Source organism: Lycorma delicatula, chromosome 6 (genome assembly GCF_047948215.1).
Source record: "Lycorma delicatula isolate Av1 chromosome 6, ASM4794821v1, whole genome shotgun sequence".
Classification (NCBI taxonomy): Eukaryota; Metazoa; Arthropoda; class Insecta; order Hemiptera; family Fulgoridae; genus Lycorma; species Lycorma delicatula.
In genome coordinates this window covers 42,969,001-43,041,089 of record NC_134460.1, presented here as the reverse complement: position 1 = coordinate 43,041,089, position 72,089 = coordinate 42,969,001, and positions in this window count along the sequence as shown.

Sequence of the window (72,089 nt, the reverse complement as noted above, 5' to 3'; positions counted from 1 at the left end):
AAATATATGTTAAATGTATATATAATATTAACGTAAAAAAAATTTATATATACATACACTTATATATATATAAATATCAGCTTCCCCGTCGCGGCTTCGCCCGCTGTACATGGTTACTTGCCTTTCTTATCGTGGTCAATTTTTTTTTTGTATTATGCTTTTTAGTCGAGTAACTAGAAGCAGGTACAGACAGTCACGTCGCACATACAGTAACAGTGGCTATGACTATTCTGGTTGAGCCGCCGCGCCGTGTGTACATCATCGCACCCCTTAAAAATCGAAATTCAATAAAGCTCGAAAATGTTCTTCAGATATTTATCCTAAAAGTATTTGGAAGCCCAAATCTACCAAATATCTAGTTTATTATAGTCGGAAATGGAGAAAATTTACAATTATTGTTCAAGATATTTTTACCTTTCTTCATCCCTTTTAAGATCGAATTTCAAAATATCTAGTAATTTTTTTTTAGATATTCACATGAAGATTTTACAGATTTTGAATGACACAAGATGTTATTATATGGTTTAATCCCTTGTATTCGTCTAAAGGTAAACTACGTTGTCGTAAATCAGCTAATTTCGAAGTCGAAGTTCTCAGGTTCAAATCCTCGTAAAGGTTACTTTTATGAGGATCTGAATACTTGATCGTAGATACCGGTGTTTTTGGTGGTTGGGATTCAATACTACAAATGATTACAAGTCTACTTGTGGTTTGTTCAAGACTACAAATTTACCGGTACAGTTATATTATACTGATAAATCGCTAATGACTTTAGTTGTTGATGCGGCTATAATCTAAAGTATTTATTAAAAAAAAATTAGTCGCTTAAATTATGAATTCTTATATCGAAACTCTCACAAATTACGAGAGAAAAAGCGTAGTTAATTCTTTTATAGCTAAGATAATATTATTGAAATTTTTAATTATTTTTTTAAAACTACAATCTTGTGAAAAATTGTCGTAATACATTCTGGGGATGTGAACTGAAAAGATAATCACAACACAATGAAATAATTGATTTTCCCTCATTTCATTAACCTATAAAAGGTAAACGAATAGATTTTTCTTTAAAATATGGTGTTCGTTATATCACTTTTAACTACGTATCAACTTATTAAAGAATAAAACTTCTAATCAAATTATTAATTATTTTTTTTTAGTAATTTCTGTTATGTAGATATAAAATAGATATATATAGGTTCTATTGACAATTTAATAAATCAAGTAAATAATACTAATTTTAAAAATTCTTCTTTACCATTAAAAACAGATAAAAACAAAAATACTGTATCTAAAAATTATTTTTATGACAATGATAAATTTCTTTCTTTACTGTAATTTATGAAAAATATAACATATATTAATGTCAATACTGAAAAAAATTGATGGATTTAAATGTATAAATTTCAAATAGAGAATGTAAATAAATATTTACATTCAAAAAGAGATTGGATTCTCCAGAATATTTTCCAGTTGGAACCCGAAGTGGTACAAATTCCCTTAGATCTTGGACGCAAAAATTGTTTTTTGCCCGTACAGTTATTTGCCCGCCAGCGCAATAATTATTGACCGCTTATAAACTGAACTGGATTAACAAGCGGTTAAAAAAAATTCATCAAAATGGTTACCATGTGTGCATTATAACTGCGTGAAAAAAGAAACATCGTAAAGTATGCAATAACAATACAAAGTTGTTAAAAGGATAGGGCTGAAAGTTATTTGATATCTTGTGCTTATACTATAAAAAGCTCTTCAGATATTTTCGACTGTAAAGGAATTCATTTGATGAACTTTTATACATGAAAAGTGCTGATGCCGCATACACCAACATTAATATGAAAATTCCCGTGCAATATGTGGAAAGATAAACTGTTAAACTGAGGTAAGAAATAAGTTTAATTTTATAAAAAAAATTTATCTTTTATTAATATTTAAAGAAATATTAAATTAATCAACATTTTATTAGAATATAATAAATAAATATATTAGAAGAAATCACTAACTATTGTTAACAAGTGACTGAAAACAATTGAAGCAAGGGTTGTTTAGCCGCTCGTGCGCAGACTCTGATAACGTAATCATGTTTTCTATTCTGGAAAGCAGCAACCTCACCGCCATCAAAATAGAGGATGTTGCTCTTTAAAAACCGCCGCTACGAATCTAACACCGGTGTGCTCACTCGTATGAGATTGATGTGGTACATAAAAGTGGTTAAAATCTCTCTGTTGTTAAATGGTTCAAAAACAATTTGTGTGCACAGCATATACGTTTATATTTTTCAGAGTTTCTAGTAGAAAGAGATTGTACTACCTATAACAATTATACTAAGTAATTCTCCCCGCTAGACACACAATTCTAAACGGTCAAAATAATCTGACCTAAAAGGATCGAACCGTGGAATACCACATTCTCTATTCTTTTATTTATATTTTATTATTACACGCAATTTCCACGTAACTCGTTTATAAGAAAGATACAACAATAAGAAAGCAAAGTCTAGGTACAAATCGAACCACCCCCTCCACAAGATAATTTTGTGTTCCGTTTCTGCAAAAGATATTTGGATTTAACAAACGCGTATTTAAAAAGAAAAAAAACTTGGTATGGAATCATGTAATTGTATTAATTTTTTTTTCCAACAAAATAAGTATTACCATTTTGAAATTATGGATACTTTATTAATTTATCATTTTATCAATTATTTCGTTTTAAAAAAGAAAATACAACAATATTTTAAAGTCTTTTCATAATTAAACTGTAAAGAAATAAGATGTTAGGAAGTTCTAGACTTTTGTAAATTAAATAGAATTACTACAACAAAAATTGTAGTATATTTCTTAAACATGGTACCGCTGATATGTTAAATGAATAAATTAAGAATTAATATAATCCACTTACCAACATCTTGATACGTTCTCTAAATCTTTCGGCTTATTTGGAAGCCATCATCAGAAGTTAAAATTAATGCATTAAAGTCCAAGTTAAAAAATCATAATTAAAATTTAAAAACAGTCATGACTGTTCCGGTCGTAATAATACTTGTAGACATAAATTATGACTCTAATGCATTAATTTTAACTCCTGATGATGGCTTTCAAGTAAGCCGAAATACCTAGAGAACGTAGCAACGTGCTGGTAAGGTGGATTATATTAATTGTTAATTTATGTAAGAGTAATATACTCGGTATTTTTAAAAACATCAAAAAAGTAAATAAAAACATTGTATAAATTTTCAGAATTGACACTTTATTTTATATAAAAATACTGTAAAGCAATTCGATTCTGATAGAATCATTTTCACTAGTATAATAAATAAACAAAATAAAAATGTTAACATTAATAAACCATCAATATTTTCGAAATACGGAAAGGAGAATATGTAGCTCCTGCGAAAATCTACATGTTGAAAAAACGTATAGTTTATTAATGTTAAAAAAGTTTATTTTGTTTATGTTATACTCCTGATGATGATTCAATTTGAATCCAAATAGCTGTATAGAGTTTTTATATAAAATAAAGTGTTAATTTTGAAAATTTATGCAGTTGTTTTTATTTATTGTAACAGCTGGCGAATCAGTCCCAAGAAGGTTAATAAATTTTATCAAAAAAATAGTTTTTTGACCTTGTCTGTTGATGCTATCGATGTATAGGGTCAGTTTCAGTTAAGTTTTATAATGTCAAAATTAAATTTTTTTTTTTCAATATTAATAAAACGTTTATAATAAAATTATACATATACAAATAACTTTAATTGCCAACTAAATTTACGTTCAATACAAAGTTAGATTTTAAATTAGAAAATTTTACAATATTAAATTAGAATTAGAATTTCACAAAGTTGTTAGTGTAATATAATAGAGTTGAAAATATATATAAAAGAAGACCTGATGGGGATATCAGGTCCCCATCAATGTCTTTCTTGTACGTATATTAAATTAAAGATTTAATTACACATTTTTTTTTTTTTTTTTTTTAATGATAAGTACATAAAATTTTATTTTATTAATAACTTATGATTTTTCTTTTTTTTTGTTATTGAATTATTATTTATTGTAATTTTTTTTTACCATCAGAGGTTAATAATTATTAATAAATCAATATATTTAAATTAAATAAAAAAGTTAAAGAAAAAAGGAAATGAAGTCGGATTTGAACCGATGTCTCTTCCCCTTGTAAGATCCAAATATTTCATTAATTAAAATTTCATTTGGCTGTAACTCTGGAACCAACGAAAAAGTACCACTTATCGTACATCGTTGAAAAGTTCTCAATGAAGGTTTATTAGTGTATAAACTACATTTACTAGGTTTATTAGTGTAGGTTTATAGTTTATTATGGTTTATTAGTGCAGTTAACAAAAAGTTCAAAATCCAAAAAAAAATAAAATTGGATTTTGGGCTTTTTTGAACACTAATAGTCAAGTAGATTGCAATCAATAAGTGAGGTGCACAACTAGATGTTACAACAGACTTAGATCCAAAATTTCAACATCCTACGGCTAATCGTTTTTGAGTTATACATACGCATATACGTACGTTCAAACGTACAGACGTCACGCCGAGACTAGTCAAAATGGATATTTCCGTTGAAATCTGAAAACCGAAATTTTTCACCTCACAATACTTCCTTTTACTTCGTACAAGGAAGTAAAAATGCATATTTTATTATAAAAAATAAAACTAAATAAATGAAAAAGGAAAGACGATTTTTTGTACAAACAAAAACCAAAACGCACAAAAATTGTTAGCTATATAATGATTTTTAATTACAGTAGTTTTTAAAGCACTTTTTCTATGGCTGTATGAGTAATACTGGTGGGTCCCTTGGAATAGTTGTAAATGGCAAAGTAAATTAACGATAAAAATTAGACATATTTCTTAGGTAAAACATGTTATATTAAATTTTTTTTTTCTTTAATTATATAATATATATATATATATATATATATATATATATATATATATATATATATATCTGTATTATTTATTTTTAATTGGCAATAATTAAACATATAAAACACTGCAATCTAATCTTTCAAATGGCGTCTAGAGTAGTGTTACCAATAATTGATATTTTCAGTAAGGGTAATAGTATTGTCTATTATTAGTTAGTAAGAGAAGAGAACATCATTATTCAACAGTCTCTCTCTCTCTCTTATACTCACACACACACACACACACACACACACACACACACACACGCACACACACACACACACACTTTTTCTAGTAAAATAGATTAACTTCCAATACTTGGTTATCGGCCCACTTCAGTCAGAAAATGGTTTGCGTCACGGAAGATGAAAAAATCAAGCGCACCTGTCTGTCGGTATCCGTACACAAAAAACACCGACATTCATCTTTGAAGAGCGGAATACATCCTTTAATTCACATCTCATGAATAACCGTCAATCCTTATTTATAACCAGTCAGATCATTAGAAATACCCAGCAACAAAGGACAGAAGGTCCTTGGAGATCCATGGAGAATATTGCACTGTTTAACATCCTTGCTTTTCGTTTCGAGAAGAGAACAGTTATCGTTCATGGTTATTTATATACGATTAAATTACACACTATTCATTATATACAGTGTTTTAATTTCTCGCTATCTTAATTTAATTTTCACTACTTTTCATGTTCAAGCAAATATAAAATTGGTTCATATTTTTTTATAGGTATACTGTAATCAGGATAAAGTATCATTTGTTAACTTATAACAAAGAATGTAAAAGAAGTATATTCTTTATTTATAATGTATGAAGATCAAAAGTAAAGTTAAATAATAAGCTAATAGGTATTTAGTCAGAATTTTGTTACATATATATCTTACGTAAAGATCAAGATACGAATTGTCTTCATTTTGTTCAGTTTAAAACATCTTATTTTTTAATTATTTTACAAGTTGGCTTTAATGTTGACATCTTGAACTAATTTAATATTAAAAAACAATATTTCAACAATAGCAGACCCGGCAGTGCTTCGCTATTGCTAGATTTGAATATATATATATACTCAAATCTAGTATATATATATATATATATATATATAGAGAGAGAGAGAGAGAGAGAGAGAGAGAGAGAGAGAGAGAGAGATTGAGTTTAAATGAACACACTTGAAAATTTGATAAAAAAATTAAAAAACTGAACATTACGGAACTTCATTTTACCTTTCACTTATTCTCCATCCTCTTCTCCGTTTCACGCTTCTCCCTCACCCCTGTCCCAGTATATTTTTTAACCCTTCCCGTTTTCCCCTTTTCTCTTTCTACCATTTCCCCTTTTCCCCATTTTCCTATTTCCCCTTTTTCCCTTTTGCCCCCGCGTAAATCGGTCCATTCGTTTTTTGGTCTTTAGCGAACACACATACGAACATGTCTTTATATATATATATATATATATATATATATATATATATAGAATAAAAAAGTCTGTTTGTATATTTATTTGTTTCGTAAATATCTCGACACCGACCCCACCTAGCGGGTATAGTTTTTGCAAAAATATTTCTTTTCACGTAACTAATATTCATATTCTGAATATGAACCAAATCGGTCCATAAATATAATTTTTCTAAATATCTCAACCCCAGCGCCATCTAGCGGGTCTATTTTTGCAGAAATAATTCTTTCCATGTAAGTAACACGTATTCTGAATATGAGGCAAATCGGACCATAAATAAAATTTTTCGAAATATCTCGACGCCAGCGCCACCTAGCGCGTTCAAAATAATTCAGGAACCTTCGCGAGCGTGCGCACAATAACTCACTAAAGTTTAATCGCTATCGGATGAACGGTTTAGGAAGGCATAAGAGACATACAGACAGACAAACATTCATTTATAAATATATATATATATAGATTATTAATTCATTATAATCTTGGTATATACAAGTATATATTCTATTTAATATTAAAAAATATTTTTAATATACCTATTTAATATAATATTTAATAGACCTATTTAATATTTTAAAATATTTATATTTTTTTTATTACCTTTTATTGTGTGGATTTATTGTAGTTATATATCACCCCCTAAAAACAGTTGTCCGCCGTGCGACTACGCACGGCGACTCTGTCCGACTCTCTCCCGCTCTCCCGCAGTCCGTTGTCAATTAATTTATAGATTATTTTATTTAATTTCTAAGGGTAGATTATTTTCTTTTATATTTGTATTTTTATCTACTTATTATTTATTAATTTAATTTTATTAATAAAAAAAGGGATATTTAGCAGTAAAAAAAAGAATCTACATTTAGCGGAAAGGAGTCATTGGTACTGAACGGAACGCAAGGATAGCGGAAGTTTATTATCTCCCTACTAATCGCAGAGCCTGGACAGATGTTCCTTGCTGCTGTATCTTTCTTTTATCGGTCGGATAATTATTAATTAAATGGCGGTTATATTTATTTTGTTTTATTTACGGACGGATTTGATATTTGCGTTCCTGTTTTTTAGACCGGAAACCTTTAGACCTATGAGAAATAACTGACTGGGGCTGATCGTGGGAGACTAGGAGGATATGAGCTTCGTACTCCTGGTGTGATTCTCCTTCAGTCCATCGCCTTAATTCCTTTCGTTTGAAGTTCCTTTCGGCCTAACAGGAATACGTGAGGACCCTAGTGTTTGGAGGAAACAATGCGCTCCCCATAAAAATGAGTCGTTCGTGTGAATCCGGCCGGCGCATCACGTGGTCCGCTCTACGCCAATTACAGCAGCTGGACTGGCAACTAACACAACCTCACACGAAAACACACACAAGACTAACTGAAGAGAAAGGCATCCCCATTCCAATTCCCTGTTATCAATATGGTTAGCGTTAAACATTATATTTATATTACAAACAAATTATATATCTACTCACTCCTCAAGCCTGATTTATGTATAAAAACACCAAAATATTCAGAAAAATATTCTTTACACACTAATATTTCATTTTTTTAAATATTTTTGTAAAATACTTAATATTCTCACAAACATGAGGATACGAATGTGTCGAGGGTTCAGACAACTGGTTAGACGGTGGGGCGAACAGAGCGAGCTTTTACCGGCTATATTTGATAATAGAGTTCCTCTATATATATATATATATATATATATATACGCTTCTTAATACGTTAATCGCTTTTATTTTATTACACAAAATCGTAATTTGTTTTATTTAAATGAATAAATAATTGAATACAGATCAAATTTATTGAAACTTTTACTAGCATTAAAATATTATATCTTGTTAGGTTAATATATCTTGATAATCTTAATTAATATCTTATATCTTAATTAATATTAGACCTTGTTAGGTTAGTTTATAGAGTTCAAGTAAACAAAATGCGCTTACGCGTGTTCACACGGCCGATTCACAAGCATCTCCTGTAAATTCTGATGCATATAAAAGAAACTTTGCGAAGGTAATATTAACTTTAAATAACATTAGAGATAATAAATAAGTAACAGAAAGCCAAAAATTGAACACGAAAACAAAAAAGTGATTTTATGAAAAGAAGGGTTTTAATAAAACTGAGAACATAACGTTATAAAAACTTTTGATTATATTGACTAGTATAATCAAATATACGGTGAGTATATATAAATCATGATGGTAGTGTTGTATATAGATATGTCCGTGTTGTGAATCGGCACTGATACAAGGGACGTGACTCAACAGAATTATGATGAATTCACTCACTTACACAAAGGCAACGTTTGCTTATTCTTTACTCTATAAGCTAACTGAATAGTTTTTTTTATTACAATTATAAAATAATTTATTTTCTTCTTTTTGTATTAGTTATAATGGAAATATATAATATTACTAAGTAAACAAGCAAAACTTTTAAATATATTAAACCAAAGTTACTAATTGAACTGAGGGTTCTTTACTCCATAATAAGCAAGCACTTTCAACTATGATTAGTTAAATAATCATAAAAATAAAATGCACATTACAAAACTTAAATTTTTTAAATAATAAATCTGGGAGATTTATTTCAAATTATTGTTAAGATAACAATTACGATTCCTGATAATATTATTTATACTTATGTTTACCTAAATTTTTGATGGAATATATCAATTTTCAAAATTTTTGAAAACGAATCTGTTTATTAAACACATGAAATTCGAAGAATATTTTTGTGCTGTTCTGGAACTATTTCAAAAATTAATTTTTGAAATGACGTTTTTGTTTATTATTTTCTTCCTGAGCTGGATAAGAAGTTTATTTATTCCGTGATTTAATAATATATTTTATCTCTTTAATACGGTATGTTATTTTTGTTGAATTAAATATTTCATAATTTTCGGTTGTATTGAACAATATTCAGTTTCGTTTGACTTTTAGGTAATATGTAACACTTGTATTTGGTTAATATTGTAACAATACCGCTATAACAGACCTTAGTGACGCATTTCTGCCAATTAAGAAGAAAATAGTAGAAAATATAATAATGGAAGGAATCCAGAAAGGGGCTAAAAGAAACCCTTTTAGTAAGTAACAGATCCGTTTAACAAGTCTTTTGTAATACTGCCCACTCAGACACGCCTAAACAGATGTTCGTTCCGTGAGAAGAGTTACCGGATCAAGGTTAGGAATGGATGGGAACGAAAGTGTCAGTTGTTCTCACGCTTCAAGTTGGGTCCGGTCTAGCAGGTAAAGAGGATAGAAGTATAAATATTCCCGAGAAGACCAGTTAAAAATAAGTTCTGGGAACCATTCTAGTGAAACATTACGGCGTCATGCCAGCGAGGAGAGTCTGCGAGACGTCAGTCAGCGAGAGCATTCTGCGAGGTGGAAAGTGAAGGAGGGAATTTCCAGTGTGAATTAACTTCGATACAGCTGATGTGACGCCACGAGTATTCCAAGTACATAAAAACAGAAATGTTTCGGTGATTTACTGTAAGACTATAAGTGAAAGAAATACTGTACTAAATTTCATTCTAAATTGTTAGGAGGTAATTTCATTTGTGAACAGCAAAGATATTTACAGTGAAAGAACTTTATTCTTGTCTTATCTATTATATATTGTTACTAATACAAGACTAGTGGTTAAAAGTGTTAAGTCTAGCGGTCATGCTATATATTTTGTCAATGGGACTGAATTCTGGTTTATTTACCTACCTGTAAATAAATCCTGACGATTACTTTAAATTCTGTTTTGTATGTAATCTCTGTTTTTTGACATTTATGATTGTTTGTTATTGACATGCAATATTGTTATTGTTTACTGTTGCCATTATTGTCATTACTCTAATTATTATTGTGAGATTTTTTTATTGACTGTTATTATTATTATTATTATATAGTATGCCTGAAAAGTTTCCGAACTAAATTTCTGTAGTAGATACAAGTAGTGTCATCTCTCGGACAACCAAAGAACTATGTAGTACGATATCTGACAAGTGTGTGTACAAATTTTCATCCCGTTTTGTAAGTCCAGTCTCGAGTTATATTCGGCCGCGTACGCTGTGTTCATGTGACCTTGTGCGAACTGGCGACATGGAACAGAGAATCGCGATAAACTTTAGTGTTGACTTCAAAAATCTTTCGTTGAAACTTATTCTATAATACAGCAAGCATTCGGTGATGAACCTGCATCTCGTACTACATCCCAACTCCGTAGCGGAAGACACCCGCCTTGTGACGCTTCACCACACCTCCCGTTCCTATCGCTAATGGGCTTTAACGGAAATCTCGTATTACAACATACATGTGGTTAAAGCAGTTTAAATTAAAAGCTGGTAGAAAGTAGTTGGATAACGACAAACGAATAGGGATGCCGTCAACAGCTGTTCACGACGAAAACTTGGCAAAAGTGCTCACGCAACTAGTCAAACTGTCCATACTGGTCAAACCGTGAATTCTAAATTTTATTTGGAAGTAATGAAACGCTTGATGCGTTGCATTCGTCGAATCCATCCCGAGTACCGGGATCCGGGTAGTTGGGCTCTCTTACACGACAATGCCTCGGCACACATGGAATCAGTTTTAACACGTTATTATGCCGCAAATCAAATCACCGTCTTATCCCAACCATCCTATTTGGCTCCAACAAACTATTTTTTTTCTCGAAACTCAAGTTGAAGATGAAAGGCCGCTTTCTCGACGACATTCCGACCATCCAAATGGCTTCTTCCGAGAAGTTGAAGGCGTTCCCACAAAGTGATTTCTCCATATCGTTTGACGGGCTATATCGGCGCTGCAACGAATGTATAACTAGAGAAGGGTTCTATGTATAGAGCTGATTTGAGTAAATTCGTTTATCTTTAAATCCGTACGTTTATTTAATTTAGTTCGGGATTATTATTACCATTTTCATTATCATTGATTTGTCTTGTTTTACTTATGTTTTTAAATCAATAATCTGTAATTATACAAACATTCTAATTGTCAACATCTTGATCGAGTCGTGAACACGCGACAATATATTTTATGGTTAATACTTTTAACGATCTGATGTAGTTAGTTAGGAAAAAGTAATTTTCAAAGCAGAAAGATCTCATTTCATTTTTATAATTACCTGATATTTCAAAAACGCTATTACTAAAATTCGTTGTTGAAATAGTTCCAGAACAGTATCAAAAAAATTCTTTGAAGCGTATTCTATGTATTTAATATTAATAGATTTGTCTTCAAAAGTTTAAAAATTGATATATTCTATCAAAAACTGAGGTAAATATGAAGTATAAGTAATATTATCAAGATATCATAATCCGAAATTGGTTTTATTTTCTGTTTTATGTAAAATTTTATATACGTGTGAGTGTGCAGTTATTATTATTGAATAGACACTTATGTTGACCGTTAATTATAGTTGGCAGTTATCTAATGTGATTAGATATTTTAACATTTACAACAAAAAAAACTGAATGTTTGTGTCATAAAGGGTAATTTCATTTTATTTTTGGGAATAAGTGTTTTTTTTTGTGTTAGGTTTCATAAAGAAATTCCACAAGAACAGGAACAACACAGGAAATACAGAAAGTTATAATTTAGTGGATTTTAGTAAAATATCTTTATACCAAAAATTGGATAAATAGATTAATACCTGCAAAATGTAGAAGTACAAATATGTAATATTATTTCTAATATATTTTTTTTTGTTTATATTTTTTTTTACTCCATTTCAGGAAAGCAGGTTTTATTATTATTTGTTTAATTTTATTTAAATACCGTATCCGGAAATTTACAAGGAAAAACCGCGTTTTATCATTTTATTGTTTATTTAGAATTTGATTGAAAAGAACATAACTTAAAGCTTCTATTTTTGTTTAATTGTGAACCAAGTTCTATATCATTCTACTGATGATAGATATTTTATATATCATTACGTACATTATTACTTTGAATTTAAAAAAAAAATTAATTATATCTATTAGTATGTGAGGGTCGACGTAATAATACGGTATTATTATTATTATTATTAATTTTATTTAAAAAAATTATTTACATAGTATTGAAGTGTTTTTATTGGTCAATCATTTTTTAATAAATAACTGAACTGATGTAAAGTAAGTAACTTTAAATTGAACTTAGAATAGTTTTGAAATTAACATTTTACAAAGTATTGCCATTTTCACCACTTTTTTTTCAATAACGACATAATATTTTTTAAGTTTTAATAAAAATTATTAGAATATTTCAGTTCTTATAAAATAAATATAGAAATATAAATACCATGAAACAATTTTTTAAGTAATGAAAATTAATTTAAAAAAAAATAATAAAAAGTAATAAAGACAGGAATAATTTAAAACATGTATAAAAAAATCTTTGGGGTTAAGTGTATTCATTGTTAAATGAGATAAATAACGGTAAAATTTCAGAGCTTAACCTGAATTTGTTCTTTGGTATGCATTATTTCTCTTTTAATTTATGCTAATGAATAAATAAATACCTGCCAAGTATAAAATGATGTTTAAATATATAAGCGCATAAAATGCTTTTAAAGAACGTTTTAACAAATAATTATATTTGTTTGCGGTTGAATGTTTAATTTAAAAAGATGTTTCCTACGTACCTTTTTCGAGGAAAATTATCTTATACGATTTTGTACCGTTTTGTTTACATTTTCCATTTTGTTCTTTTCATGAAATAACAAGGTGTTTAAAACAAATACAAAAATAATTCTTTAAATAACAAGAGAACCGACATCAAAATGCGCTAAAATAAATAAATAAATTGTCCTTAGAAAATAATAGATAATTCCTTAGACACTTTTTTGAATCGGCGGCTGCTACTACAAAATATTTCTAGATATATACGTATAAATTTGTTTAATATATATTGTCGCCGAATGGCTTCGACGGCATGTAATTCATAACCTTGTGTTGGCCCTGAAAAGAGCCTTTTTTATAGCGTTAATTGTGAGAAGAGTTATTGAGTCCTGAAGATGGACTCCGGCGAAGTCGGGTAGCTGCGGCCCGTCCATTGATGTCCGATCGGGCTTTCCCTCAGTGGCAGTTGGGTCCCCACCACAACGTGACAGTGGTGGCACCCAGAGCTTCGCAGTGTAGGGTCGGCGTCGGTCGTCTTTCGCCGGCGCGGCCGAGGCGGTTCTCCCCGAGCGATTCCACGCTGGGCCGGCTCCTGTTGCTGAGTCCGCCATGGCCAGGGCGATTGAAGTCCGGCGAGCTGGAGCTGGAGCGGGAAGATAGGGTCCGCGTCCAGCTACTCCCTCGGCCAGACCTGCTGCTCCGGTGGGAATGTTGGCATCCGCCGGGAGGTCCCACGTTGAGTTGGCGAGGGGACTTCTTCTTCTTCTTTCAACTTCTGCTTCAGGTGGTGGTCGACGATGAATTGAAAATTCACTCTCGTGCATGCTCTTTTATTGGAGCCTGAGAGTGGTGAGGCTGCAGCGCCGCTATGGTGGGAGAACTGCGCGGTGGGAGGATGCTTGTATCAGCCCGTCGGTATACTGTGCGCTCCGCTCACATCGTTGCTACCGTTATCGCCCGCCGATATTAAATTAGACATATGTGTAACAATATATATCTATACTTCATAAAAACTAATACCGATATTACTTCAGTGGAATTCATATATTTCTTATAGAAACATGTGTACGAAAATGACACATTGGCTTTGTTGTTCTTTTTTGTTGTAAATATATATCTATTTCATTTTCTACATAGTTAAAATTTCACCAAGTTACACCGTTCTTGGATCATATTGCCTGATTTGACCTCGCATGTTTGACTTCAGTTTTAATCACGTACAAATTGACGATAGGAAAGGGGTTGTTCTAAAATTTGGCGAATTTTCTCATCATAAAATCATGGAAGGAAGTCTAAAACCCATAATTTTATGCTTACTTAAATTAACGGCTAGCCCATCGCTCAATGGTTGTGAACATTTTCTTTTTACATTTTCTAATTACACTATCAACAAAGTCTCATTAATTGTCAAGTCATGTACTTTTTATTGGTCTCACCATTAAAGTTTAATATTTCGACCCCTATAATGTAGATAAATTTTACAATCTAGAATTTTCAATCAAAAATATATCGATACATGTCTCACTAATGGTAAAATATCAGCTGCTGTTTTGAAATAAGACGGCTTATAAAAACTTTGAATTACGAGATTCCCATTACCGAGAAAATCCATATTCTATTCTCGCTAGTGCTACAAATATCGATGTTACGTTGAAAAATACGTAAAACAAAAATGTAATACGTTATTATGCGTACAAACAGTAATCCTTTTAGACTTTTAAAAAGAATAGATCTATAAACATATATTTTTTACATAATTAATTGACATTAACTGACATATGTGTATACAGTGGATTGTATAAATATTGAATAATAAATTGAATTGTACTGGTTAACCAATATTGCTTATATGATTTTCGAATAAGATTACGTTGATAACTCTTTTTCTTTTGTTTGATCGAAAGAAAATCTTGGAAATTTTTCGGTCATTGTGTCATAAAATGTAGTGTTTTAAAATGATATATGATGTAGCGTTATCAGCATTCCGGGACATACCTATCTTATCGGTGAAAATGATATTCCAATTGATGTTCCAATTGATATGTTTTGTTGTCACCTTATGATTAGTTTAATAAACAAGGATTACGATTGGTTTGACTTTACTGTCTTATCAGTAAATAATAATTATCAGTCTATTTTACAGTTCTGATTGGTGTGAATTAGTGACTTCTTGATTAGTCAATATTTTTCGTATTGATTGGTTATTAAAATACGATATTCAAATTGGCCGGTTACTTAATTAACCTCCGGGGACGGTAAAGCTGAAGTGTAATATCTGCGTTACGGAAGGTTGGATGTTTGTTGTCATTGGTTTAATTATTATCTTCATTTGTATGGGAGAACTATCGCGTTTGGTTCTTTAAGCATTGTTTACTCGTATGTTAATTTACTGTTTTGAAGGAGCCAATGTTGAATAAAATTTCATAGAAATTTAGTACTATTTAAAACCAATAAAAACCGGTACCTTAATGTTTTACAGATTCATATATCAATTACTCGCATTAAAAACTTTATTGAAAACTTATAAAAGATTTACGCATATATTTATCCGATTACCCTTTAAAATATACATGTATTTGAAAAGTAAAATGATAAAGCGTATCGTGCAACGTTACCTGGTTTGATATTTTAATAGGCTTGAATATTTACTGTGAGATTTCATTCATTTGTCTTCAACATTTCTAGAATATATTTCAGATTATGATTTTCAGAACATACCGTCCATTTCGTTATGTCATTTGTTTTAGATATAAAAACCGTAACATTTGCAAAGTGAGTTCTGAATTGAACATATATATTCTCGCCTTTATATGTAACGTGAAATATTGCCTTAATTCTTCTGCAACGTGACTACAGCTAATACTGAACCACAAAGAAAACTTTTCTTATGCGTTTTGTTTTCAAATATTTCAGATTTTTTTTAATTATTAAGATTCAGGAGATCATAAAAAAGAATGAATATTATACTGTAACTTTAAATTATTGTTATAAAAAAGAGGAATTTCGAATGAAAATATTGAATTTTAAAATTTTGGAAATTAATATTTAACATAAATTTTTTTCCCTGAAAGTATGAAAAATTACGAGAGATTATATCTAAACATTCATTAAAGTTTCATTGTAAAAAAGAGTTTTCTGAAAACTTTTTTTTATTTCACTTAATATTAATTTTATTTCTTTATGTAACCGCCACATGAATTAAGACATTTATCGTAGCGATATATCAGCTTTAATATACCCTCGTCGTATTCTTCTGCCGTCAGTCCATTTAGCCACTTATTTACAGCTTTTTTAATTTTATCTCATCGCGAATTTTCTTCACTCAAGAATTCTTTTAATTTCTCAAACAAATGGTAATCATAAGGTGCTACGTTTGAATTATGTGGTGGATGATCGAAAATTTCCCATCCAAATGTTCTCAGTAAATCACGCGTCTGACCCGCAACATCTGGACCAGCATTATCGTACAGAAGGACGACGCCGTCGGTCAGCCGCCTTCGTCGCCGATTATGAATGGCGCGCCGCCGTTACTTACGTAGAGTTTAACAGTAGGTTTCTGCATTCATAGTTGTTTCCCGTGGATTGAAATCAGTCAGCAGTATTCCAAATCGATCCCAAAAGGCTGTCCATCAGTTTGCGTCCAAATGGCTGTGGCTTGATATTTGTTGATCAGGTTGGTGATTAAGAATGACGTCATTTACTTGACTGCCGTTTTTTATCTGGCGTGTAATACGAAATCCATGTTTAATTGTCGGTAACAATTGAATTAAGGAACTCATAATCTTTTTCTGTGTAGCGCATCAAAAATTCCAAAACAGATCCCATTCGGATTTTTTGTGACGTTTTGTTAAGACGTGCGGCACCCAATGTGCACGAAACTTTCTAAAGCCTAAATGGTCATGAACAATGAGACCGATAACAGTTCTTGAAACATCAGGAAAAAGAAGAACCAGGTTGGAAGACGTTGAGCGTCGATCTTTTCTGATTTCAACATCGACGCGTTTCAACAAGTCTTTGGTGATTATCGAGGACCTCCCCAAACGTTCTTCACCATGCACATTATTTCTGTTATTTCTAAACCTTTCACAACAGTATCGGACGTTTCTTGAATTCATTACATTATCACAGTGCACAGCAACCAACTGCCAGAAAAATTTCAGCCGCGTTAACCTTATGATGTTTTAAAAAACGTATGATTCCATGTATTTAAAAGTCGGCGGCAACTTCGATTTTCCTATTCATTTTATAATGTAATGTCTTATAGTTTATCAAAGATTCTACAATGCGACAACTTACAGACAACAATGCAATGTGTACATTACTAACATGGCCATTAACAACACATGTTCGCCAATCTTAAGTAGAGAAATTTCCTAGCGGTCTTTACTTTAGAAATATCCCTCGTAGATGGCTTACAAACTAATACATTAACGAACTGAAGTAGTAAGATAAAGATTTATGGAAGAATACTGATCTTATTTATAAAACTAAACTGAACCTGTTAATTTTTTAATTTATTTGTCACCAGTAAGATATACTTTGCTATTTTATATATTTGTATGATTTTTGGTTTATGTAGTTTTAAACCTCCTGTTTTAAAAAACTTTCTTATTACTTCATCGAGTAATTTATTTTATCACGAAATATCAAAACACATTTGTAGTTGATGAACTAGCATTTATTCCATTATTCCCCATCTGGGTCAGTTTACGGTGTGTACCCGGAGTGTGTTCCTAGGAACTCTTTCTAAAGTGAAAATTGTTTTACAACAATTTACTTTTAAAAACTAACTTTCTGACTTACACTACGTTATGTTATAGAATATATTGAGGGTGGGTAAGACTTTCCACACTCAACTCAAGTACGCGTCCACCATCTTCACGCTAACGTAGATTACTAAAATCAGGCGTCTCAGTTATAAATTCAAACGGAGGTATGAACTTTCGTTTTGAAGCGGCTTGGCCAGTTTCCAACGACCTAGCAATCTTTTAGCTGCGTGATCGTTTATACCAGTTAGATCCTGAACACAATTTAGATCCTCTGAATAGCCTTTAAAGGTGATTATAATAGTTGATAGTTGAATAAAATAACTCCTTTCAATAATATGGCTCATGCCTCAAAGCTTTATCGTTAATGAAAGGCCAGTTTGCTCCGTTACCGACTTCGAAGATGCAGGGCGATACGATTCTAGTCACTCAAAGAGGAGGAAAATCAAACATTTGCTGTTTATTCTATTGACATATCCCTCTACAGGTACAAAATCCATCAGCCGTTCACTACCAATCCTCTTTTAATAGTGGAAAAAATTATCATTGTTTCGTAGACCGTTTGTAATTCTTTATCTTATATTAAATTTAGAGGCATATATTTCTCCCAGGTTCACTATAAATTCATACATATAAATATATTATTTAGCAATATTTGTGTATGTTTATTAAGTTTGAAATGTCTGGAAAACGAATTTGTAAAAGAGTTACAGTCATTTAAATTGTATGGACGCATGTTTCAATTGTTAAACAATTATCATTTTAGGAAGCACAGAGGAATTAGCAATCAATATATATACATAGAAACTAAATTGTATCGAAAACAGCATTTCTCTACTGTTTTTCATCGTATTTTTTAAATATTTTATTTTATGATCTTCTTTTTATGGAATTGATATATACTAATCATTTATTTATGTTTTTGTGCTTCATTTTTTACGTTTTTAATTCCACTGCGTCTACTGATAATGATTGTCTAACATTCGAAATTGGCATCTACTCATAGTTATCCACTCCTACTACTTGCAAATTTTCTTGAGTACATCTCTTTTTAATTATTTTATGTCGATAATAATAACGGATTATTACTAAACAAATGATGATAAAATTTTGAAATTGAGAATTAATTTTAATGGATTATTATCTAGTCTCTGTTGCACCGGATTAGTAGCGTACCATTCAGGTTTTTCGTAAATCTCGGTCAGGATTGGCATCTTTCCATATGCTGAGAATTTAATTTCTTATCTTAACAAAAAATACGATTAAATATTAAAAATAAAAAAACACGACTGCTAAAAAAAACATTTCTGACAAACATTTCTCTTTAATATAGGATAATTAAAGAGAGTGTACGGTTAACAATTTTGTATATAATATAACGTTTTAAATTTTTTTTTAATTTATTTAAATATATATATATCCTATGCCACTCCCGGTAACCTAAGGATTCCAACGCAGGGTTATAGAACTAATTCGGTTCAGCCGTTGTACTGCTACGTTGAAACAAATATAAATACAACCTTATAAAAGACTAAAATCTTTATGTAGTATTTAATTAAATAAAATAATGGGTGCCAATCAACTTTTTGACTGTTTTAGAAGATAGCGTCGCACAGGCGCTCGCATCATCGCACCACTCTAGCCTCACATGCAGCCCCACGGGAAGCCCTTTATTATTAAATAACTTTTTTTAATTTATTTAATATTATTTTATTTTATTTAACGTAAATTTAATCCTACTACCTTTTTAATATTATTAATTCGCTTGATTCTAATCACAGTTCAAACCCAGCTCACACAGTGATAGAGACTCACAGTTCACAGTTCATTAATTCAATTCATTAAAGTTTGTGCTTCAACCGGCAAATCTTCACTACCACATTTATAAAATACACACACATGTATATATATATATATATCCTATGACACTCCCGGTAACGTAAGAATTCCAACGCTGGGTCATACATCTAAATTGGTTCAGCCGTGGAGCTACTACGTTGGAACAAATATACAAACATATATGCATCCTAAATACATTACTCTCCTTTTTGAGCTGCCGTGTAAAAGTAACAGAATGTTTGTATTTAGTGTTATCCATGTTATAAAATTATGATAATTTTTATCAGAACGTTTTAAGCAATTTTCAAAAAACTGTTATAAAATTTTGCAAAATAATAGACCTGCATATAAACAGAAGTAATAGTTTCTGTATTCAATTTAGATAGTTCTTAATAAACGGTTAATGAACTCTTAAGTTATGTATAAAAATTGTCTATATGAAATATTTTTATAGTGTAATTTCCTTTTAACAAAATATGCAATGATTTCGACAACGATTTCAAAAATATTTAAATTTATTTGTTTTGAGCTCAGCTAATTCCCAAATACCCGCTTATAAAGTTTTTTTATTTATTTAATGAAAATATTATTAATTAAAATATTCAATTTTAATATCTACGAGATATTATAATATTTTACAAAATATTTAAATACCTAGATGAAATTAATGCAAGATTATTAGTGCACCACTCTTTAAATTTAACCATTTGAATGACAATTTGACATGTTTCAATTTATCTCATTTATGCAGATAATTCATTCCAGGAACTGACTTGAAAGTTAAATCACAGTGCTAGGTACACTACTACAGGATTCAAACACTTCAGATAAAGTTACTGAGTGGATGAAACAGAAATAAAACGACGAAAGTTAGAAAGAGCGAGAGAGAAACTGAAAAGCTGATAAAGAGAAGAACATTCTAGTAGTAAACAATGGAAACTACTTAGTAGGTGGTATTTGAAGTGAACTGTATATTTAAGTAAAACAAGAGCTTTGTCGCCTGTTGAAATAACTGTAAAAGATAATAATAGTTTTATTTTTCATTCGGTTTTGTTTATTACATACAAACTAGCAGGATTATTCAACATTCCTTAGAATCTTGTTTTTTACCCAGAAGGAAACCCTAGTATACATTTTTAAAAACTCGTATAAAAGTTCATACATAATTTGCATTAATTTTCTTCTGGAAAACCTCTACTGGTCTCAAAAATGTAAGAATTATAAATAATTTTAATATATTGTTATTTAATTTTAAATGTACATTTTGTGGCAGTGACCTAAATACTTAAATGGGGGATTGCCAAAGAAATTTAGAGAATTTTATAGAAGACGAAATAAAGAGGTTACAAGACGTATAAAAGAATATTGTAGCACATTTATGTTTGGTCAATAGAAGGACAAGGTTTATCCAGCATAAGGTGGGCGTCCAGGATAACTGAATTCAGTACTGAAAGAATATACAGAAGGCAAAGAACTAAAGGAAGAGAAACTTCATGATATACTCGTATATAATATATTGATGTGTATTAAATCGCTTGATGTGTACTGATGTGTATTAATTCGCTTGATTCGAGTCTCACTTCAAACCCAGCTTACACAATGATAGAGACTCACAGATCACAGCTCATTAATTCAATTCATTAACACGCCTCATATGAGGCGGAATTAAAACAGGCCGTGCTCCAAACCATTCATGAAGATGATCCGGAACAGGAATGGTTACACATTTATACAGATGGGTCACCAATACCGGAAACAGGAGAAACATGAGTCGCGTAATAATGCCGCCACTTCCAGGGGCATCTTACATTCGGCGCTCCACAGAGCAACTATGATGGAAGAATTTCCGCTCAACTTTTAAATTCTTTCCACACGGAAGGCAGTTTTCTTTGTCGATTCGCAAACAGCCATCCGGAACTTATCATTTAACATTATAACTGACTGCACAAGAACTTTGGAGTGCAGGAAGACCTTGGAGTGGGAGAGCCTTGTCACACATGGCCCTATAAGCAATACCATCCCACGAGCAGTCAGCGTCGCTGTATTTAGATTAAAAACCGGACATGACTATCTGGTTCTGAACTCTCCAGCATGCCAACTCTACGGCCACAAAACTATGAATGCAGACCATCTGGGGACCTGCAGAGCTCTGGACGACTCACAGAGGAATGATGAAGGCTCCGTTTACACAGAAGCTCGTTTACACTGGTCAGCGCGTCACAAAATAGCTCAACACCAAGCGTGGGCGTTGGCTAGTAAGTAATATATTGATGTAGATATGTACATTATAATAATGTATAATATATTATGTATATGTATATGTGTATTATATTATGTATAATATATAATTTATTCAATAATACGAGTCTATTATATTATATAATAATATACATACCGGAGGTCGCGGGTTCAAATCCCGGCAGATATGGCCTTTTTCATACGCTGAAACATTATCCATGTACATATTTAAATTAAAAGATTATCACGTAATAGAAAAGAATGGAAAACTGTAACAAACAGCTTAAATATCACATGACAAAATTTCATATGTCTCTCCTAGAAAACCCCAAAAAAACTGTCTCCCCTAATCATATTGAGGCCACCATTTGTAGATTATTAAATATGTTTTCAATAAATGATTTAAACAATTTTATTCGAGTATCCCATTTGCCGATATCCGTGGCGGAGTTGTACTGGAGGTCCCGAATTCGAATTCCGGCAGGTATGGTATTTTTCATACGCTGAAATATTTTCCATATCATATACTTACCAACAAGCTTCGAGTTTATGTAGTGAATTAATTCATCATACAGAAAAAAATTTATTCATTCTCAAGTTTTTTTTTAAAATGAATCTTGGTAAATATATCACAAAATTGTATTTTTTTTCATAGACGTAAAATTGCTCTAATTCTTATAGGTAAGCTAAAAACAGCTTTCTTGTAAATTTTAAAAATAACTTTATAAAGAATTTTTTGATATTATATTTAATTTCATTATATTGAAATTAAGAAATTTTACTAGAATACATTCTGAGCATAATAAAGTAATTTCGTCCACAGGAAAATTAGTTGATCCCTATATGAAAATTCAAAAATTGTTTTCTAAAAATATGTTTTATTAATTAATCCCTTTGAGTTTTAATATTACCCTAATTTTTACTTTTTTGGCAACATAGCTCTAGAGCTGTGCTGCTAAAAAGAAAGTATGGTAATCAGTCAAAAAATAGGGTATGGGTTTTTGCATATCTCGACCTTTCATGACACAGAGACCCCCCCAAAAAAAAACATGGGTAATGTTCGTTCGTACGTATGTATGTATGTACATGTGTGTTGGTAGGTTTGAAGGTTAATAACTTGATAAATTTAACAAATATAACCCTTTTTTTTCTCTTTTTTTTTTTCTTTCTCTCAGCTCCCCTGGGCCGGACCGACTTGTTGGTATTACGCCGCCCAGGGGAGTGTCTTTAAACTCAAATAGGCCTCCCCATCTACCGGCTATATACCGGCATGGCAGGTCGGCCTACCGGTTAGCTCTTTTGAGAGTTCTTTATTAATATTGCCCTTTTGGACACCACGCCAGACCCAGTTCGCCGCGACGCGGCGCCGGGTCCCTTCAGTATTCAGTGTGCTGTTACCTGACTGTTACCCGTGGAGTCCTTGGTGGCTCATCAGTGCCAACACACCTAAGCATGCTGGACCTCACCAGCAAGGCTGTCCACCCAGTCCTATTCTAGCCAACACCTTGTCTTCTCTCATCGGAGTATTTCTGTAGAACGACTTGTCTAACAAAACTAGCAAAATTATTCCAGTTTGACTCGCTTCTTAGCATGTATTCTATTGTTATCTCTGGAGTTATACCTGTGAGTGCCTTACTATGTCTAAGTGTGTCCCACCTATTTCACTCAAAAAAGGTGTGCTCAGCATCATATATCTCGTTGCAGTAGTTGCAAATTGCCTCTTCTCTCTTGCCTATTTTGTGCAGGTAGTTATTGAAGGAACCATGTCCTGTAAAAAACTGCGATAGGTGATGATCAACCTCACCAAATCTTCTCGACAACCATGGCTTGATGTTGGGGATGAGGGTTCTCGTCCATCGACCCACAGCTTCCTGCGACATCTTTCCTGCCAGATATTATAAACAGCATCCCTGACCTCTTGTTCTGGCTTGCCTTGTGCCCTCTCCACCCTCTTTTTTGCGATTAGGTCAATAGGAGGTGTACCCGATAACACGCACAGGGCGGCATAGGACACTGTCCTGTATGCGGACACAACACCTCGGAGCACACACCTGCGCGTCTTCGCCAGTCTCTCCTTGTTGCCCTATTTATATTACCCTACTTTATTTACCCTATTTTATTTACCCTTCTTTATATTAAGCTCACTTGCATACATCCTTATCTTATAATTTTTTTTTTTTTAATTTTTCCCTCAAATTCTCCCCTACCCCCAAAATCGAAAAAGTTATCTTTTTATTTATTGGTTATTTTTAACTTAATTTTTTTTAATGCCTTGCTAGGAAAGTAACATACAAATCACCCCCAAAAAATACGGATGAAAAAAAATTGCTGGCTGGAGTAGATCAAAGTTTAAAAATTTCGATTTTTGGATTTTTTTTAAATTTATTTTTGGTCTTGAAATTTTTAATAATAATATTTCAATGAAATTTTATCATAATTACCTTCACCACCAAAAAAGGAATCTTAGGTACCTTTTTATTGATTGTACATTTTTAGTGGATTTTTTTTTTAGCTTCTTCCATTTAACTCATTAAACGTTGGGTAAATCAAAACATTTTCTTGAGATGTGATTTTGGAGATGAGGGAGTAGAAAAGAGAAAAAAATTCTATATTTGTTTTACTTTTTAAACTTTTTTCTTTTATCATTATTTTTTCACTATATAAATCAAATAACCAATGTTACGAAAGTATAAGAACTTTTTTCAAATTTTTTTTTTTTGGTTATGTGTACCATTTATGAAATTATTCACGATAATGATTTTTCATCATTTTGAACACGGACTCCCAGAGTTAGGTAATATATTTATCACAGTTCTGATAAGTTAATCTGGAAGTTACTTAAAAGTTGTACTATTGTTTTTATGTGTTTCCTAATCAAGCACTATATCATATACAAACCGAGATGTGTAATACAAACCGAAATAATAATATAAACCGGGCTTATTTACATTAGCTGTTTTTAAAATACAAAAGTTCTAAGATCAAGAAAAGTAACATATTCTTTATAATCTACAGAAAACTTCAATTTGATATAAATGGAAAAAACTTAATATACAGTGTGTACTATTGTAAGCAAATCCATTGCTATTAACTTAAATTGAAAATTAATATTTTGATATTTTTTATTTCTCAAATTAAATATGTATTCATTCTTAACAGAATGGATAAAACAGCTATCTAAATAATATCTAGTGCATACACATTAAATGAATTTAAAACTATAAATATTGGCTGCATTGCAACTATAGCACAAAAAATTCGTATTCATATAGATATTTGTCATGCTTTATAAATACTCTATAAATAGGCTTTTGGGGAATTTTTATAAGTTTTACATACGTATGCAAAAGTTAAATGACTTCTTAAAAATTTATTCTGTAACGAATATCTCTTTAAAAAAATAACTTAGAAACACTTCAAATATTTATAAAATAATTTAACTGATAAAGTTTTAAATATTAATCCTTATCATATAACAATTTTTAATGGTAAATTCGGTGTTTTACACGTCCTTTACTTATAGGTAATATACTTCTTCCGCAGTTAAGCATTTTTTCCCGCAGAAGATGAAATGAATGTTTTGTACGTGTGTGAAAAATGCCTTATGTCTGACCGGGATTCGAACCCGGCACTTCCGGGTGAAAGGCCGAGACGCTACCACTCGTGCCACGGAGACCAGCTATAGGTAATATACAAGGGGTTGTTACCAAAAAAGCTATTTTATAAAATTTATTTGTAAATTATTTGATTAAAATAAAATTATATTTTTACTTATTGTTTGGAAACAAAGAAAAAAATAGATAAAAAATTACGAACGTAATCAAACAAACCGGCTATTTTTTTAAAAATTCAAAATTTTTAAGTATATTTAAACATATTTTTTTAATCTAATAATGAAATTCATAAAGTATATAACATCATGGATTTCCCACATACACTACAATCTAACGCTATGCAATGACAGTCGCAAATGATTTTTTCGAAACATCGGTTATTTTTTTGATTTTTTGGGATGAAATTTATCCTTTATAATATATTCAACGTATTAATAGAGATTAAAAGTGTGTAGAAAGACGTCAAGTATATTCAGTTTAAAATAAAGCAGTATAATTGTTTTAAATTAAAAAAAGATCATGTCTGTTTTCTTTAAAATCATTTTAGAATTTAAAAAAACCAATAATTTAATTCATTTTTTTGAAAACACAAGTTTTGAATATAAAAAAAGAATTTTTCTTTAATATAAAGATTAGCTGATTCAGTTGAAGTACCCTGTTAAATTATGCTGTTAGAAGCCTAAAATCAGGAAGATGATTTAAAAAAGTGATCTATCCTATTAAATTATGCTGTTATAAGCCTAAAGTCAGATAAATGATTTAAAAAAGATAAAGTTTCGTTACATATTTTGAAGTAATTATCGTACGTGGGTAGAGCATTGATATACTGTATTATATTAACATTTTTACTTTCCTGGCATCATTGCTCTAAAGCTGTGGTGAAAAGGAAAATACGATAATCAGTCAAAAAATTGGGTACAGGTTCTTTTTGTATTTCTCGATGTTTCATGACCCAGAAACCCCCAAAAACAAAAAAAAAGTGGGGATAATGTTCGTACATATGTAAAATGTACATAAATAAAGTGAAGTACATCCATATGTACGTATTTTGGCGTGTTTGAAGCTTAATAACTTTTGACTGGACAAACAGATTTTGATGAAATTTTGTAGAGACTCTTGTATATGTGACAATTTGTTCGTAAAATTTTGCAGTCAATATCCCTGGAAAATCCACAATGGTAACAGAGGAAGGATAGAAACTGAAATCTACCAAGATCTACCAAAATCAAGAAGACCTAGAAACAGAGATAAAGAAAAGGAGGTTAACCATATGATCATAGGCCATATGATCAGGATGGTCCCCAACAAATCTTGGACAAGCTGTGGAACATAAAAAGTAAATGAAATTACTTGAAACAGATGGAAGAGGATCTCCAAAGGATAGGCTTGAAAGAAGAGGTCAATTGCGATAGAGATAACGTACGAAGAACAACTTACAGTATAAATTTTCTTGTTACAGGAAGAAAACGAAGCAAAAACGAAGTCAAGAAAAAAAATGAAAAATGTATGTCATACTGTCTTTCAGTTTTGAAATCATGTGTAGAGTATGCTATTTTTCTTTTCAAATAAACCAAGTTTCCTTAAGATTGAAACACAGTTTATAAATAAAATAAATATATAAACACAGTTTAGAAATAGAAATAGAATTTATTTCTTCCTTCTCTCTTTTTGACTCTTTAATTCTCTTCTCGAGAATTTTTCATCATACTTTCAATCTACCTATTAAATAAGATAGGAGTAAATAGAATTTTTGCCTAAACCGTCTTTCTAACTCAAATCACTAAGTCTTTCACCCTTTACTTTCTTAGTAATTTTTGGATTTACTTTAAAAGTAAATTCTTTAATTAATCTTTTTTACCTTATCAATCTGATAATATTTTGTTTATCGTCTCCCAGTAATTTTCCATTTTTCGAAAATTTGTTATCCCCTTTACTGGATCCATTGTGTTCTTGCTCTTTTCTTCTGCAATCCTTCACATATTTTGAAATTTATTCTGAACGTGTCTTTGTGTGTGATTTCGTGTTTTTCTATCTTTGTTACTTTTAAATTTCTTTAATGTGTTTGAAGCAGTCGATAATTGTGTTTTTGTTGTTTCCTTGGTTAATATTTTCTTAGTCTATTTTCATCCATTCTCATCAAGTATCCAAAGAAGGTAGGTAAGTTTGCTTTTTTCTAATCGCTTCTAATAGTTTGTTTAACTTCCGGAAAAATTCATGATATTTTTCATATTTCCAACCATCTTTTGTTTTTCTGGGTCCTAGTATTTTCCTCAATATTTTCCTTTCTGCGTTTTTAATTTGTTTTTTATTTCTACCTGAGGTTGTCTAAGGTTATACGTTCCGCCACATATAGTACCAATATTATGGTTATGCCACAACATGACTACATCGGGCCATACCAATGTTGTGTAACGACTCAGTTTTCCCATTACTGATATTAGTTTCTTTTGATATATCTTCTTGGTCATTCCGTATTCTTTTATGAATTCTGCGATTCTGGTTTTATTGGCTTCCATGTATAGCCTATTGGGCTGCATTCCTTCTCCAAGGTACTTAATTAAAGATTAAATAATTATTATTATTATTATAATACTCTAATACCTTCAAATTCAAATTTTTTATGTAATATATAAATTAATATTTTGGGATTTTTATGTTTTCAAATTGAAAATCTCCATAAAATATAATTAAAATTTATTTATTGAAATGAACCACAGGAATACGCAAAATAACTGAAATTTGTACTAATATTTTTTATACGAGCTCCGTTATACTTTATAAACCATTCAAACGTGAAGTTGTATTTTAAAGATACTTTAGTAGATATTATTAAATTATAAGTATTATTAAATATATTAATGAATCAAAATACCGTCTAAATACCTCTGTTCAAACACTTGTAATACTCAAAATAATCTCAGTATTATCGTAAAATGTCGGTTTTTCGTTTGTAAGATTTATAATTGTAAGCTTAAAAGCTTTCTACGTATGTTCATAAAGAATTTGAAATGAAGGTTTTGTCTTGATTCAGAAAATGAACAGTTGTTAATTAGTCGTACTTAATGGAATAAGAATTCAGCAAAGATTATTCATCAAACAGAGGTATGGAAATTTATAAATTGGTATTTTTGTAGTACTACTCTTTTAAAAACAGAAAAAAGAACAAAAACGTTATTTCTTTAAAATAATCAAATTTATAACGAAAATTATATTCTCTATTTAAGAATAGTTTATATATATTTTTTTTTTAATTTTATACATTTCTATAAATTCCTGTTATAAAAAATAGTTAAAATTTAGCCAAAATTTTAACATGAAAGGAAAATACAAATTTTACTGAATAGTTAATTTAAAATTCTGTGTAGCTTTATTTCTCAAACTGTACGTCGCGACGCCTAAAGGAATCGCCAATTTCTATCAAGAGAGTTAAGATTATTAAATAAAAATTTGAACCTTTGAAAACTGTCTCAGAGTACTAATGAAGCAGGTACGTTTTGGAAATAGTTTGATAGGCGTGAGTTGTATGATGTATGTGAGTTGTAAGTTCTTAGTACGATGTAGATATTACATTTAATATTCATAAGCGTGGTCTTATCCAATTTTTTTTTTGGGGATATTTGAAGTTCTACCGATACGTTTTACAACGTAAGTATGGTGATGTAATATTGAAGTACAAATATTTAATCAACACAACAATGTTAACTTAGCATACTTTGTCTCCACTGAATACTCCGAAACTCGAGATCATTTTAAGAAATTGAAGACACATCATTTAGGAGTAAATGTAGATTTAATTTTTTCAGTGTGCGTAATATGAACGTGTTTATTTCTGAACTAAATGTTTTTAAAGCCCATTCAGAAAAAAATTATATGTGCAATTGTATCTTACTAAGTACTTTTTTAAATTCTTCTGATATTTATATAACACCTATTCTGTTTTTTTATGCAATTATATTAGATTCAAAAGTTTGTATATTAACTTTTTTCTGGACAAGCTTAGTAAAGGTTATATATATATATATATTTTTTTTTTTACGGGCATCGACTATTAAGGTCATTAGCCCTCGTCACATTCTTAAAGGAAATTAATATCACCATCAGGATCGTCATATGTAAGGGTGTAAAGGGCCCTTACATTTTATTTAAAAACACAAACTACACAGAAACATTAAAAACACCACAAAAACAAAAAACAAAACAACACTTATGGGGTGTAAAGGGCCCCAAAATTAAAATTTGAGATAAAATTCTCAAAGAAGATAAAAGTAAAACTATAAAAACAATACCGTACCATTCCATTTATTTTCTTATACCCCTTCTCGTTTAGTTGTTAATTTTAGCACCCTCGGGGCGACAAGAACCGCCGTGAAGCAGTATATTAGTCGCGCCAGGATGCCGTGGCAGTTGACTCTTTATAAACAGGCTACAGGCATCCATTGCGCTTACCCATAGCCTCGCGCCCTCAGTCCACCCTTGAGGGTCCCCCATGCCATCATCGACACACCCCAACTCACTGCTCTTGAATGCAGACGAGCCAGGGTGGCCTAGGCAAGAGGGCTATCTCCCGTCAGTATACGTGCCACGCTTCGAGACTCATATATATAAATAAATGAAACTACCTCTTAGATACTCTTTATCACAGCTTTAAATTTTTCACTTTTACAGACTTCTAAGAAGTCCACTGGCGTGTAAAAATGCAATTATCTTTTCTTCATTTTCATTATCCAGATCAGCAATAATATCACTTCTAAGACGGAACCTCTTTCTGAGGTCCTCATATATGGACCACTCTTCTATTGGATGCTTGACTGTCAGTGTTTTATTACAAATACCGCACATTGGTCTCTCTTCGCCAGTTAATAAATATGAATTTGTTAATCGCGTGTGACCGATTCTAAGTCTGGTCACAGCTACTTGTTCTCGGCGAGTCAACTTCACGTCGCTTTTCCATTTATATGGAGAAGTTTTAACCGAGTTTAATTTTGTATTTAAACTCCTCCATTCAGTATTCCACTTGTTTTTTACTATGTTGGTTAGACGGTTTTTAACATCTGCCACTCTTACAGGAAATGCATTCAAATCATCGCAGACTGTTGCCTTTCTGGCAGCTTCGTCTACGCTCTCATTACCTGTATTACCAGCATGCCCTGGAGTCCATACAAATACGCATCGCTGTCCTCGTTGATTTAAAACGTATAAAATAGATAGGATTTGAGAGTAAAGGTTATATTTATTGTAACTGCAACTTTATTTCTCTAAAACTAAAGTATAAACTTTAGTCTTCCTAATAATAATAATAGTAAATAATAATTTTATTATTATTATTATTATTAATAATAATAATAATAATAAATTAATCACTATATAAAATTATTGATAATTTAAAAACTTCAAATTATGTGTATTTTCCTCAATCTTTGTCTTTGTATGAGTTTTGAATTCTCAACTGGCTTATCGAAATGAAAATGTTTCCTCCCAGAGGCAATCAATTCAAATATTTTATATGACAGTTATTTGTTATAAACGTGATGGATTTTATGTTTCGTCATACAGATTCGAATTCTAATATTTATCGTGAGGGAGTAATTACAAAAACTATATTTCCTTTTTTTTAAGCGATGGAATCTCCATGAAAATATTTTAATTTATTATATATCTAAGATTTAATAAAATTTAATATAAATTCCTGATGAAAATATTGTTAAAATAAGTTCGACTATTCTTTTATAAAGCTTGTATAAACAGAAAAAGATATGTAAAGATTTCTAAAAATATAATAATTTTATAAAATTTTCTAAATTATAATGATAATGTTATTATATAATATGCTTCAGTTTACTGTACACCTCCGTTTTGTTTTTGTTTTTTTTGTTATTTAACAAAATGTATTTTTAATTCTGATGTTTAACCTGTAACATTTTTTTCTAAAATACATCAATATCAAGTACATCATAAAAATTAGTTTTCCTAGAACAGGATGGAAAACACTGTGATTTTCTAAAATAGCTCTAGGAAAAAACTTTCTCCCAAAACGGATAAAATTATAACATCTATTCGTTATTTAAATTTTTTTTTAATAAAAATTTTTCACTTCCAGGAAAACATTTAATTAAGAATATCCATAATTAATGTTTTATTTTACAGTAATTTCCATATTTATTTTAATTAATTCTATACTGGTGTTCAGACTCAGTTCCATTGCATGTTATTAAACATTTATTTAAGGACTTTAAAATTTAAAGGTCTTTCGATCAGTTCACACATCTTCTTTCGGAGGCACTCGGCTCCTTTCGGCTGCACTCAGCTTCGGACGCTCACACAGCTTCTGACGGTTCACTCGGCTCCGTACACACTATATAAGCCGTCTCACCACTACCTTCAGTCAGTCCTCTCCATATACCTTTTCTTTCTTTTTCTGTTTTGCCTCAGGGAATTACCGTTTAGGTATTACTTCAGAGTATGAATGAGAATGATAAATACGAGTGTAATTGAAGTGTAATCTTGTACAGTCTCAGTTCGACCATTCCTGAGACGTGTGATTAATTGAAACCCAACCACCAAAGAACACCGATATCCACGATATAGTATTCAAATCTATATAAAAGTAACTGCCTTTACCAGGACTTGAACGCTGGAACTCTCGGACTTCCAAATCAGCTGATTTGGGAAGACGCGTTCACCACTAGACCGACCCGGTGAGTTCTTCCTATAACCTAGATGAATTCAACGTATCATTACATTTACGGTTCAATCATATTACATATAAACTTACAAAAAAATAATATTTTATATATATATATATATATATATATATATATATATATATATATATATATATAGAAAATTACACTTTCAAATAAAAATAATTAAATATAAATTACAAAAGCTTATTTATTTATTCATGAACCAGCATTAATAATGGATTATAATAATTATATCTAATGTAGGTACTACATCAAGACGACGATTATTCTACAACTGGATAACATATCAATTTATTCTAAGTGTTCATCTTCATTTGGAAAATTTTAGGTTTTAAAGCTTATGACGTTTTCTGTGTGTTTTAAAAAAATTATTCCCCAAACAAAAATCTTTCTCTCTGTATGTGCGCAGGCGCACGCGTGAGTGAGTGTGTATTTGTGAGTGATTGTATATATATATATATATATGTGTGTGTGTGTGTGTGTGTGTGTGTGTGTGTGTGTGTGTGTAGATAGACTAAGAATTGAAAATAAATTGTTTAAAGATAATCAATATAAAACCACTTTTATTGATTTAGATGTTATAATTCAAGTTATTGAAACATTAATCGTAAAAGTTAAATAATTATACCGCTTAAACTTGCTAACTCTAATTATTAAATTTAATTTACTTGTAATTATTCGTAAAATACGAGTACAACAATTAACAACTCTTAAGATGCACTTATTAATTACAGTACTTATAAAGTTATAACTGTTAATGTGACAACATAATGTGCTGACTTCTAGAAGTAACTATTGATACAAACCTTCATCTCAGCAGACATAAGTAATTTATTATACGCAACACAGCTGACTTGTACCGGCAACTGATCCATTACAAATTTGCTTTCGACACAATGTAAAATATACAGATTGTTCTATTTTTCAACTCCTTTTGTAGATGACTAACTACTAATTCATTATTGTCGGCTACTAAATAGACAAGACCCAACTCAAATGGACATAGCTGTATTGTTCATTCAGGTTTTCATAATTACGGGAGGGGGGTCTGTAAAAGTTTAAAATATTATCCGTGAAATGAAAGGTGAAACCTGAATATAAAATTTCACTACATAGTTATAAATTTATAAAAAAATTTTAACCATTTAAAGCTTATTGTTTTTAATTGTATTTATGCAAACTCATAATTTTACGCCTGTTCTCACTTCCTTAACTAATTCAATTAATAATAAATTCTTCTACTTTTAGTTATTATTATCAATACAAAGTTTAATCCTTACTTTTGCGATCCGCTTCAACAATTTCAGCCAAATCTCAGATGTTTATCAAATTCATTTAAATAAATCAGGTGCCATTTTTTTCTTAAAAAAAGACTTAATATTTTATATAATAAAAAGATAATTATGATAAAATTAATATTTATTGTTATTAATAATTAGACAATATAATGACCGCTATTTCGAAATTTTCAATGTAAAAAAAATTTTACATTAACAAATGTAAAATTTTTTAATTTATTTATTTTTCAGATGTTTTAACATGTACATCAGCTTTCATTAAAATATATAAAACTGTTCTTAAAATATCAATTTTTATTGAAAAAACACAAAATGACGGGCAGAAGAAAAATGAAGCGATATAAGAAAATTGTCAATATGAACCTTTTTGTTTATTTTAATATTCCGAATCCGTTATGATTGGTCAATGTCTCCCACGACTTCTATATGTAGGCTATTTGAGACTAAATACGTTGATCGTTTAATATAAAATAGAGAATCAGATTTTTTTAAAAATTAATGTTGCAAAGTATTGAAGCTAGTAAAATTAAAGGAAAAAAATCTGATGATTCATACAGTTTTAATGTAGGTATCTTTGAGGCTATATATCTAGCAGATGCAATTTTCAATAAAAAAAAATGTCCTTTCACAGTAAAAATTGTGAAAGGTTTATATACAGAATGATTCACGAATAATGTAACAAACGTTTTGGATATTTTCGACTGGTGAAAATAAAGAAGAAAGTTCATAAAATCATAGGGTCGGAAACGTTTTATTTTCGAATGTCCTTGGGCGAAACATTTTTGCATTTTGGTAAAAGTAAGCCAGACTATAATTCTTGAATGAAAAATAATAATATTATTGACTAAAATATGAATGAAAAATTAAAAAAAAAAAAAATAGGTACCAGAAATGTATTTTTAGTAATTTTCGAGAAATCTGAAGTAAAAGATCAATTTTTTTATTAAGTTTTTCAGGTCAGATTTCATATAAAACCATCAAATTTATTCCTTAATTTGGGTTCCTAGAATTACAGTCTGGCTTAGTTTTGCTAAGGCGTAGAAATCAGAGCGAAATCTTTGGCCGGCTGACAATCGTTAACGAAGCGTTTCCGAATCTATGTTTATATGAAATTTCTTATTTTAAACAGTAGAACATGTCTGGAAATTTTGTTACATTCTTTGTAAATCGTACATATATATATGCAAATTTAATCTTCTAATGTAACAAATTCAAGTACTATAACAGCATTTAAATTATTATATCTTTTGTAGATACCGAGTAACCTAATGCAAACGCTATCATTATTATTATTATTATTAGGTTTTACCGTTTAAGTTTTTTAAGTATTCAAGAACGTAGATGCAGTTGTTGCATTAATTTTTTAAGAGATAGATAGAAAGAGAGTGATAATACATCTTCATGAGATGTAGATAAAATTAGTAAATTTAAGTTAAGGCTTACCTGAAATTTCATCTTCATGAATTTTTCTTCCTTATAACGGTATTGATTTTAAATTCCCACCATAGCTACTTCTCTGAAAACTAAGTAAAAAAAGAAGATTTGGCATTTTAATGAATTGTTTTTACTCAAAATTATTTTTTTTGTTTTACAGGTACGTTGTTACTTTTCGCGTCAACTATTGTACGTACAAATTTAGTTTATTAGAACAATGCAAACGTAAGTACATTACTTAATTAAATTTATTTTATGTTTAATTTTATGTCGTCTAATCCTGTTTTTTTTCTATTAAGTCCTAGATATACGTAACTGATAAATCAGCTGTTTAGAGAGATTAACTCATTTATGTAAATCTGGTAATTTTTAATAGGTGACTAAAAATCTGTCAGTACTATAACAAAATACAGTAAAATATATTTTTAATACGTCTCCAAGAGGACGGACCCTTTAAGGAAAAAAGTACGAGTACTTATCATTTTTATTGAATTAATACTCTGAGCTAGATTTTTGGGAATCTATTACATTAAGTATATTAAGCATTGAGTAGGCTTTTGTGGAAATAATTATTTTAATGTGTCATTCTTTTTTATATAATCAGCTACTTGAAGTAATAGCCTAATCGATATCAGCTGAGCTCAAATTTAATTAAATTGATGGCTATTATAATTGGTGGATAGAAAAATCGTTTTAGATCCAAATCCGTATTTACTTAAAATTTCAATACGTAAAATACTAAATCGTCCAACACTATAATATAAATATTGAGAAAAATAATTATAATATTAAAATTTTATTTTTAATAAATTTAAAATCAGATCTCTCTTATCGTTGATTTTTTCCCCGATTAACTTGCCACATAAACTTGAAACGTGAAATATGGAAATGGAATTCTTTAATGTATGAAAAATACCATACTTGAACGGGATTGTATACTATGCCCGTAAACGTTTCTTAGGGAAGTTTATATTGAAATTTTCCTTTACAGATGTAATTTTTATTTCATCTATAATTGTAATAATAAATAATAATTATTATTTAATAAAAATTGCATAGTAGTAATAATAATAATATTTATAATCAGTAGGTTTTATTTCAACTGTTATTGACAAGTATTTTTTAATTAATTTACATAACAAATATATAAATTTACCAATCACTTCAGAATTTTTCCAGTTTCAAAGGACTAGAATTTTCATCAATTATAAATTTATAATAAAAACACTTCTTAAAAAACTACTTATGTATTTAACTGTTTGTATTTCTTGTCTTAAAGCAATTTTCCAATTATTTTATTGTACCTGAAATTTTAACTCTAATCTGATTGAGAGAAGAATATTAATCATTATTTCTTCCATTCGATTACTCTATTCAATAATCGATAAATACCAACTTATTTGCTCAATCGTCAAAAAAATTTAACAATCTGCTGTCAATCGTTCTCAATTGTTATTAATTTTCCATTTTTTTATTTAATTTTTTTATCATAAAAGACTTCTGGAAATTTATTCCTTTTCCATATTTTATTACAAAACTTTGATTTAAACGGAAGAATTTTTAATCGCATAATTAATTATTCTATTTACAATTAATTCATATTTTGTTATAAATAATTGCATAGTGTTCATAAATAAATTTTTTTAATTTAATTCAGGATTTTTACCTATAGAAAATTAATTATTAATTAATTAATAATTATTAATTTGAAATTAATTAATTAATAATAAATTTCAAAAGAAAAATCTGTATATTTCTGCAGCTTCTCATTGTGTTTAGCGTTGATGTTGTTACTAGATGGGATGGCTACTTCTATTAGGTATGTTACTTTTTCCATTTTATCAACTACTTATTACCTGCTTATTTTATCTGCTTTATCCATTTTATCTGCTTATTACCGTCGATGGGGTTTGCTGTTACAATTCCCTGGTTCCAGAAAATTTTTGCGTTGTTGTTCTCTAAAAAGGAGGCTAGCTCATAAGTATAGTGGGCCCTTTTTGAGACTCTAACTTGTATCTATCGCAGAGTTCTATGTGTACAATTTTTGCCACGTTGTTGTACCTCCTGGTGTACTCTGTTGGAGCTAGAATCGGTCAACCAGTGATTATATGGTCTATTGTTTCAGTGTGTTGCATGCATAGCCTGCATTTGTTGTTGATATTTTCTTTAAGAATAAATCTCTTAAAATTTCTCGTTGCTGCTACTTGATCCTGTATGCTACATATAAACCCCTCCGTATCAGAATGTAACTTTCCCTGCACAAGCTAATTATTTGAAGCTGCTTTGTCGACTCCTATCTGCTCTAGACGGTGCCTATATCTCCCACGCAACTCTTTTCTTTCCCAATCTAGAATTTTATCTTCATTGCTATCTTTCTTGTGTTCTATGCTGTTATTCCTGTTGGCTAGATTTAATGGCGTATAGTTTTGGTCTGCCGCTACGATGGCTTGATAGAAGAGGTGCTGTCTGCTATGGAAGTAATCCCTTAAGTTTTCGTTCTGGCCGTAGCATAGATTTTTAATATCGAATACTCCTCTTTCACCTTCCTTTCTCGGGACCGTGAATCTTTCTTTTGATGAGTAGATGTGGTGGGACTTTTCTTGGTAGAACATTTTTCTAGTGAGTGTGTTCAACTCGTCTAACTCTGCTTCATTGTATTATACTATACCTTTTTTTTTTTTCCCCTACATCCCTGGGCCGGACATCCAATTAAGTATACTTGGCCCAGAGACGTGTCTTTTGACTCTAAGGTGGTCTTCCCGCCCACCGGTTTTACACCCGGCACGGCAGGTCAACCGCCCCGGTACTAGATCTTTTCTTGCCTGCCTCTAATTCCCGCCGACGAGGGCAAAACCCGGCTATGCCGTTCCCCACCCCCGCCGACAGAAACCGGGTCTCGGTCTTTATGCCATTTGACTCAAACCAGCGCGACCAGCACAAGGAGCGCGCGAACCCCCAAAACCAGCCACGCCGGCCGGGTCTAGGTCTTTTAATTTTATCCCCGCGAAATCTCCCGGGAGTCCCCGACCCCTCACCGAAACCTGCACGCCAGGGCATACAGGCTCTCAGAGACGGGGCTGTCCACCTATCCTTATTAACGATTGAACCTAACGATTCCTTCGTCGCGCCTCCTCTTCCTTAGTGCGAAGAACCGTACCGGCGAAATTGTTAAAAACGTTCCAGTTCTGCTCCCTCCTTAGCGACCACTCTACTATGTTATTCGCGTTCAGGTTATTGACTGCTATGAATTGTCTGTATTGTGCCCATCTTCGGCATTCGAACATCGTATGCTCTGCGTCGTCCACCTCCTGGCAGTAGTCGCAGTTGGATGTGTCTCTCTTGCCGAATCTTTTTAAATAGTAACCAAAACATCCATGACCCGACATCATCTGTGTTATGTAAAAGTTCACCTCGCCATGTTGGCGATCCAGCCATGCGTCCAAATCACTTATTAACCTTCTGGTCCAGGCCGCAGCGTTAATCTCTGCCCGTACTTCCTTCCACCACTGTCGGGTCATCGCCTCGGTCTCAGCTCTACTACACCCTTCCGCTCTCGCTTTCCTGCTCTTTATCTGAAGTTCTATCGGCGGGACCGACGCAAGCACACATATAGCTTCATATGACAGAGTACGATACCCTGCCACCACTCCCAACAATTCCGTTCTGTGCATTCTTCGCAGTTTATCCTTGTTTCTTTTTATCCTGATTGCATCAGCCCAAACCGGCGCCGCGTATAACGCCACAGACACTACCGCCGACGCAATCAGTTTCCGTTTGGAGGCCCTCGGTACTGTGTGTTCCACGAATAATCTCCTGATGGCTTTTATGGTGAGCCTAATTTTGTTATTCCTACTACCTAATACCTAATTTTGTTATACTTAACTATTTTATTATACCTTTTATTATTATTGTAGACGTATAACTTTTGATTTTTTACCAAATCATTTACGCGTATTTTTTATGACATTCATTATTTTAATTTATTTCTCATTTGTTCTTCTAAACCGACTGAACGTAATGTTTGTTTTACTTCAATCCTTAATTGTATTAATTTCATTCATTTTTATTTAATTTATCTTTATATGAATGGATGCGAGCCCATGTTTTTATGCAAGAATAATTTTTTCACTTTGTTTCTGTGTTTTTTAAATACTGTTTACGATCTAATAAAATATTAATTATTTCCAAAAGAAATGTAAATAGCTCATAGTAACAGTTGTTAAGAGATATAATTAATACAGAGAGGACGTATATAAGTAATCTACAAGGAAGGACCTTGTAATGGTCATGGGAATTTTGTATGTATAAAACACACGACACACCCACGTTGAGCTGTTAATGGTCATGGGAAACTTGTATGTATAAAACACACAACACCCCACGTTGAGCTGTTACTGTAGTTACGTAAACTAACATTTCAAATCCCACTACTGTTATTTGCAGAGCTCTAAAATACGATTGGTAAATATAGGTGGCAATTACTACCGTCTATCAGTCAGCCAGTGTAATGAAGTTAAGTTTGTTCAGTTAACAGTTCCATTGATTTCTCTTCCGATTTTCATTGATTAATTAGGATATGTATATTATTGTCTTTATTTAAAGAAAATCAAGTGCACAATTTCATTTTTATAACTACATTTATTTATTTATATAAATACCAGCATCCCCGTTACATCTTCATCCGCGCTATACGGTTACTTGCCTTTCCCGCCGTGGTTAGGGGATGTTTTGCCGGTCAGAGTTGTGCCCGCTGGACCCTCATGAGTTCATTAAACTTATGCTTATGAAAATAATAATAATAATAATAATAATAATAATTAAATGGAAATTAAACACTGTCCAGTTTATAATTTTGGTCAGTTTTGATTTTGGTCTTTTTTTGACACTTTAGATTCAGATGATTGCAATCAAAAGGGAAGGTGCACAACTATATTACAACAGTCATAAAACCAAAATTTCAATATTCTACGGCTTATCGTTATTGAGTTATGCGAGATACGTACAGACACCACACCGAAACTAGTCAAAATGGATTCAGGAATGGTCAAAATGGATATTTCCGTTGAAATCTGGAAATCGAAATTTTCCGCGACCTCTTAACTTCCATTACTTTATATAAGAAAGTAAAAAGGGATTCTTTGTTTAATGGGAGAGTCATTGGCGCGCATCCGGTCGGCGCATCACGTGGTTCGCTCTGAGCCAATAGCAGCAGCTGGACTGGCAACTAACACAACCTCACGCGAACACATACAAGACTAAATGAAGAAGATGTCGTCCCTAGCCAATTCCCTGTTCTCAATATGGCTAGCGTTAAATATTATATTTCTATTGAAAACAATGTTAAGGAACAATTTAGATTCGGAGTAACAGTACAAGGTGAAAAGATAAAGATGCTACGATTTGCTGATGATATAGTAATTCTAGCCGAGAATAAAAAGGATTTAGAAGAAACAATGAACGGCATAGATGAAGTCCTACGCAAGAACTATCGCATGAAAATAAACAAGAACAAAACAAAAGTAATGAAATGTAGTAGAAATAACAAAGATGGACCACTGAATGTGAAAATAGGAGGAGAAAATATTATGGAGGTAGAAGAATTTTGTTATTTGGGAAGTAGAATTACTAAAGATGGACGAAGCAGGAGCGATATAAAATGCCGAAAGCACAAGCGAAACGAGCCTTCAGTCGGAAATATAATTTGTTTACATCAAAAATTAATTTAAATGTCAGGAAAAGATTTTTGAAAGTGTATGTTTGGAGTGTCGCTTTATATGGAAGTGGAACTTGGACAATCAGAGTATCTGAGAAGAAAAGATTAGAAGCTTTTGAAATGTGGTGCTATAGGAGAATGTTAAAAATCAGACGGGTGGATTAAGTGACAAATGGAGGTATTGCGACAAATAGATGAAGAAAGAAGCATTTGGAAAAATATAGTTAAAAGAAGAGACAGACTTATGGGCCACATACTAAGGCATCCTGGAATAGTCGCTTTAATATTGGAAGGACAGGTAGAAGGAAAAAATTGTGTAGGCAGGCCACGTTTGGAATATGTAAAACAAATTGTTAGCGATGCAGAGGGAATACTGAAATGAAACGACTAGTACTAGATAGGGAATCTTGGAGAGCTGCATCAAACCAGTCAAATGACTGAAGACAAAAAAAAAATTTAAAACAACTAAAATCTATACCTACCCACTCATTAAACCTATTTTAAATATAATAACATCAAAATATTCTCTAAACAATAATATTTCTTTTCTTAATATTTTTTTCTAAAATACTTAATATTCTCACTAACATGAGAGTATGAACGCGTCGAGGTTCCAGGGGGCACAGCCCTGACCGGGTAGTCTTTTCATTGTTCATAGGAAAGATATTTAATTGTAGTTATTTAACATACCAACAACAAAAGTAACAAAAAAAATTAAATAATAATAATAATAAGTGAGAAGCTCTTTTATTACAAAAAAATGTTAAAATGTATTATTTAAAAAAAAGTAAAAGTTGTGTTTATTATATAAATGATGGCAAGGAATACGTAATAATATAAATTTACGTTTTTTATTATTAACGTGGTCGGTATAAAAAGTTTGACTGATTTATATTTATTTCAAATGCACAGGATTTTTCTGTGTAATTTTTCCTACATTATACTGAACCCCTCTAGTCTACTCATTTAAAAGTCCTTTTAACAATCCCTCATATTAAGCTACTGCAGTGTCTTGCGTATTTCACATCCAACCCTACCGCTATCTGTATCCTTTTCGAGCAGTAATAACAACCACAGATCAATCGCTTTTCATGATGTAGAAATGAACAAAAAACTTGCGTTTTTCCCTCGCTCTCCCAACCAATACAAACAACTATACTTTCCTAACACAAATTAAACTAATGTACGCGATGCGCCAACGAACACAAGAAACACAAATATTAATTGATTCACTTCCAATCAACGTTTTTTTTTAATGTAAAAATATAAAAACAAATAACTTCGTCAATTCAGTAATCTGAATAAATTTTATGGTATTCTTCCACTTAGTTCATCTTTTAATAATCGGTTATCAATTAGCTAATCACTTGCGAGAATTTATAAAATATTAAAAATAGATTCTATTACTATTATTTATTTAAAATAATTCATTAAAAATATTAACAATAACAAATTTTAATGAATAATTTCAAAGAGAAGTCAAATAGGTATTTACATTGTTTAATCATTTCCATTTCTACTTCCTTGCACAAAGAAAAGGAAATATTGTAATCGTAAGAAATTTCCGTTTTCAGATTTCAACGGAAATATCCATTTTGACTAATTACGGCGTGACGTCTGTACGTATGTATCTCGCATAACTCAAAAACGATTAGTCTTAGGATGTTGAATTTTTGGATTTAAGATCTGTTGTAATATCGAGTTGTGCACCTTCCCTTTTGATTGCAATAGACTGAACTAAAAGTGTCCAAAAAATCCCAAAATCCAATTTTTTTTTGGATTTTGGACTTTTTCTTAACGGCAGTAATAAGCCCTCATTCAGAGCATTTCAACGATATTCATAACTGGTACTTATTTTCAAGGCACATCGGTTCGAATCCGACTTCATCTCCTTTTTTTTAACTTTTTTTTTTAATTTAAATATATTGATTTATTAGTAGTTAACCTTTGATTGTAAAAAAAGTTTTACAATAAATAATAATTCAATAATAACAATAAAAAAGACAAAATATGAAAAAAATTCAAAAGTTATTAGTGAAATAAAAGTTTATCTACTTTTCATTTAAAAAAAAAATGTATATGTAATTTAACAGGCGTACAAGAAATTCATGATGTGTTGTCCACATCAGATTTTTTAATTCATATTTTTTCTACTGAGAATAAATATCAAAGTTGTTTTTATCGTTATTTTAGAATTATATTTTCTTTGAAAGAAATAATTACTAACATTTTTATTCCTTTGTCTTTTGACCTTCTTCATAATAAAATCATTTATAAAAATATATTTATTTCTTTTTACTTTCTTAATATATAATAACATGTTAATCACTTTCATTTTTTCTTAATCGACAATTTTATGATTATAATACCGTAATTTTTTTTCTTATACTGGATAAATGTGATGATAGAAATGCACCTTACCTTATAAAAAGAAACAACCAATATGAAAGTTTTATTAAAAAATAGTTCACAAATACGATACCTGGTTTTACTTTCCCGGCAAAATAGCTAGAATATTTATTAATTTTATTAAAGGGTAAAGCATGCTAATCATGTCAAAAATGGGTTATCGGGATTTTTTTTACAGATCTTTAGGTTTTAGGGTCCAACTAGTTCATCTAAACAAAAAAAAACCTATGTATGTACGTACATGTGTAGCACTACTTTTGTCCGTATATCTCAAGATTGACCGAACCGATGTTTTTTTTTCAAATTTCCCTGAAATATGTTTATATATGAACCATTGAGCATGTTATTTTTTTTCAAAATTGGTTAAAGGGGCGAGGAATATTGCAAAAAAGATCTCCATTTTTTCAGAGGCATTTTAGAAAATATTTTTAGAGAAAATCTATATATAAATAATTAAAAAAATAAACCCCCACCTCTTAAAACTGAAATATTTGTTTTTGTTATAATATAAAAATGAACCTTACCAACAATTGTTATGTCTCTAGTACTTTTGTCATTCGACCAGCCTCAGGAGGTCCTAAGGATCCTTTTTGCATGTACTGGAATATCAATAAGAAGCATTAAGCAATTAAGAAACATCTGAAGAGAATAAAATTCATCGAAGTTTCTTTACTGAACTAGAGAAAACATTTGATTGACTTAATTTCTTATTGTTTTCTAAACTCTATAATCTGCTTTATGAAAATCCAGTTCATCTCAGCGTTTACTAGGATTCTGCACTTTAACCTTACCTTTTTATTCTTGTCATGAACATTACTACCAAAGAGCTAGAAAGGAAAGTTCCTAATACAACTTTGTAAGGTACGATGTCGCATTAGATAAAAAATCACTAATCTAACTGGAAAATCTGTCCAGCTCTAGAAGCACCATTCTAATAAATCTGGATGGAGACTGAACAGTAATAAAGCCAACTTCTTGGTCAATGGATGTGAAAAACACACCATAATCTACGTTAATGGAAAAGATTAAACAAAATATAATCTGAGATTTTGAATTATTTGAGATTACTATTTTGTATGATAATTTATCGGTCAGATAGTTTAGTCATTTCAGAGGAAGGAATCCTGAAATTTTCATAACGATGTCCATTGAGTTAAAGATGATCAGACCATGATCGAAAGACGGATGGATTTAGATTGAGATGGTATTACACGGTTAATTCTGACGTAAAGAAGGTACGATGCTACGATGCCAAGCATGGTAATTTGCCTAATAATTTTACCAAGCATGGCCCGTTGGAATAAGTAAATAATTATAGTTAATAGAAGAAAAAACCGCTTACCAACAAATGAATTTGATGAGTTCAAGCGCTTTCGTAATTAAATTCAATTCTCAGTAACTCACATTATTCGTCATATTTGTAAATATGACGAATATTAATAATATTAATTTAGTATTTATTAATATTAATATTACTTATTAATATTAATATTATTTAGTAACATTAATTTCACATGTTAATTGTACGACAGATGTGATATTTAAGTAATTATAACAGTTGGTCGTCGTATATTTTTAAATTATGTCAACATGAACGTCCTGTCAATTTACTGGTCTCAACTGTTACGTTCCATCAAACTGCTATGGTGAACGTAACAGTTGAGACACCAAATTGACAGGACGTTTACGTTGACATAATTTTGAAATATACGACGACTAACTGTTATAATTACGCAAATATCACAACTGTCATACAATTAGGACGTGAAGTTTTAAATATTGTTACAAATATGACGAATAATGTGAGTTCCTGAGGATGAAATTTAATTCCAAAAGCGCTTGAACGCGTCAAATTCATTTGTTGATGTTTTTTTTATATTAACTATAATTTTGTATAATCCTAGGTACAGCTTACTTCAAAACGAGATTATTTTAAAGAACTACTGGGGATATAATGAACGTATAACCTTAAAAAGTGGGATTAGTATTCTATGAAGGAAAAAACAAATAGTAAACCTATTCAGAATTTCAGGTTAGATACTCATATTAAATTGAAATACGATATGCAGTATTGGATTAAAATTAGTTATAGAGTTATAGTTTAATTAAAAAGTAAATCTGTATCTAAGCTCAGGAGACCCATCAATAAATCTTCCCTTAGCGCAAGTATTAATTTCAAATTAAAAAAATAGGAAGTATTAAATGAGAATCTATTTACTTTTTTTTTTTAATTTAGTTTAATTACAGAATATATTAATCAATATAAACTTTAATTAATATAACATATAATGAATATTTTAAGCACATTCTAACCTACTCAGTATTTTTTATATTTCATTATAATATTACGTAGTATTAATTAGAATACCAAAATTCGTAATAATGTTTTTTTTTTACTTTTAAGGCCGCAAAAGACCACTTTAGTCAGAATAATTCAAGTCTTTTTTGCCGATCTTTTGGCCTTAACTTTTACTTTATCCCAATATTTAGTCATTCATAATGATCTTGCTTTACGATTCTCTTCTGAATAAACCCTTTTTTATAATTAAAAGTTCTTACTTTACAGTTGGTATTCGGATCTTTAATAACAAATTTTAATTTTTTCGGATTTATTAAGTAAATCTTCGTAAGTCAAATTTAATTCTTGCATGTCTTCTTTAATTTCTTTGATCCATAATGGCGGATTTTTTAAAGACCAAAATCGATCGATATTTCTCTTAGTAATCCTATCCTGCGGTAATCTTAATAAGCGTGCACAGAAAGAAATTCGCTTCTTTTTCTTAGTATCAATTAAGGATTCCAAGTTTTCGTACAGAACTTTATTAGGCGATAATCTGTACTGATTTTTGTGTTTATATTTTTTATTTATGCAGGTTCTAAGAATCCTGCGTTTAACTTTAAGCAAAGGTTCAGCCCTACTTTTCTGATTTAATCTAAATAAAATCTCGCTCGCGAAGTAATTACTGGTTTAACCACAGTTTTGTAATGTCTAATTTTAGTGTTAATCGAGAGCGATTTTTTGTTGTAATTATTTTTGGTTACTTGTAGCATTTTAAATAATTTATTAAGTCTTTCAGTCCAATTTTGTTTTTCATTACAATTACAAGTAATAATCTCTCCAAGATATTTAAAATTTTCTACAAGTTCTACTTTGTTTCTATCAATATTCATAGAATTAATAACTAAAGGATCTATAGCCATCATTTTATTCTTTTCGTAAAAAAATTTTAAGTCCAATTTTATTCGCAAGTTCTTCTATACTCGTCATTTGTATTCTGGCTTCTGCGATACTATTAGCTAATAAAGCTAAGCCGTCGGCAAATCCTAGGCAATTTAAATTTAAGTTATTTCTTTTGTTTCCTATGTGAATATTTTTTGGATTAATTTTAAACCGTTCGCGCATCAGAAATTCTAATGCACAATTAAATAATAAAGGCGAAGGTCCGTCGCCTTGTCTCAGTCCGGATTTTATGTAAAAAGGTTCGGAAAATTCGCCACGAAACTTCACTATAGATTTTGTATTTGTCAATGTTAAACCGATCATATTTACCAATTTAGGATCCAATCCGAGATTACTCAGAATTTTTAACATCGAAGGCCTATGTATGCAATCGTACGCTTTTTTGAAATCAATAAAATAAATAATCATCTGTTTTTGCTTTCTATTATAAATATCTATAACTAATTTGAAAGTAATAATTTGATCTGGACAACTGCGCCAAGGCCGAAAACCACTAATGTTTTTATATAAAAAAAAACTTTATTAAAGAAATGACTAACTTGTATCCTCAATTACACACTTTACTCTTTTTAGTTTTGATCAATATTATAATTATTAATATAATAATTAATTAATAAAATAATATAATAATTACTTTAGTTTAGGTCAATATTTAAAAATTGAAGCTAGATGAAACAAACTTATACAGAGTATGTTTTCAAGCATCAGTGTTAGCATATGGGAAAAGTTTTATCAAAATCGTGTTGGTAATAATAATATTAATTTTAAATAAATATCCGGTAACAAAGTATAGTAAAACAAGAAAAACTGTTATAGATAACCTAATATAAAAGAAAAAACTATTTCAAATACGTATGTTACAAATTTCCAATTATTTCTTGTTAATAGTTTGTATTTCTGAACAGTTTAAACTTTTTACAACCAGTTTTTGTTAAAAATGTTTAGATATAATAATATGCTTTCCCTACCATTTTATTATGGAACATACAAGTAATGTTTGGACATTTTAGACATCCCCATAGGCGGCCTCCGTGGCGCGAGTGGTAGCGTCTCGGCTTTTTATCCGGAGGTCCTGTTTTCGAATCTCGGTCAGGCATGGCATTTTCACACACGCTAAAAATCATTCATCTCATCCTCTGAAGCAATACCTAACGGTGGACTCGGAGGTTAAACAACAAAAAAAAAGAAAAAAGACATCCTTAACTTATAATAGATAAGATCTCTACACTGATTGTAATAAACCACATTTCATATAATTTCAAATAATTTGAGTTCCTGAGGATGGAATTTAATTCCGAAAGTGCTTGGGACGCGTCAAATTCATTTGTTGGTGTTTTTTTTTTTTATATTAACTATAATTTCATATAATCTCTAGGTGCAGCTTAGCATATGTAGCATATGTTTGTCTATAGGATTATTAGTGCAAAAAAAAATTTTTTTAACTTTTGCCGTGTTTAAGCTAATAATAGAAGTCACATTTTCGTATACTTATGGGAATTTTTGTTAACATTCATTTTAATCTTCCACTCAGACATCTCACAATTTGTGGAAATGGTGTTTTCTTATTTCTCCTTTTTTAGATGATCATATGAGATTTCCTCAAATCATTTTTATACTTTTAAAAATTAAAAGCTCAAAAATATGAACCATTTAAAATAAAATATTATCACTTTTTCTAATCCATAATGACACTTTTGCATTAGTGTTAATCAGTAAATGGCCTTCGTCGCTGAATCTTCCTCTATTATTTGGAAAGTTCTGGGTTTGTATCCCAGTCAAGTTTGGTATTTTCATACGCTAAAAAATTAATTTGTCATTCTATAAGGAAAACTATGGTAAATTTAATAGTACGTAGCTTTAATTGATTCATAGATAAATAAACAAATACATGGAAACTGGTAAAGCATAGTAACTTAGTAATTGCGCCGTAATGTATTCAAGTTTCAGAGTCGAGCTAAATTAATGGATAGGAAGCCAGTTAATTTAAACAAAATCAAAACCGGCGCAAAGAAAAATTAGAAAAATAAGTTTTTTTTTGAAATACTTTTGAAAATATTTTGAAAACAAGATTTTTTTTAAATCATGAATTTTTATTACTTTTATTACATTCGTACACTTATACGAATACAAAAGTCTTTTTATTAATATTCAACAAATTTAATGAAATTGTTAGTGTTTTTACAATTACTATTATTCGTGATTTTTTTTTATAAAGGAAATGTAAACATGTTCGAAATTTTTTTCTTGTTATCTTAATTAACTTCTCCGTACGAGATTACATAATAAATGCAGACAACCCACGTTTATATTACCTCCAGTTATTATTTCATGCATGAAACAAACACTAAAGGTATCACTCGTTAGCGGAATTAATTTGTTCGTACTGAACAAAACCGAAATTTCCATACACGTAAATTTATGCAATTCGAGATAAAGAAAGTTTTCGATTTATCTTATTTTTTTTTTTTTTGTGATTCGTTAATTTATTGTTATATCAGTTCATCTAAATAAATCATAATTGTTTTTTTTTAATTTTGTTAATTATTGTATTATATTTATAAAAGAAAACTTATAAAATGATATTTTGAAAGACATCATTTTTTGAAGCGATAATTTTTTTGAAAAAGGATAATTAATATTAGTTTAATATCACCACCATTAACGTTAAAATCGTAGAACTTCTTTCCTCGTTTTTTGCTTTTTACAAAAAACAAAAAAATAGATTTAATCAAACATTGTATTTTTTTTTAAATCTACTGAGTTGGAACTGAGTATCATTGACTAATTTTCTAATAATATTTTCACTATATTTTACATTAGGCAAAACCTCGTTCTTTTTTTACTATATCTACGAAAGAAATGAAAGGATATGACTGATATATCTTCTCGTATTTGTTATTTTTATAAATAATTTCATCGATGTTCTCTTTTTAACTGTTGTACATTTATATCGGATGATAAAGTAAAAGAAAAAAAATCTACAGATAAATGATACCACATTTAATTGAGTCCAGGCATCATCAATTTAAAGATGATATTAATTTTCGAATTGTGTTAAAGTGAAACCAGAATGGGATTGTTATATCTGCATCTGTACACACAGAAAATTTTAATGCATCTAAAAAAGTCCTTACCTATTCGTTGCTATGTTATAAAATGTTGCTTATTTTTTACTCTATTTCCATCAATTTTTGGTTTTATTACGGTTTTTTTTCTTTCCCTCTGTAATTGTATCTAAATTTTTTTTTAAATTTGTAAACTTGAAACCAAATTAGAAGAAATATAATACTGAATACAAAATAGAATAAATTTAAATTAGTTTTTTAAATTTTTTAAGTTTTTCCTTTTATAATTTAAAACAGTATAATATTTTAGGGGCCATTCAAGTAATATGTAAGTATCTTTGTGGAATTTGGTATTCGTTTCGCTTTACTTACTTTTTCTCACAATGCGCCAGGGGAGGGAGTTTTTCTAAAATGTTTACCTAAAATAAAACAGAAAAAATAAATCGCCAAAATGAACTCACAATAAATATTTAATATATATAAAATACAAGTATAATATTAATTATTATAAATAATTAATATTATATTATAATAATAATTATATAATTTATATTAATTATTCATAATAATTAATATAAAATGTTTCATTATATCTAAAACGTTCCTAGAATATTTCAGATATATTCCTCAAGCATTTCGTTATTGTAGCGTCCTATGGAAATTCTAGAAACGTTTCAAGAATAATGTAGCAATTTTGTTATATTAAAGCAACGTCAAACGTGAATTGTTATATCAGTCTACTCACAAAATTAAATTGCATCTAGTTTTTTACTTCCTTGTACGAAGTAAAGGAAGTATTGTAATTGCGAAACATTTCGGTTTTCATATTTCAACGGAAATATTCATTTTCACCATCCCTGAATCAATTTTGACTAGTTTCGGCGTGACGTCTTTACGTTCGTATGTATGTGCGTATGTTCTCGCATAATTCAAAAACAATTAGCCGTAGGATGTTGAAAGTTTGGATTTAGCATTGTTGTAACATCTAGTTATGCACTCCCTTTTTCATTGCAATCGAAATTAAAATTAATGAAATATTTGGATTTTAAAGAGAAGGCACATCGGTTCGAATCAGACTTCCTTTTGGTTTTTTTTTTTAACTTTTTTTATTTTATTTATTTATTTTTTTTTTAACTTTTATTGTTATTTTAATTTTAATATATTGATTTAATAATTATTAACCGGTGTTTGTAAAAACATTTTTACAATAAATAATAATTCATTGATAATAAAAAAATGAAAAAAAACTATTAGTGAAATAAAATTAGAAGTAAAATAAAATAAAAATAATAGATTTGGTGAAACATCTGATTAATACTAATAGAAAATTATAATTTGGAATCGTATTATTTGTGGATTTTCTTATCAAATTCTTATAAAAATTATATATTTATTTTTTTTAAATCATTTTATTTAATTATTTGACAGAAAAATAAAATACATTTTTGAATTGTATTCAATTTAAAGTGATTGTTGAAATTTTTTTTCACTTGTGCGTAATATGCACAGATTTCTGGTGTATAGTATAAATAAAAGTTAATAATAATTAAACTAATTCGTTTAGCGAACTCCTGTATACTAGTAACAAATATTAATAGACGTTAAGGGTTTAGAATAATCAGTTTTTATTATTGGATTATTTAACAATTTATTTAAAGAATAATCAAGGGACGTTTACTCTAACCTAATATTTCAGGTAAGAGTTTTTGAATTAATAATTGTATAAATATTTGATGTTAATAAAAACTAATATTTTAGCGATTATGTAACTGCCCACTTTTATTAAAGAATTGGAGGATCGTATCCACTTTCCAATGAAATAAGTTTAAATGAAGTGCAGCAAAAATTGAATATTTAATTTAATAGGTGTACAAGGAAGTCATGTGGTGTCGACTTCAGATTTTCTACGGATCGTATTTGTTAATATTATTGATTAGTAATACGTGTTGTTTTGTTACTTATTTTCAGCAAATGATTAGAAAAATATATATTCCATTATAAAAAATTACCTAAGTATCTGTAAGAAAGCGTTAAATCTACAGAACCCTATTTAATTTTAGTGAAATAGAAATAAATAAATTTAGAAATGTTATGAAAGTAACGGAGATATTGTATTTTCTTATATTTTGAGAATTGATTTCAAGAAAACAGATTATTAAAATAATTGTAAAAAAAGAAAAAAATGAGATTAAGCAAGTGGAAAATTTTGTCATAAATTAATTTATAAGGCATATAATTGGATATGTACGTTCTACACATATAAGCGAGTATGATTTTAAGTGACTTCAAATTAACAATAAATAAATCGCCTTAGCGCACACTTTGATGTTCTATAAAAATGTTGTCGTTTAAGTGTCATTAAATTTTCGGAATTTTTTTTCTTTTGCAGCTTGATCGACCCGTTCGTTCCCTACATTCCATACGGCATTGTTGTTAATCTTACCAAATTTTTTTTTTTTTAAGTCTCTTTTCCCCGTTGCCTCTACAACACCATTCATCCGCTTTTTAACAAATCACCTTTGTTTTTTTTCCAGCGAACGTAATCGAACATTTACATATAGAGGTCGCCACCTCCATCATCCTTAAAAAATGGAGATGCTATCTTAACCTCTTTCCTTCAACATCTACTATATTTCCTATTCCACCAATCATTGTCATTATCTCTTGATTCCTTAAATAATGTAATCTGAAGTAACAACAATTTCTTTTAAGAAATCAATCTGCGTAGTTAAGATCCTTAGTACAAGGAATTATTGTAATCGCGAAAAAATTGGTTTTCAGATTTTAACGCAAATATCCATTTTGACCATTCCAGAATCCACTTTGACTAGTGTGTTGACTGTTGACTGTGACTCGGTGTGACGTCTGTACGTACGTATATATGTATGTATGTACGTACGTATGTATCTCGCATAACTCAAAAACGATTAGCCGCAGAAGTTGAAATTTTGAATTTAGTACTGTAGTAACATCTAGTTGTGCACCTTCCCTTTTGATTGCAATCGACTGAACTAAGTGTCCAAAAAAGCCCTAATTACAAAAAAGATTGGATTTTTGACATTTTATTAACTTCTGTAATAAGCCCTCATTGAGAGCTTTTCAATGATATTTCATTAGTGGTACTTAATTTTACTGGTCCCAGAGTTATAGCCAAATATAATTTTAATTAATGAAATTTTTGTTCTTACAAGGGGAAGGCACATCAGTTCGAATCAAACTTTATCTCCTTAATTTTTTTTTAACTTGTTTTTTAAATTAAATATATTGATTAATTAATAATTATTAATCTGTGATTGTAGAATAAATTTTACGATGAATAATAATTCAAAAATAACAACAACAAAAAAAAAATATATATATATAAAAGAATATCAAAAGTTATTAATGAAAAATATTTGATGTACTTTTCATTTTAAAAAAATGTATATATGTAATTTAATAGGCGTGCAAGAGAGTCATGGTGGTGTCCACATCAGATTTTTTTTGTATATGTTTCTGTTAATTTCTATCTCATTACATTATATATAAGCACATTGTTTGGGTCTCCATTTCTTCTTTTATCCTCTGTCTGAATCTCCTCAGATAAAAAAATTAAATTTAACATCTATAACCTTTCTTCCTTGAACAATTCTGTTTTCTATTTTTCTTTGGCTATTATCTTCCTTCTTTACCATCACTATAAAATATTAAGATCCATCAGATACTAATCTAAAAATTAATTACCCAAAATTGAATTATGATGCTGCTTAAAGGAGTTTAAAAAATCGTTAAACATATAACATAAGGCTGCACAGCCTTATGTTATTAAAATTATATAATTTGTAAGGCAAATGCATTTCCATGCTTTCTCTTTCTGTTCATAATTCTGCAAATAGCTGAGCATACTCAGTTAGAGGAATATGGAGTAAAGATCATAACGTTTGCTCCATATCCCTCCTCAAATTTTATTTGGTTGTACGGAAAATAAAAGCTAAAAGATTAATTACTGTTATCTTATAGGAGATGTAGAAATACGTAGATATGACTAAATTAAATACAAACAAACATTAGCTGATAACCACATTTTATCATTTCAATTATGAATTTCTATCACGTGAAGATTAACTTAACACTCGTCTGCTTATGTTTTTTAATTTGTTAACGTAATTTTGTTTTATTAAGAATATTCTAAGTAATATTACAAAATGTTTTTTAATCGTTTTTATATTTACTTTTAGTAAATATTAATATTAAATATTAGTTATTTTTTAGATCGACTGCATGAGTAGCTCATTTAGAAACATGTATTCTTTTTTTGTTTTCACGAAATCTCACTGATGTAGCATTATTTAAGTTTGTACGATTTTTCCTATTGTTTAAAATTTGTGTCATTTTCAAAAATATAGTGTTCCATGTTTCACTTTGACACTTGAATATAATAATATTCTACATGCATAGTTACGTATTCGCAATGTACGTTTGTTTTCATGAGCGTTAAAAGATCACGTTCGCCTATCGATGAGCGCAGACGGTTAGAAGCAAAACATTAGCATTCTGTCGTCTTACACATCACTGCTCCCTTTCATTCACTCTCTCTCTTTTTTTAAGACTTCTTGAATTATAGAAATACGTATACAAAATTACAATCCCTTATCATAATACTAACATCTGCTCTATTACATACTTGATTAAAGCTTTCGAATTATCTGAACGTGATTTGATTTAAATTCATTATATTATCATTACGTAATAAAATACGTTAAAAAAAAATAATTCCTTAAAATTTCATGGAATAAACCATACATTTATTCCAAAATTTATTTTTTATTTTTTCTTCTTTAAGTCTTTTCTTTATGCAATAATTAGGTTCCTGTTTCAAAAAGGAATTTTATATACGTTGTTAAGGAAGCAATGTATTTTAATTCCTTAAAATATCTGTCTATAATAATAGTAATGATAATATAAATATATACAAATATGCCCTGTGATTGCAAACTGTTATCAAAAATTAAATCTTTTTCAAACAATATTTCAAATATTTCATTTCTAAAAGAAATGGAAACAAAAATATAGATGTGAAGCTCCATTTAAAAAAAATATTTGTTAAGAAGATTATTGAAAAATAAATGATTTGCAAATATATTTTATCAGATAATTAATAATTATAAATTATTATATTATATTAAACACTCAGGAATGGTAGATGATACAGATTTTAAGTAGGAGACATACGAAGTCTGTTCAAAAAATAACCAAACTTTATTTTAATCTTTATTATTAATATTACATTTACTGGTCCTTGTCCCTTTCAAAGTAATCCTTTCCTCTATTAAAGTACATGCTTTTCCCAGCGGTGTTTTCACTTCGCGAAGCAGTGCTGGATAGCTTCATTTGAAATGACCTTTAAGGTCCGTGATGAATTTACTTTAATGTCATCAATAGTCTCAAAACGGCGTCTTTTTATCACTGATTATAATTTCGAAATTAAGAAAGAATTGCAAAGAGCCAGGTCTGGCGATTAGGGAGGCTGAGGGAGAACAGCCATCTGACTTTTAACACAAAACTGACAAATTGATAAAGTTGAGTGTGCGATTTTCGATTAAAATCGAAAAACCAGAGAGCATTACTTCGACATTGGATGAAGACTGACGTGTTTTCTTGGGACGTGGAGATCTTTTGACGATCTATCGTGATCTTTTGTCTCGATCTCGTAGCCGTAAACCCAGCTTTGGTCTCCCGTTATGATCCTTTGCATGAATATTTCATCGTTATCGGCTTGTTCATGAAGTTGCTGATAAACGTCCACTCGATGTTCTTTCTGCTGTTCAGTCATCAAACGAGGAACAAACTTTGCTGCATCTCGATGAGTGTTCAATTTTCCAGTAAAAATGTCACAGCATGATCCAATAGAGATGCTAACCTCTTCTGCAAGTTCTCTGACAGTCACTTGGCGATTTTCAAGCACCGATCTGGTGCTTGAAAATCAATCAACGATCTGTTGATTATCTGAACGTGGGTGTCGCCAGTCGAAGTTGAAGGCCTTCCTGGTCGAAAGTCATCTTCAATTGACTGACGACCACTTTTAAATCGTAAAACCATTCGTAACATTGCTTACGACTCAGAGCATCATCTCCGTAAGCTTGAAAATTTTCCCAGTTTAACGCAAACTTTTACGTTGTATCGTTGTTCCCGAAAATTGCACATTACAAAAACCGCTAATAGCATTTAAAAATATTGCATTCAAATAACACGAAAACTAAAGGAGATATCAATAGTCCAAGAACATGTGATTACAAAAGAGGTTATGCGGAACACAATGCTGACATCCGCACGTCACTAAATATCTCCGTTGGCGCGTTATTAAAAATGTTCGGTTATTTTCTGAACAGACCTCGTACAACAACTGTTTATAAGATAAATAAATAAAATCCTAATATTATGTGAGTATTTTGAATCCTGAAAAATATTATAAGTAACGTAAATGACCGTTATTTAATATGTAAAAAGAAATAAAAAAAATAAAAAATAAAAATAAAGTAGTAAAAGGTTTTTAATTTTTTATTTAATTTAAAAATAATTTTAAAAACCGCCGAGCTGTGTGGTGGAGTGTTAGCATCTCGTCCTTTTATTCGGAAATCCGAGATTCGAACCCCAGTTCATAACATGAACTTATAGTCATTACAGAATTAACTCCTTTGTTAAAATTTATTTTTAGATTAATTTTTAATAATATGATAAAAAAATCTCATAAAAAATGTTTTAACAGTATAAAATTCTAAAAGGCTCTTGGATTTTTATTCCCTACCTTTATTAAACATTATTTTTTTATTATTGTTAATGAAATACATGAATAACCAATTTCATTTGCTACACCATTTTTTATATTTATTTTTAAAAATGTGATTTTAGTTTACATACAGTGTTTATAAAAACTGTTTTAAGAATTCAGGGATGGTCACCTACAACAAAATAAAGAAAAAAATTATATTAACATATGTCAGAAACGCTTAGTTTAACGGCTATCCACAATTTTTTTATTTTTCAGAAATGGTTAATTGTATCGAAGTGGAATTTCGTATACTGCTAGGATATCTAGAGATTTACGAAGCTGATGTAGCCGAATGGTACCTAGAGGTTTATTTGTATAAAAATAATAAACCTAATCTCTTAATTTGTTTCAAAATGTCGGCCACGGAAACGTTTTAATTGTTAATATCTTTGTAACTCCTAATTTATTTAAATTTTATGTTTACAAAAAATGTTAAACGTTTTATGCCAAAGAAAATGAATTATTATTTATTTAAATCCGTTTATAAATAATAAAATTATAGCAAAATTCTTGAAGTGAGTCACTCTAGATTAAAAATTTAGTTTTTATTTCCTCTTGAATAATATTAGAAAATTTGACACCATCTCAACTGGAATAATTTTATTAATATTATTAGTAAAAATAAATTATAATAATTTAATTAAACATCGAAAATATTACAATAAAATAAAATATTATTTTAATCATGAAAATATTATAGTAATAAATAATATTAAATTTGAAAAATAATTTTCATTAAAATATTCTGTATATTGTAATTCTAAAACATTAAATTTTATAGTTACATTCACGAAAATAAAAATAATGCTGTTAAAATTCAAAAGAGATTGTTACGCTGATATATAGTATTTAATATTTCTGATTTATTGAATCAATGAAAATAAATCAAATTATAACGTACTAGCTCCCAATCTCAGCTTCGCTCGCGCTATATGGTTACTTGCGTTTCCCGTAGTAGTTAATCATTTTATTTTATATTTATTAGTCAAGTAACCAGAGGCAGGTGCAATCAGTCACACATACAGTAACGGTGGCATATCGCATTTCCCGTTTCTCAGTTTTTTCAGTCGAGCGGGATTGATCTGTGCGTATTCAGTCGCTTTCTAAACGTATTTCCCGTTGCTCAGTTGTTTCAGTCGAACGGGATTGGGCTGCATGTATTCGGTCGCTTTCCAATCCTGACTGTCTTTCGTCTTCAGTCTCTAACGCACAAACAGTTTTCATCATACGTACTTTTTTGTATTTCTCCCGATTGAAGAATGTCTTTTAGGCATGGTATGATATTTTGAAAAAAGATCACAGAATTTAAAATATTGCAGTTAAATACTTTACACACTTTAAATTAATAACACACACATGATAAACAAAAGCAGCTATTTATTTATTTTTTTAAACAGCTGTAAAAATTGTAAATGAATGAATCGTAAAAATGACATATGCATGTGCGCTAAATCAATTGAAACTTAGGAACAACTATACGTTAAAACCACAGCCCTTTTCAAAATTAATTAATTCCAAAAAATGTTAGCTAAAGATTAAATTCTTCTTGAAAATTAGATAAGCTTTAAGGAAGAAATAAAGTGTTTTAAATTTCGTTGTAAAATTTCGTTATGTCAGAGGTCCAAAAAAATTAGCCTATGTTCACAGCAGGGCTTCAAAGTGTAGGTGTGCAAAATTTTAGACAAATCTGTCCGGTAGATCTCGAGTTAAGTTCGAACAGACAGACAAACAAACAAACATTGATTTTTATATATATAAAAATAAATAAAAAGTTCGTACAACTAGAAAAAGTAAAATTAAAATAAAACTTAACCAAAACTATTTTTTTTTTTAATGAAATCCCGTTGAGGTGTGTAATGAATGCACGACTGTATACTTAAGTAAGTATTAAATACGTAGTAGAGTATTTAATACTTTGCCCATCAATGTGATGAATTCAATCACCACAATTTGATTTGAATTCCCCACATTTGATCAGACGTGATTTGGCCTATCAACAAAGAAGACCTAGCGTGGTTTGATCTCGCCTGATTTGATCTTATGTAGTTAGATAGTAAAAATAGTTACTTTTATTTATATTTCCAAGTTTTATTTTACCTCGGCTGACTTTCTCTAGCCTTATTTACCTTCCCCTGCTTGGATCTACCTTGTTTACCCTCACCTGATTTTGCCTCTTCTTATTTGATCTACCACTCGCCTTTTATGTCCTCGCTTGTTTTTTTCTTACCCTCTCTTTTGTTTCGTAAGAAAAAAAAAGGCGAATTTTAGAGATTTTATTAATTTCTTTTTTATTAGCGACTAGAATCTTGCTTTACAGCAAGCCGTTTTAACATACGTTAGAAAGAAACCCACGAAGTATAACACTTAATAAATTTGATAATTTTATTTGGAAAATATTTAAAAATATATTTGAAAAATGTTGAATTTTTTAAAACCAAATACTCCGTTTTTTTTTATGTTGGTAATTTGTTTATCTGTTAATATTTTTTTTTTTTTGTTTCCATGGTTATACAGAAATAAGTAAAAATATAATTTTATTTTGATCAAATAATTTATAATTAAATTTTATAAAATAGCTTCTTTGATAATTACCCTTAGTAATTACCTCTAATTAAATATTGTGTAAAATACCGAATTTAAACCGCCCTAATCTGTAGAAATCGCAGGATGTCCGGCAAGTTCAGATCATTACACGACAGTGTAAAGTAGAAGTGCAGAACCCGTACATTTTTACCATTGACATTAGATCCGTGAAGGCTTTACGCCAATATGACTTTGTTAAAATATTTAACTTGGTTAAAATGCCTACGTACTATAAAATTCCCGTTGCCTTATCTTGGAAAGGACATTGTTTATTTTATTCGACGTTTAGATTTTTCTGCGTTATTTGTATATAGCAGAGGTCAGCAACCTTTTTGTCAGTAAAGGCGCAAAATAAATTCAAAAGTTATTGAGGGCACCATACTATTATTACACAATAAGCAGATAAATTTGCCTGTAAAGTCAATAAAGTAGAATTTTTCTTCCCAGTCAACTTTAAAATAAATTCTTTTTCTTTTACAATTACTCAAGATGGGTTATTTATAAAATCTGTTTAACCAGTATGAAACGTATCTGATAGTGAAAAGCGGGACTATCTAGCGTGATATGGTTACTAATAAAATTTATATAATAAAATACAGTCAATAATAACATTCAAAATACGTAACACTCAGAATACGGTAACATACTACCAAATTTATCAGAAGGGAGAATATTCCTACGTACTAAGTAGCAAGTATGTCAGTGTATCACCTTAATTGCTATTTGCTGACACTGAGCTAGCGCAATTATATTGTCTTATATACGCGCGACGCCGGTACGATTATTGGGCTTAGTAGATGTGTAATATAGTGAGAGCGTATAAAAACGCGGCGCCCGCGGGTGCCGCGTTGCCGACCCCTGGTATATAGTATAATTCTCTTTTTCAAATTTTTAAAATTTACTCGTATTTAAATATGTGTTTAAATACGTATATATTTATGCCATATTATATTTATACAGCCTATGACACTTCCCGCAACGTAAGGATTCCAACGCGGGATCATATATATATATAAATCGATTCAGCCGTTGAGCTGCTACGGTGGAACAACCATACATACATACATACACCCTAAATACACACATACATACTCCCGTTTTCGGGTAGTAGTGTAATTATAATAAAAATTAATTGTAACATCATATTAAAAATAGAAAAAAATCCTTATGAATTAAATTTAAAATAAAAATATCCATAAAATAATAAGAAGGGCTAATCCCTAATAGTTGAGCGGACAGTCCTGCTACCAGGATTGGGGTAGGTATTATTAGCTTCTGAATTATGCTTATTAAAAAAACATTTTGATAAATAATTTTCCAAAATTATGTATGTCGATCGAATTCATATATATTAATACTAGCTCCCCGTCACAGCTTCTCCCGCGCTAAATGGTTACTTGAGTTTACCGTAGTGGTCAATCTATTTATTTTATGTTTATAAGTCAAGTAACCGGAGGCAGGTGCAGCCCAGTCACACATACAGTAACGATGACAGTGGCTGTGATGATTGATCCACAGTGCCGTATATCTTCGCACCTCTTAAAAAAGTCGGAATTAAAAAAAAAAACAACCGAAAATGGTTTTTAAATATTTATCTGAAGAGTATTTGCAAACCCCAATCAAATGAATACCTCGTTTACTGTAGTTGGGATAGGAAAAATTTACAATCATTGTTCAAACATTTTTTACCTTTCTTCATCTCCTATCAAGGTCGAATTTCAAAAATCTAGAAATTGGTTTATTGACGTGAAATTACACTCACCAAAATTAGGTTTTTTGATTTGTTACCGAGTAATTAAAAAAAATAACAGAGTTTAAAAAAAAATCAGAAATCAATTTTAACCCTAGAAACTTGGAATGAAACTCAACAAATCTAGAAATTTATTTTTAGATGTTTATAATCAATCAGTTCAACCCCAGCTCACACGGTGATAGACACTCACAGATCACAAATTCATTAAAGTTTGTGCTTCAACCGGCAAATCTCCATTATTGCATTTTATATATATACTCGTATATACTTAAAGGTTTTTCGATATGAAATATATCCAAAAACCTTCTCAGATATGCCAAGAAATATGGGTAAAAATTTAGTTGCTAAAATTGGGAAGTTTTTTGCTTATTCCGAACAAAAAACCCTCTTCATCTTTATATAATAGTATAGATATCCAATATATGCTTTATTTTATATATATATATATATATATATATATATATATTTTTTTTTTTTTTTTTTTTTTTTTTCAATATTCTAATATAGAGTTTTATAACAATTTCATCAAGCTGTTCGTGTACATAATTTAAAAATTGAAAATCAACTAAGATAGGATATTATATATTGTTACTACATATATGTCTATTTTAATATCGGCGGGCGGAACACGGTAGCAACGATGTGAGCTGGCGGATAGTATACGGTCGCGCTGATACAAGCGTCACTCCCACCGCGCAGATAGCCGTGCAGTTCTCCCACCATAGTGGTGCTGCAGCCTCTCCACTTTGAGGCTCCAATAAAAGAGCGTACACGAGAGTGAATTTTCAATTCATCGTCGACCACCACCTGGAGAAGACCAAGAAGAAGAAGAAGAAGATGGACCTCCCGGCGGAAGCCAACATCCCCGCCGGAGCAGCAGGCCTGGACGATCCGCCGAGGAAGCCGCTGGACGCGGACGCTACCTTCCCGTTCCCGGTGGCCGGGCTTCAATCGCCCTGGTTGGCGGACTCAGCAGCAGTAGCCGGCCCAGCGTGGAATCGCTCGGGGAGAGCCGCCTCGGCCGCGCCAGCGAAAGACGACCGGAGCCGACCCGACATTGCGGGGCTCTGGGGGCCACTACTACCACGCTGTAGTGGAGACCCAACTGCCGCTGAGGGAAAGCCCGCTCTGACTTCAATGGACGAGCCGCGGTTCCCCGACTTCGCCGGAGATCAGCTTTCGGACCCAATAGCTCTTCTCAGAGCTAACGCAAAACACGGCCCTTTTCAGAGCCACCACAAGGTCATGAATTACGAGCTGTCGAAGCCAATCGACGACAAAAACGGCCCTTTTCAGTGCTACCATAAGATTAACAAGTGCCACTTGCTGTCGAAGCCATTTGGCGACAATATGAATAATAGAAATATTAGATTAAAAACTTCATTTATATTGTAGTACTAGTAAATGAAAAAAAAATAATAATAATAATTTTTACTTATGAAAGACTACTTAAATTAAAGATTATTGAAGTTAAAAAAAATATAAATCCTTTACGGGAGTTAAAATTTCATTAAAAAAAAAATATATATACGGTAATTGAAACTTATTACAATGCATATTATTTATACACTAAATCATTGATTTTCAAACGTTTTCGCCCACCGCCCTCACTGAGAATCTAAGAAACATTTTCTAGGACCCCAAAAATTTGTAAACTTACCATCTGTTAAAAATAATAATTGCAATTGCTGTTTTTAAGATGCGCTCTTAAAAACAGCAACTGCAATTATTGTTTTTAAACGTGGGATATCTTATTTCTGAGTTGAAACTTACATTTTACTTTATATTTTAGTTTTAAATGTCAGGAAAACATCATTTTTCCTCTTTTTTTAATCAGCCATCGCCTTTCTAGACTGCCTGAAGGCTCCCAACGTATTTGTGGCCCTTCTACCAACCACCTGGAAGCCTTCAGCGTCCACAAGGAAGCATTATTGCCCACTTTGAGCACGAATGCTTTAAGTGAAGATGCAGAAAATTATATTCCTTTTTATTTTTTTTTTTATTTATGATTAATTCTCCACAAAAGTTGTTTAGTTGATATATTTTTTACAAAACTAATTAACAGTAAAACATTGTTCGTAAAAGATAATATTCTAATTAAATTAATTTTGTTTAAATGTAAATTTTATTTGTATGGTATATTCTTGGTAGAATATAAACATCAAATGACAAAACAACATATTATTCTAAAAGAGGAGATTAACGATCGTCTCTTTTGAAACTTCCACAAAGATTTCAAATAAAAATTGCTTTTAACTGTATTTCATTTTTTACATAATATTAAATAAGCTATAAAAAGGCAAAAAACCACTTTATACTTGAAAATGTTTGGATCCTCTTCTTGATATTTCTAAAAAAGTTATTGAAAAAATTGTTTTAAAATGTATAGGCTTATATTTTATTCTATCAGATGTTTAGAATATTTTTAATTGCCAGACTTAGAGTAATCATCAGGTATTTCTGGAATGCTGTAAATTAGATTAAATCTGTTTAATCGAATCAGTTTCTCTTAGGTTATGGAATAACGAAGAAAAAGACAAGCCATTAATAGAACTTAAAAAAAAATTATAGAAACATCTCTAAATGATAGCAATATAAAAGAAAACATATTAAGTTTTTTTTAAATGTTGTTTTATTTTTTATTAATTTATATGTGTGTGTGTGTGTGTGTGCAACAAGGTCATAGCAACTATAAATTAAAGCAGATAGGGGAAAAAATTGTAACTTTATATTTTATCTATTACATATAAATGTGCTTATAAATAACTAACTTAAGACTGAAAATTGGGAAGCTAGATGTCAGCAGAAAGATTGTTATGTGAAAACTGGCCAATCTACTGAACGAGGTTATAAAATATAATACATGGTTAGCATATGCTAATCTCTTGTTCAGTATAATAATAATATATATTAAATTACAAGATTTCTTTCTAGTATAAAATAAATTATTTCGTTAAATATCTTGGGAATAAAAATAACTGCTTCAATTTTTATACCCTTCGTACTAGAAGACTAAAAACTATTTTACATAACTTACTCAAAAAATATTGGAAAATATGTCCACCGAGGGCAATTTCTTTATATTGGAAAATTTAATGTGCTACATGATCTCAATCTACTTGAAAAACGAACTATAAATCAAATACTTTCCTTTGCTAACAAAGATAAAGTTTCAAATATAAACTTTATAAAATATTCTACATAAAGAAATAAAAAAAAAGCTTTAACACGATATGTATCAAATTTTTTTATAAGTTTACACTAATAAGCTCTATGTGGTTCCAAACACAATTTCCAGTTTGCATTTTAGAGGTTTTTACAATATTTGCGCTATCACACATTGTAGTTCAATCATTATTTCATACAATTTTTATTTCATGAACTAATATGAATCATAATCACTCTTGTTTTTATTTATTAACTTTTTATTTCACAACGCTGCTCTTATTAAGGATTTTAATGGTTTCCCTTGATCCTTCCAGTCAAATATTGAGGAATTTTTTTTTCTTGTTCTTGAAATAGCCCAACCACCAATTCTGACTTAAATAGTGTAGATAGTGTACGATATGTTACTTGATAAAAAAGTTTATTAACATTTATTTGTAACCTAAGAAAACCCGAATATTTTGTAAAAATATTTAAATAATAAGTTTTAAACTGTGATAAGTAATTTATTAAAAATGATATGAAAAAAAGATAATGTATTGATCTAAATCAAATTTTAGTATTATTTTTAACCCTGAAAAAACTAGTATATTGATGTTTCTTTCAGCTTTCTCATTATAATTTTTTTATATTTGGGTGCTATTTACTTGTTTTTTCATTAATTTGGAGTTCAAAAATTATACTTGCAAAATAAATTAAGTATTGCCTACAAAATCATCTATAAAGTTCAAAACACATTTGGAAGGAAAAAGTACAAAAATAAATTAGTCTAAGTTTCTGATAACGTGTTGAAAAGAAGTTGGGGGATGATTTACAAATATTTGTGATTAGCCTTTTTTTTAACTACACCAGAGAATTTTTTGAAAAATGGAATGAACTTTACGTACCACAACTATAAAAATTGAAGACACAACCATGTTTGATTCACAAATCATTTATAAAAACAAGTAATGAATCATCTGCCTGCTTTTTAAGAAGAAATAATAAAGTAAAAAGGTTTTCCTTCATAGTTGAGTCAAATATACTGTTACAAATGTTCATACCAAACCCAAAACTGTGCAGATGATATTCAGTTTTATAAATAATACCTTAAGTCTGTTTCTTACAAGACTGTACACAGGAAAAGTTATGCATCATCACTTTCAGAGAAAGTGAATTTTATTGGCGTTTGCTATACCTTGAGTTAACATCTACAAGAAAGACTGGGAACTGTAATGTAAAAACAAATTAATATACTTCTTTCTGTTGTCGAACAATGCATTTCATACCTCTCCCAATTAAATTTTAAAATCTAGTTAGATTTTTCACAATTTTTTACATTATCTGTCAACAAGGATATATATCATTATAACAACTTTAGAAACATAAATATGTTTCTAAATTTCTTATACAAAAAAAAATTTAATTCGTACACATCACTTGTTCTATAAATTGTTTTGTAAGTTTGAAATTATTCTTTAAAGAGCTCAATTCTATTTAATTCATCGAGTGTTTCCCAGGATCTAGCAAATAAAATTACCAACCTAGTTCTCAGTTCAATATAGAATGTAGTATATAGAAAATTAGTAGTTATACTGTTATTAGCGATTTAAGATTATTATAATCCTTTCAAACTAAATAAAAACATTCATTATCGTTACTCAGAAAAGAAAAAAAAATTTTAATTAATCATAAACTAAAATGTGAAGTTAAGCTAAAAAATGGAGTTATTAATTGTTAATAAAAACTCATCATGCTGGTAAATAAATAGAAAAACATCTAATTTTCCCTTGCAATTTTAAAAAGGATGAACGGAACGGAACGCAAGGATGTCGGAGGGTGCAATACCCTCCTACTTTTCGCAGTATACAGACTTATGTCCTTTGCTGTTGGGTGATTCTAATGGACTGGCGGTTATTAATAATGGTTGGCGTTTATTCGTTTGTGCAGTATGGATTGCGTTTCGATCCAATGGAGGGTTTGTCAGTAGGGGCCCGATGGAACGATGTGCTAATAAGCTTATCTTCCATGACGCACTCCATTTCAGCCTAAAATGGGCTGAAATCCTTTATTTAGGTGGGCGTTCTCTCTTTAGGAGAGTACGTCGGAGGCGATTTTTGGGCTTACACTTTGTCATTTACTTAATTCACCTCAATTTAACTTGGTTTGAATTAAGGAAATGTGGTTGGATAGATTGCTCTAGGGCGTTGCGTCCCAGAGCTATCTCAGTCAGTAGAAAATAGATTGGGATTTACTAGTCTGAGCGCGATATACCTCTATTAAGTGTTAGATGTCTGCCCGCCGTAAGGGAAGGCAGGAGAGATATACATAACGCAGGTTGTTTTTCGAGCGCCCGTGCGCCGGGGTGGTGACAATTTTGAATAAGACGCCCCCCTATTATATATAAATTTGGACTTGATGCAGCTGCTGGTCTAGCCCTACAAAATATAATGGTCCGCGGAGGGTTTGGGGGGTCTGGTGGTGTGTGGCCAAACACGCTTTCTTCTAGCTGTCCTTGTAGGAGTTTCACCTGAAAAAGAAAAAGCCCAAGCGCACAGCGGATTGAACTGCTGAAGGGGTGAGAAAATGTGCTCTTTCATCACCGTGGTATATGGGGGTGACGGGTTAAGGCAGTCATGCTGCCGGAAGGGTATGGAAGTGGGAGCGGAATTTGGTAGTGTGTCCGCCTGTCTTCCTTTGGTGTGACCTCACTGCGAAGCCGTAGACCTTGCCTAACTCTTCTCTTGAGTAACCTAAAAAGGATGATAAATATCATAAAAAAGGATACACGAGTAGCATTTAAAAAAATATAATTTTTCTCACAAACTTCTTACATTCCCACAAATTTTATTTACGTTTTAAGAAATCTCATAAACCTTATTTTTATCCTTTATAAATGTATTTAACTACTTCCCCGTCGCAGCTTTGCTTGACAACAGGAAACTTGCGTTTCCTGTTGCGGTAAATCTCCTAATTTTATGTTTAGTCGTCAAATAACCGGAGGCAGTGCAACCAGTCCGCGTCAGTGCTAGAAATGGGGGGGGGGGGGGAGTAGCGACCGGAAGCGTCATAAGGCCGGTGTCTCTTCCCCTCCAGAACTGGGATGTGGTGATTGAGCCACAGCGCCAAATATCTCGCACCCCTTAAAGAAATCGGAATTAAAAACACCCGAAAATGGTTTTTAAATATTTATCTGAAGAGTATTTGCAAACCAATATCTACTAAATATCTCCTTTACTAACGAAAACTAAAACTAACGAAACGTAAAAATTCTTTTACCTTTCTTTATCAAGGTCGAATTTCAAAATTTTAGACATTGGTTTATTGACATGAAGATTACACTCACCAAAAATCAAGTTGATTTCTTCATTTGTTACCGAGAAATTAAAAGAATAACAAGGTTTCGAAAAAAAATTCAAAAATCATTTTTAGCCCTTGAAACTCGGAATGAAGTTCAAAAAATCTAGAAATTACTTTTTAGATGTTTATAACCAATCACTTCAACCCCCAGCTCGCACAATGATAGACATTCACAATTCAGTAACTTTTGTGCTTCAACCGGCAAATCTCCACTACTACCTTCTCGGTTAAGCCAAGAAACATAGATAAAAATTTAGTAGGGATAGACAGGGTAGTTTTTTCGTTTATACCGAACAAAAAAAACCCTCTTTCTCTATATAATAGTATAGATTAAAATGTAAAATCTTTTATTCAGAAATAGTTTGAGTAATTACCTGAATTAGCTATGTAAGATAACCGTACTAACTCTGGTGTATTGAATGATTTTTTCGATCTGATTAAAATTAAAATGATAAATTTGTTACTGCATATGTATATATAAACGGGTAGAGGTTATATTTGCCAGACATTACTGAAGAAATTACTACTGGAATTAGAGTTTTGAAGTTAACACAATATGCCTAAAAGTTATATTAAACATTCTACTTGTAGTTTACTGCCTGTGAGTAAATTTTAAGTTAGTAAGGAACATTCAATGGTTTGTTCGGCTTTAAAGTTTAGAAGGCATGAATTTGACCAACAAATTTCTTCAAAATAAAATGAACAAAGCTATCTTTAACTTTCTCAACCGTAAATTAAATTAATTTACTGCATACTCAAATTGTTGTACAACTATTTTAAATTTTAAGTAAATAATTTTTTTAAAGAATAAACAAATCAAAGTCTCTGAAAGAAACGATACTTTATTTAAAAATTGTATGCTTTTAATTTTATACATTCACGAAACGAAACTGATACGTCTTTAGTAATTTATGGTATAATAGAAATTTGTTTTTTAAATCATTTCACGGTCATTTTATGTATGTTTTGATAAAACACATTCTTGTTAATGAAATCATAGAGTTTATGTGAATAGAATGTACAGTAGTTTGATTTCTTTACCTATAGCTTTAAATTTATGATAAAAAAACTTGAAATTACAATTTTTGTTAGCGTTCTCGGCTATTGTAGGAGGTGTTTTTAGAGGGCCCGTACTAAAATATATTTAAAAACTGCCAGATCCTGCAGAATTATTCTCACTTTTGTTATTGAATTTTAGGAGATACCCCCAACAGCCTCACTAATATCTCAATTTTCCGTAGAGGTAAGTTACGATACCGTCTTCTAGCCTCAAACAACGGCTCGTTGGTACAATACTGCCTATACACTCTTCAACGACTCGTGTCGGAGCCTAGCTGATTGTGAAAGAAGTTAATGAAACCTTATTCCTACTATCACGGAACAAGTTATATTTTCTTTGAAGTAACGAATAGTTGTAAAAGCTCTTCTCAGTTGTTTTATCTCAACGTTATCGGCTGAATTATCCACAGTATTATAATGTTAACAGCACAGATCAACTAGCATTGTTCATGAACAGCGCTCAAAAAATGTATCGTATTTTATAAATCCATCGGATACCATAATTTAGGTTATTTATTGATGATCAGAAGGGCACTTGAGAAGGGCTCTTATGCATCTCGGGACGTGGTCTCGGCATCTACGACCTTCATGCGGACGAAAAACGTCTTATCGGCCTTCCCTCTAAAGGTCACATCAGGTACTAAAACATTTTTCTTTATCGTCTCGCGTAGTGCCTCGACAGCGTTGTCTGGGCTTTTGACGTGGATCTGTACTTCGTCGTTTCTGCCCTTCCTTATGAACAGGATATCTTTTGTCTCCTCATCGGGGACCTCCTGCTTAATTGACCTGAGAAGGTGCTCAAAGAACTTCCTGCTAGATCTGATAATAACAGTCTTAGCGGCGTCTTGCACGCGTACATTCTGGATTCGTTGAGGCTGTCTGTGTCCAGCTCCTCGACAAAAACCGTGAATTTCCTGTCCGAATGTCTTGTCAGGTATTCTACGAGGCGACAAATACAAAGCCGATTTTGTGACATGACACTTCGACACCAAGCCTAGACGTGTCGGAAGTCTACATGATTTTGGAGAGCTACACCTGCATCTCTCTGAAGGGTAGTTCCTCACCACCCTTGGAGTCTATAAAGAACACAAAAATCTGATATGGTGTAAGCTCCACTGTAATCTCTGCGAGGAATCCGGCACGGGTCTTTCTTCAAAGACCTGAGTCGGTTTAACCCGTCTCTTCTCAATGAGAGTGGCCGATCCCAGTTGATCCTAGTGAAGAGCTCTGTGCGTTAGATACCCTTCGTGCTGGTGGCCAGGTCAATGACAACAACTGTGTCCATCTCAGTAGTTGCAAACGGATTGCTTCATGAGTTCCGATTTCTCGAAACAATCTGCCAACCAGCTCCTACAAACAAGGTTCACACTTCGTCATTTGCCAACCACTGTGAAATAAAGGAACGTAGCTCCTCAGTTCCCTGCTTCCTTGTTGTCTGGTGGCACCTTCCGCAATCTCCTTTTGTTTGACGACACATTCTGATTCCTTGAACTGGAGGAAGTCATCACCCACTTTCAGGAGGCGAGCGCTGCTTTCCTTCATCTCCCGCTTGATTTTGGTGTTAGCCTGCACCAATTCATGTAGGATCTTGATCTTCGATATCAAGCTATAGTCCTGATGCCGCGTAACGCCCTGGTTTGGTCTCGTCTGGAGCATTGAAGACCATTTTATTCATATGATTAATATACGAGTATATTAATTTAATTAATTACCTTATTTAGTTTTGTTACTTTTATTTGGATTATTTTATTAAATTTTTAATTTGAATAGTTTAGTAATTCTATTAGCTTTTAATAAAATTAGTTAATTTTATATGGTTTTAATTACTGTGTTTATTTTATTTGTTAGATTTGGAAAAGGTTCTCTGGAACTGGGAAAAAATAGTAGTAACAGTAATCGAGTTGCTATGTCGGTTAAAAACTAAGGGATACAAATGAGATCTACATAGTTCTCAAAAATGCAAAAATCGTGGTACTAATAAATGAGATAAAATGCCACGCATTAACTTTTTCATTTCGTATTACTTTCAAAATTACATCCAGTAACAAAGTTTAAACAGTTAATGTTGGAATTAATGGCCTACATATAATTATAACCGCCTTCACGAATATAAATATCAATAATAGATAATAACTAATAATTTCCAGCGCTACTACCAATTAAATGGCTACTTCCGTACTTTAATATCTCCTGTATATCAAAGTACGTAATTGAATTATTTTTTATTATTATTATTATTAGTACTTTCACCATATTTATTATTATAATGTTTGTTATTTTCAGAATACAGTGTAGTGATTATTTTGAATGAGAAAAATAATACACGAATTAGATTTTTATACAAGGAATTTTTTTAATCAACTGTACACAACAATAGCTAACCTATTCAGTCGTAAACGTTAACGCGAAAAATAAACAAATATGATTCAAATTTACAGAGTAAACAAAAAGAATTCTGCTTATTGAATAAACAAAACTTAATTGTTTGTATAAAATAAAAAGAAAATCTAACGAGTAAAATACATTTTTACAACCGAAACAATTGTTTTGCTTAGATAATGAAAATAAATATTAAATCAATCGTATCATATATTTACTATAAAATAAAAATGTATCGTATTAATTAATTTGTTCTACAAATTTATTGTTATAAATCATCCGTATTTCGAATATCAATTCTTTTCCGTATGTCATATTTTAGTTGAATTTACACGGTGATGAAAAAAACATTTAGACTGTATAACTGCGCTTCTGAACTTCTGAAATACAGAATGAATACAAGGTGGTATTGGTTATTGATCGTATTTTCTCGTTTCTGAGAGTAACAGTGCTTTTTTTTTAATTGTGTAATTTTCTTTTTATGTAATTAATTTTCTATCTATTCTATTATATAGTGAGGATGTTCAGGGCATCTTCATCATTTTACCTTCTTGTTTTATTCTAGTTACGTTTTGTTACGCTTTGTTTTGTTATTTTATAATTTATTTGGAGAAAAAGCTATTAACATTGTTAATAATCTCTGTCAGTATTCTTACTAGTTTTTTCTCATTTTCCAGTCTCTAACTTTGTATTATTTTATTGTTTTATTTGTTGCTTAATCATTTTATTTCTCTCCTCTTTTATGAATTTCATACCAGTAAAACTGTTTGAATTATGTTATATAGTTCTTGTAAACTACCACGTCTTTTTGATTTATTTTCTGTTTATTAAGATTTAACTTGTTTCTCGGATGATCGTAACATCATTTTTATTCTTTAATAAAACCAAAGTCTGTTTTTGTTGAAGTATATTAAATTAAGCAATTTGACAGTAATGCCTTCATTACGACAAAAATAAATTTTAAATGAATAACACTATTAAAAAAAAAAATTAAGACTAATTTGAATAATTTCATGCCATTTTTCGGTCTTTTGTTGATTATAGTCTCTTAATTGATATAATTAATTACTCAAAAGTCATTTTTATCTAAATTTTATTTTAACAGTGAGTGATTATTTCATTTTATTTTTGCAACCTATCAACTGTTTATAATATTTCCTACCAGTATCTATTCTTTCAACCGTGCTTTAAAACATTATTCATTTCTTATGCTAAATTCTTTTCTGGTGATCTTTATTTCAAGTTTTTTTATTTTCCTGTTTAGCTTCCAGGAATTACCGTTCAGAGATTACTTCGCAGGATGAATGAGGATGGTGGTGTGTATGAGTGTAAATGAAGTGTAGTCTTGTACAGTATTAGTTCGACCATTCCTGAGATATGTGTGATTAATTGAAACCCAACCACCAAAGAACACCGGTATCCACGAAATAGTATTCAAATCCTTATAAAAGAAACTGCCTTTACTAGGGCGAACTCTAGAACTCTTGACTTCCAAATCGGCTGATTTGGGAAGACGTGTTCACCACTAGACCAATCCGGTGGGATAGGAATGGTGGACTAAAAGATACTTTTCTAGTTAGCTCGATTTTAACGCATATTCTTTTCGCATTTTTTCTAGAAAAGAAATTCTAGATGGAAATTCTAGATTCTACAAGGAAGTAAGTTTAGTCGACAAAAAAATTCAATTTT